General features: G+C 41.0%; 1 protein-coding gene across 1 annotated transcript; it reads left to right on the top strand.

Moving 5' to 3' along the window:
* The first annotated feature begins 15,861 nt into the window (after positions 1 to 15,861).
* LOC128647949 (thioredoxin-like) lies at positions 15,862 to 57,602 on the top strand. Its single transcript, XM_053700629.1, has 5 exons — positions 15,862 to 16,027; positions 23,617 to 23,721; positions 33,654 to 33,713; positions 33,810 to 33,875; positions 57,325 to 57,602. Exons 1-5 carry the CDS (start codon positions 16,007 to 16,009, stop codon positions 57,394 to 57,396), a joined length of 324 nt encoding a protein of 107 aa, XP_053556604.1. The 5' UTR covers positions 15,862 to 16,006; the 3' UTR covers positions 57,397 to 57,602.
* The last annotated feature ends 14,487 nt before the right edge of the window (positions 57,603 to 72,089 follow it).

Below are 72,089 nucleotides of genomic sequence, written 5' to 3'. Positions count from 1 at the left end.
CCTCAACAGGCACAACAGCATGAAAGACCCCATATGCCATCCTTTTGCACAATCAAGTACAGGTATGTCATAGATTATTGGAACCAGGGGATAATTTTTAGGAACCGGGAGATGGAAAAAGATGCTTGGACACCCAGTACAGGTTGTTCTCCTTCAGACTTTTTATACGAGTGTCCAGGACCCTCAACAGGCACAACAGCATGAAACACCACATATGCCATCCTTTTGCACAATAGAGTACAGGTATGGCATCGATTATAGGAACCCGGAGATAATTTTTAGGAACCGGGAGATGGAAAAAGATGCTTTGACATCCAGTACAGGTCGTTCTCCTTCAGCCTTTTTATACAAGGGTCCAGGACCATCAACAGGCACAACAGCATGAAAGACCCCATATGCCATCACTTCGTTTTGCACAATCGAGTACAGGTATGGCATTGTTTTTAGGAACCCGGAGATAATTTTTAGGAACCGGGAGATGGAAAAAGATGCTTTGACATCCAGTACAGGTCGTTCTCCTTCAGCCTTTTTATACGAGTGTCCCCGACCCTCAACAGAAACATCAGAATGAAACACCACATATGCCATCCTTTAGCACAATAGAGTACAGGTATGGCATCGATTATAGGAACCCGGAGATAATTTTTAGGAACCGGGAGATGGAAAAAGATGCTTTGACACCCAGTACAGGTCCTTCTCCTTCAGCCTTTTTATACGAGGGTCCAGGACCCTCAACAGGCACAACAGCATGAAAGACCCCATATGCCATCCTTTTGCACAATCGAGTACAGGTATGGCATCGATTATAGGAACCCGGAGATAATTTTTAGGAACCAGAAGATGGAAAAAGATGCTTGGACACCCAGTACAGGTCGTTCTCCTTCAGCCTTTTTATATGAGGTTCAAGGACCCTCAACAGGCACAATAGCATGAAAGACCTCATATGCCATCACTTCCTTTTGCACAATCGAGTACAGGTATGGCATTGTTTTTAGGAACCCGGAGATAATTTTTAGGAACCGGGAGATGGAAAAAGATGCTTGTTCGGTCCTCCTACTTCAAATTTGGGACACTGCGCGTGCAATCTACTGTGCCACCAGATATGAGTGGTGTGTTAATGAGTACTATTCTTAACAGTTTAATCACTGTTATGTGCCTTTTTTTTTGGTTTTGTTTTTTTAGCCACAGTGCATCACCAAATGCCTGAAAAATAAGGTATTGTTGCAGCCGTAGCCTTTAGCAGCGGCAAGAAAAATTGATGTTTGTAAAACAGTTAGAAAGTGCACTAAAACCTTGAGGCTTGAACACTAGTTGTTGGCGGATAAGTCACGCAAGTCATCCGGCATTCGAAGATAAAATACAGCAGCGTGTGTACCATTTGTAGCCCAAGGCAGCTCATCTCATCAGGCCTTTTTTACTCAAATGTATCGCCCAATGTCAGTCCATTCGGGATCCATCCCTCATTCATTTTAATAAAGGTGAGATAATCAAGACTTTTTTGACCTAGGCGACTTCTCTTCTCAGTGACAAAACCTCCTGCTGCACTGAAGGTCCTTTCTGAAAGGACACTTGAAGCGGGGCAGGCCCGAAGTTCGATTGCAAATTGGGATAGCTCAGGCCACAGGTCAAGCCTGCACACCCAGTAGTCAAGGGGTCCATCGCTCCTAAGAGTGTCGAGATCCGCATTTAATGCTAGGTAGTCTGATACCTGTCGGTTGAGTCTTTCTCTGAGGCTGGATCCCGAAGGGCTGTGGCGATGCATAGGAGTTAAAAAGGTCTGCATGTCCTCCATCAACAACACGTCTGGAAAGCGTGCTGTCCTTGCCGGCGTGGTTGTGGGAGGAGGAGTATTAATTTCATCTCTTCCCCTGTTATATTCCCATTGTGCTGCTGTGACATCACCCTTATATGCTGTGTAAAGCATAGTTTTTAATTTATTTTTGAACTTGCGGGAATTTGGTAACATTTCAGTTACTTTATGCTTATACCGGGGGTCTAGTAGCGTGGACACCCAGTACAGGTCATTCTCCTTAAGCTTTTTTATACGAGGGTCCCTCAACAGGCACGACAGCATGAAAGACCCCATTTGCACAAGGTTGGATGCCGAGCTAATCATGTCCCGTTCCTCGTCCTCACTGATGTCACTGAAGGTATCTTCCCCCCAGCCACGTACAACACCACGGGTAACAGATAGGTGACAACAACGAGCACCCTGGGATGCCTGTTGTGCTTGGTCTTCCTCCTCCTCCTCAAAGCCACATTCCTCCTCTGACTCCTCTTCCTCACAATCCTCTTCCTGCGTTGCCGCTGTTCCAGCAAGCGATGCTGATAAGGCTGTTTCTGGTGGTGATGGAGACCACAACTCTTCCTCTTCCTCTTCACGCTCATCTACGGTCTGATCCAGCACTCTTCGCAGGGCACACTCCAGGAAGAAAACAAATGGTATGATGTCACTGATGGTGCCTTTGGTGTGACTGACAAGGTTTGTCACCTCCTCAAAAGGACGCATGAGCCTACAGGCATTGCGCATGAGCATCCAGTAACGAGGAAAAAAAATCCCCAGCTCCCCAGAGGCTCTTTCTTGTTGGAGCAGACGGTCGAACATTAGGAGTGTTGAATTCCAACATGTCGGGCTGTCGCAAATTAAGCGCCTCACTGGCAGGTTGTTTCGGCGCTGGATATCGGACAAGTGCGCCATGGCCGTGTAGGAACACCTGAAATGGCCACACACCTTCCTGGCCTGCTTCAGGACGTCCTGTAAGCCTGGGTACTTAAGCACAAAGCATTGTACAATCAGATTACACACATGTGCCATGCACGGCACATGTGTCAACTTGCCCAATTTCAATGCTGCCACCAAATTACTTCCATTGTCAGAAACAACCTTGCCAATCTCCAGTTGGTGCGGAGTCAGCCACTGATCCACCTGTGTGTTCAGGGCGGACAGGAGTGCCGGTGCGGTGTGACTCTCTGCTTTGAGGCAAGTCAACCCCAAGATGGCGTGACACTGCCGTATCCGGGATGTTGACTACTACCTGGGGAGCTGGGGGGGGTGCCGTTGATGTGGAGAAAGACGCAGCAGCAGAAGAGCAATCAGCCGAGGAAGAGGTTATGGAAGAGGATGGAGTAGGAGGAGTAGAGGAGGTAGCAGCAGGCCTGCCTGCAAGTCGTGGTGGTGTCACCAACTGTTCTGCAGAGCCACGCATTCCATGCTTGTCAGCCGCCAGCAGGTTTACCCAATGAGCAGTGTAGGTGATATACCTGCCCTGACCATGCTTTGCAGACCAGCTGTCAGTGGTCATATGGAACCTTGCCCCAACGCTGTGTGCCAGACATGACATTACTTCCTTTTGCACAATCGAGTACAGGTTGGGGATTGCCTTTTGAGAAAAAAAAATTCTGCCGGGTACCTTCCACTGCGGTGTCCCAATAGATACAAATTTTTTGAACGCCTCAGACTCCTCCAGCTTGTATGGTAAAAGCTGGCGGGCTAAGAGTTCTGACAAGCCTGCTGTCAGACGCCGGGCAAGGGCGTGGCTTTGGGACATTGGCTTCTTACGCTCAAACATGTCCTTGACAGACACCTGACTGTGGGCAGATAAGCAGGAACTGCTCCGGAAGAGAGACTGAGTGGCGGATGGTTGAGAGGTGGCAAGGAGGACAGCAGTGGTTGACGTGGATGAAGATGCTGGAGCAGGAGGAGGATGGCAGCTTTGAGTTTGGGTGCTGCTTCTACTCATGTGTTCATCCCATCTGCGTTTGTGTTGTGAGACCATGTGCCTTCGCAAAGCAGTTGTACCTAGGTGGGTGTTGGACTTCCCACGACTCAGTTTCTTTTGGCACAGGTTGCAAATGGCATCGCTGTTGTCAGAGGCAGACACAAAAAATGCCACAATGCTGAGCTCTGCGATGACGGCATTCTGGTGGTGGCAACAGCATGAGTTGATTGGCGTGCTGTCTGGCTGACCCTGGGTGCCGATGCATGCTGTCTGACTGTGACACTATCTCCTTGCGACGACCTCCCCCTGCTTCCAACTCGTCTCCTCCTCCTCTCTGTCTCCCCATCTGAACTTTCCCCCTCTTCTTCTTCTCTTCTAGCGGGCACCCACGTGACATCCACGGACACATCATCATCAACCGCTTCACTTGTATCTGACAAATCAACAAAGGAAGCAGCAGCGGTTACAACATCATCATCATCATAACACCGTACGTCCATGTCTGTAATGCTGCCTGACTGAGACATATCACTGTTATCTACATCCTCTGTCAATGATGGTTGCGCATCACTCATTTCTTCCAACTGATGTGTCAATAACTCCTCTGACAGATCAAGTGAAGCGGCTGTGGTGCTAGTGCTGATGGTGGCAGCAGGCGGGCGAGTGGCACTGGTCACTTGAGAGGTGCCCGAAGCTATGCTGGAGGTGGATGGTGCGTCAAGGTTACGAGCGGAAGCTGTAGCAGATTGGGTGTCCTGTGTTATAAAGTCAACTATTTCATCAAAACTTTTTGGGTTCATGGTACGTGCCCTAACACTGGGCATTATTCTATGGCTAAAGGGAATCACAGCACCACGACGGCACCTGCGGGGTGGCCTGCCCCTGCCTGTCATTTTTTTATTTAAATGTAGACTTACACTACTATTAAACAAAATATGAGTGGTGCCACTGGGCAAGTGGGCACATTATACGCTGTGAGCCTGAAACAAAAAAGCAGACTGATGTTTCACAATCCAAAAAGTTTATTTTTTTTAAATGTACACTTACACTACTATTAAACAAGATATGAGTGGTGACACTGGGCAAGTGGGCACAGTATACGCTGTGAGCCTGAAACAAAAAAGCAGACTGATGTTTCACAATCCAAAAAGTTTATTTTTTTTAAATGTACACTTACACTACTATTAAACAAGAAGATATGAGTGGTGGCACTGAGGATGGAAGTAGGCACAGTATATGCTGGAAGCCTGACACACAGGCTGGCACTAGGCTGACCTGGAAACTAAAATTAAATAACACTAGCAGACTGATGTAAAAAAAAAAAAAAAATTACACTAATGTTACAACAGATATGAGTGGTGGCACTAAGGATGGAAGTAGGCACAGTATATGCTGGGAGCCTGACACACAGGCTGGCACTAGTGGCAGGCTGGCCTGGCATCTAAAATTAAATAACAATAGCAGACTGATGTAAAAAAAAAAAAAATTACACTAATGTTACTAAAGATATGAGTGGTGGCACAGAGGATGGAAGTAGGCACAGTATATGCTGGGAGCCTGACACACAGGCTGGCACTAGGCTGGCCTGACAAATAAAATTAAATAACACTAGCAGATTGATGTAAAAAAAAAATGTATAAAAATTTACACTAATGTTACAACAGATATGAGTGGTGGCACTGAGGATGGAAGTAGGCACAGTATATGCTGGAAGCCTGACACACAGGCTGGCACTAGTGGAAGGCTGGCCTGGAAACTAAAATTAAAAAATAACTAGCAGACTGATGTAAAAGTTTTTTTTTAAAAAAAATTTACACTAATCTTACAACAGATATAAGTGGTGGCACTGGAGATGGAAGTAGGCACAGTATATGCTGGGAGCCTGACACACAGGCTGGCACTAGTGGCAGGCTGGCCTGGAAACTAAAATAAAAAAAAAACACTAGCAGACTGATGTAAAAGTTTTTTTTTAAAAAAGTTACACTAATGTTACAACAGATATAAGTGGTGGCACTGGGGATGGAAGTAGGCACAGTATATGCTGGGAGCCTGACACACAGGCTGACACTAGTGGCAGGCTGGCCTGGCAACTAAAATGAAATCACACTAGAACACACACACACTGGACTGATGTAAAAAAAAATTTAAAAAAAAATTACACTAATGTTACAACAGATATGAGTGGTGGCACAGAGCAATTAATCACAGTATATGCTGTGTGCCTGAGAGACCCAGGCCTGATGGAAAATGAAATTAGATTACACTAACAAACTAATGTGAATTTGTTTTTGTTTAAATTTACAATAATGTTACACCACCAGATATGAGTGGTGGCACAGAGGAATTAATCGCAGTATATGCTTGCTGTGGGCCTGGCACACAGGCCTGATGGAAAATGAAATTAGATTAAACTTGCAATTAGCAAACTAATGTAAAAGTTTTTTTTTTTAATTTTAAAATAATGTTACACCAGATATGAGTGGTGGCACAGAGCAATTATTAACAGTATATGTTGTGTGCCTGAGAGACCCAGGCCTGATGGAAAATGAAATTAGATTACACTAACAAACTAATGTAAATTTTTTTTTTTTAAATTTACAATAATGTTACGTTACACCACCAGATATGAGTGGTGGCACAGAGGAATTAATCACAGTATATACATGCTGTGGGCCTGGCACACAGGCCTGGTGGAAAATGAAATTAGATTAAACTTGCAATTAGCAAACTAATCTAAAAGTTTTTTTTTAAAAATTTAAAATAATGTTACACCAGATATGAGTGGTGGAACAGAGCAATTAATAACAGTATATGCTGTGTGCCTGAGAGACCCAGGCCTGATGAAAAATGAAATTAGATTACACTAACAAACTAATGTGAATTTGTTTTTGTTTAAATTTACAATAACGTTTCACCACCAGATATGAGTGGTGGCACAGAGGAATTAATCACAGTATATGCTTGCTGTGGGCCTGGCACACAGGCCTGATGGAAAATGAAATTAGATTAAACTTGCAATTAGCAAACTAATGTAAAAGTTTTTTTTTTTAATTTTAAAATAATGTTACACCAGATATGAGTGGTGGCACAGAGCAATTAGTAACAGTATATGTTGTGTGCCTGAGAGACCCAGGCCTGATGGAAAATGAAATTAGATTACACTAACAAACTAATGTAAATTTGTTTTTTTTTAAATTTACAATAATGTTACGTTACACCACCAGATATGAGTGGTGGCACAGAGGAATTAATCATAGTATATGCTTGCTGTGGGCCTGGCACACAGGCCTGATGGAAAATGAAATTAGATTAAACTTGCAATTAGCAAACTAATGTAAAAGTTTTTTTTTTTTAAATTTAAAATAATGTTACACCAGATATGAGTGGTGGCACAGAGCAATTAATAACAGTATATGATGTGTGCCTGAGAGACCCAGGCCTGATGAAAAATGAAATTAGATTACACTAACAAACTAATGTGAATTTGTTTTTGTTTAAATTAACAATAACGTTTCACCACCAGATATGAGTGGTGGCACAGAGGAATTAATCACAGTATATGCTTGCTGTGGGCCTGGCACACAGGCCTGATGGAAAATGAAATTAGATTAAACTTGCAATTAGCAAACTAATGTAAAAGTTTTTTTAAAAAAAGTTACACTAATGTTACAACAGATATAAGTGGTGGCACTGGGGATGGAAGTAGGCACAGTATATGCTGGGAGCCTGACACACAGGCTGACACTAGTGGCAGGCTGGCCTGGCAACTAAAATTAAATCACACTAGAACACACACACACTGGACTGATGTAAAAAAAAATTTTAAAAAAATTTACACTAATGTTACAACAGATATGAGTGGTGGCACAGAGCAATTAATCACAGTATATGCTGTATGCCTGAGAGACCCAGGCCTGATGGAAAATGAAATTAGATTACACTAACAAACTAATGTGAATTTGTTTTTGTTTAAATTTACAATAATGTTACACCACCAGATATGAGTGGTGGCACAGAGGAATTAATCGCAGTATATGCTTGCTGTGGGCCTGGCACACAGGCCTGATGGAAAATGAAATTAGATTAAACTTGCAATTAGCAAACTAATGTAAAAGTTTTTTTTTTATTTTAAAATAATGTTACACCAGATATGAGTGGTGGCACAGAGCAATTATTAACAGTATATGTTGTGTGCCTGAGAGACCCAGGCCTGATGGAAAATGAAATTAGATTACACTAACAAACTTATGTAAATTTGTTTTTTTTTTAAATTTACAATAATGTTACGTTACACCACCAGATATGAGTGGTGGCACAGAGGAATTAATCACAGTATATACATGCTGTGGGCCTGGCACACAGGCCTGGTGGAAAATGAAATTAGATTAAACTTGCAATTAGCAAACTAATGTAAAAGTTTTTTTTTTTAAATTTAAAATAATGTTACACCAGATATGAGTGGTGGCACAGAGCAATTAATAACAGTATATGCTGTGTGCCTGAGAGACCCAGGCCTGATGAAAAATGAAATTAGATTACACTAACAAACTAATGTGAATTTGTTTTTGTTTAAATTTACAATAACGTTTCACCACCAGATATGAGTGGTGGCACAGAGGAATTAATCACAGTATATGCTTGCTGTGGGCCTGGCACACAGGCCTGATGGAAAATGAAATTAGATTAAACTTGCAATTAGCAAACTAATGTAAAAGTTTTTTTTTTTAAATTTAAAATAATGTTACACCAGATATGAGTGGTAGCACAGAGCAATTAATAACAGTATATGCTGTGTGCCTGAGAGACCCAGGCCTGATGGAAAATGAAATTAGATTACACTAACAAACTAATGTAAATTTGTTTTTGTTTTTTAAATTTACAATAATGTTCCACCACCAGATATGAGTGGTGGCACAGAGGAATTAATCACAGTATATGCTTGCTGTGGGCCTGGCACACAGGCCTGATGGAAAATAAAATTAGATTAAACTTGCAATTAGCAAACTAATGTAAAAGTTTTTTTTTTTTAATTTAAAATAATGATACACCAGATATGAGTGGTGGCACAGAGCAATTAATAACAGTATATGCTGTGTGCCTGAGAGACCCAGGCCTGATGGAAAATGAAATTAGATTACACTAACAAACTAATGTAAATTTGTTTTTTTTTAAATTTACAATAATGTTACCTTACACCACCAGATATGAGTGGTGGCACAGAGCAATTAATCACAGTATATGCTTGCTGTGAGCCTGGTACACAGGCCTGATGGAAAATGAAATTAGATTAAACTTGCAATTAGCAAACTAATGTAAAAGTTTTTTTTTTTTTTAAATTTACACTAATGTTAGACCACCAGATATGAGTGGTGACACAGAGGAATTAATCACAGTATATGCTGTGTACCTGGCACACAGGCCTGATGGAAAATGAAATTAGATTAAACTTGCAATTAGCAAACTAATGTAAAAGTTTTTTTTTTAAATTTAAAATAATGTTACACCACCAGATATGAGTGGTGGCAGTGACCAAGTTGGCACAATATATGCTGTGAGGCTCACACACAGGCTGGTAGCAGGCAGGCAAATGCAAAAAAAAAAAAACGACTGGAGTTCTAGCCCTATGCAAAACAAAAAAAAAAGGACTGGAAAACAACAAAAAAAAAAAACGACTGATGTAGCCCTAAAAAGGGCTTTTTGGGGTGCTGTCCTTACAGCAGAGATCAGATGAGTCCTTCAGGACTGTAGTGGAGACTGAATACACTAGCCTAGCTATCAATTTCCCTATAAAATCAGGAGCTGCAACACTAAACCTCCTCTCTCTTCAAAAGCTGCATCACAATGATTCTAAAATGGCTGCTGCCTGGGACCTGGGAGGGCCTGGAAGGGAGTGTCTGCTGCTGATTGGCTGTAATGTGTCTGCAGACTGTGAGATACAGGGTCAAAGTTTACTCAATGATGACAAATAGGGGGCGGATCGAACATCGCATATGTTCGCCCGCGCCGGCGAACGCGAACAAGCTATGTTCGCCGGGAACTGTTCTCCGGCGAACAGTTCAGGACATCACTAGCTGCCACCTAGTGCTGTTGCAAATGGATAACATTCTTTTAAAACTGCTGCCATATAGTGCTCCAGATATGTGCAGGGTCCTGAGCTTTTTTCAACAAAAAATTCCAAGAGAACAAAGACAATTTGATAATAGAAGCAAATATAAAGTTTAAAACTGAATGCTATATGTGAATCATGAAAGAAAAAACAAAATTTATGTAAGAACTTACCTGATAAATTCATTTCTTTCATATTAGCAAGAGTCCATGAGCTAGTGACGTATGGGATATACATTCCTACCAGGAGGGGCAAAGTTTCCCAAACCTTAAAATGCCTATAAATACACCCCTCACCACACCCACAATTCAGTTTAACGAATAGCCAAGAAGTGGGATTATAAGAAAGTGCGAAAGCATAAAAAATAAGGAATTGGAATAATTGTGCTTTATACAAAAATCATAACCACCACAAAAAAAGGGCGGGCCTCATGGACTCTTGCTAATATGAAAGAAATGAATTTATCAGGTAAGTTCTTACATAAATTATGTTTTCTTTCATGTAATTAGCAAGAGTCCATGAGCTAGTGACGTATGGGATAATGATTACCCAAGATGTGGATCTTTCCACACAAGAGTCACTAGAGAGGGAGGGATTAAATAAAGACAGCCAATTCCTGCTGAAAATAATCCACACCCAAAATAAAGTTTAATGAAAAACATAAGCAGAAGATTCAAACTGAAACCGCTGCCTGAAGTACTTTTCTACCAAAAACTGCTTCAGAAGAAGAAAATACATCAAAATGGTAGAATTTAGTAAAAGTATGCAAAGAGGACCAAGTTGCTGCTTTGCAAATCTGATCAAACGAAGCTTCATTTCTAAATGCCCAGGAAGTAGAAACTGACCTAGTAGAATGAGCAGTAATCCTCTGAGGCGGAGTTTTACCCGACTCAACATAGGCAAGATGAATTAAAGATTTCAACCAAGATGCCAAAGAAATGGCAGAAGCTTTCTGGCCTTTTCTAGAACAGGAAAAGATAACAAATAAACTAGAAGTCTTTCGGAAAGACTTAGTAGCTTCAACATAATATTTCAAAGCTCTAACAACATCCAAAGAATGCAACGATTTCTCCTTAGAAGTCTTAGGATTAGGACATAATGAAGGAACCACAATTTCTCTACTAATGTTGTTGGAATTCACAACTTTAGGTAAAAATTCAAAAGAAGTTCGCAACACCGCCTTATCCTGATGAAAAATCAGAAAAGGAGACTCACAAGAAAGAGCAGATAATTCAGAAACTCTTCTGGCAGAAGAGATTGCCAAAAGGAACAAAACTTTCCAAGAAAGTAATTTAATGTCCAATGAATGCATAGGTTCAAACGGAGGAGCTTGAAGAGCCCCCAGAACCAAATTCAAACTCCAAGGAGGAGAAATTGACTTAATGACAGGTTTAATACGAACCAAAGGTTGTACAAAACAATGAATATCAGGAAGATTAGCAATCCTTCTGTGAAAAAGAACAGAAAGAGCAGAGATTTGTCTTTCAAGGAACTTGCGGACAAACCTTTATCTAAACCATCCTGAAGAAAAATAAGTCTTCCAGACTCTATAATATATCTCTCTAGATACAGATTTACGAACCTGTCACATAGTATCAATCACAGAGTCAGAGAAACCTCTTTGACCAAGAATCAAGCGTTCAAACTCCATACCTTAAAATTAAGGTTTTGAGATTCTGATGGAAAAAAGAACCTTGAGACAGAAAGACTGGTCTTAACGGAAGAGTCCACAGCTGGCAAGAGGCCATCCGGACAAGATCCGCATACCAAAACCTGTGAGGCCATGCTGGAGCTACCAGCAGGACAAATGAGCATTCCTTTAGAATATTGGAGAATACCCTTGGAAGAAGAACTAGAGGCGGAAAGATATAGTCAGGATGACACTTGTAAGGAAGAGATAATGCATCCACTGCCTCCGCCCGAGGACCCCGGGATCCGGACAGATACCAGGTAAGTTTCTTGTTTAGATGAGAAGCCATCAGATCTATTTCTGGGAATTCCCACATTTGAACAATCTGAGGAAATACCTCTGGGTGAAGACCATTCGCCCAGGTGCAACGTTTGGCGACTGAGATAATCCGCTTTCCAATTGTCCATACCTGGGATATAAACCGCAGAGATTTAGACAGGAGCTGGATTCCGCCCAAACCAAAATTCGAGATACTTCTCTCATAGCCAGAGGACTGTGAGTCCCTCCTTGATGATTGATGTATGCCACAGTTGTGACATTGTCTATCTGAAAACAAATGAACAACTCTCTCTTCAGAAAAGGCCAAGACTGAAGAGCTCTGAAAATTGCACGGAGTTCCAAAATATTGATCGGAAATCTCACCTCCTGAGATTCCCAAACCCCTTGTGCCGTCAGATACCCCCACACAGTTCCCCAACCTGTAAGACTTGCATCTGTTGAGATTATAGTCCAGGTCAGAAGAACAAAGAAGCCCCCTGAACTAAACGATGGTGATCTGTCCACCATGTCAGAGAGTGTCGTATAATCGGTTTAAAGATATTAATTGAGATATCTTTGAGTAATCCCTGCACCATTGGTTCAGCATACAGAGCTGAAGAGGTCGCATGTGAAAACGAGCAAAGGAGATCGCATCTGATGCGGCAGTCCTAAGACCTAAAATTTCCATGCATAAGGCTACCAAAGGGAATGATTGTGACTGAAGGTTTGACAAGCTGATATCAATGTTAAACTTCTCTTGTCTGACAAGGACAGAGTCATAGACACTGAATCTATCTAGAAACCTAAAAAGGTTACCCTTGTCTGAGGAATCAATGAACTGATTGGTAAATTGATCCTCCAACCATGAACTTGAAGAAACAACACAAGTCGATTCGTATGAGATTCTTCGAAAATGAGAAGACTGAGCAAGTACCAAGATAACGTCCAAATAAGGAAATACCAAAACCCTGTTCTCTGATTACAGAAAGAAGGGCACCGAGAACCTTTGAAAAAAATTCTTGGAACTGAGGCTAGGCCAAACGGTAGAGCCACAAAACTGGTAATGCTTGTCTAAAAAGAGAATCTCAGACACTAAAAGTGATCTGGATGAATCGGAATATGCAGATACACATCCTGTAAATCTATTGTAGACATATAATGCCCTTGCTAAACAAAAGGCAGAATAGTCCTACAGTAACCATCTTGAATGTTGGTATCCTTACATAACGATTCAATATTGATAGATCCGGAACTGGTCTGAAGGAATTGACCTTCTTTGGTACAATGAAGAGATAAAATAAAACCCCAGCCCCTGTTCCAGAACTGGAACTGGCATAATTACTCCAGCCAACTCTAGATCTGAAACACATTAACTCTGTACCTTTCTGAAACAATTCTGTACCTTTCTGAAACAATTTTCTGAAACCAGAGATTGAGAATGGAATTGATCCAAATTTCTTTGAAGAAAACGTAATCTGCCCCATACCAGCTGAACTGGAATAAGGGCCGTACCTTCATGGGTACTTAGGAGCTGGCTATAGGTTTCTATAAGGCTTGGATATATTCCAAACTGGAAATAGTTTCCAAACTGATACCGCTCCTGAGGATGAAGGATCAGGCTTTTGTTCCTTGTTGTGAGAAAAAGAACAAAAAATGATTATTAAACCTAAATTTACCTTGGATTTTTTATCCTTTGGTAAAAAAGTTCCCTTCCTTCCAGAAACAATTGAGATAATAATTTATTACCCTGGAAAGAAAGGGAAAGCAAAGTTGACTTAGAAGACATATCAGCATTCCAAGTTTAATCCATAGAGCTTTTCTAGCTAAAATAGCTAGAGACATATACCTGACATCAACTCTAATGATATCAAGAGATGGTATCACCAATAAAATTATTAGCATGTTATAGAATAATAATAATGCTATAAAATTATGATCTGTTACTTGTTGCGCTAAAACTTCTAACCAAAAAGTTGAAGCTGCAGCAACATCTGCTAAAAATATAGCAGGTCTAAGAAGATTACCTGAACATAAGTAAGCTTTTCTTAGAAAGGATTCAATTTTCCTATCTAAAGGATCCTTAAATGAAGTACTATCTGCCGTAGGAATAGTAGTACATTTAGCAGGAGTAGAGACAGCCCCAAACCTTAGGGATTTTGTCCCAAAAAACTCTAATCTGTCAGATGGCACAGGATATAATTGCTTAAACGTTTAGAAGGAGTAAAAGAATTACCCAAATTGTTCCATTCCCTGGAAATTACTTCAGAAATAGCATCAGGGAGATTAAACACTTCTGGAATAACTACAGGAGATTTAAAAACCTTATTTAAACGTTTAGATTTAGTATCAAGAGGACCAGAATCCTCTATTTCTAAAGCAATTAATACTTCTTTAAATAAAGAATGAATAAATTCCATCTTGAACAAATACAAAGATTTATCAGCATCAACCTCTGAGACAGAAACCTCTGAACCAGAAGAACCATTATCAGTATCAGAATGATGATGTTCATTTAAAAATTCATCTGAAAAAAGAGAAGTTTTAAAAGACTTTTATGTAAACTAGAAGGAGAAATAACAGACATAGCCTTCTAAATGGATTTAAAAAATAAAATCTCTTATGTTTATCAGGAACACTCTAAAAATTAGATGTTGACGGAACAGCAACAGGTAATGTAACAGTACTAAAGGAAATTTTATCTGCATTAATAAGTTTGTCATGACATGCAATACAAACAACAGCTGGAGAAACAGATACCAAAAATTTATAGCAGATACACTTAGCTTGGTAGCTCCAGCACCGGGCAGTGATTTTCCTGAAGTATCTTCTGACTCAGTTGCAACGTGGAACATCTTGCAATATGTAATAGAAAAAAGAACATATAAAGCAAAATTGATCAAATTCCTTAAATGACAGTTTCAGGAATGGGAAAAAAATGCCAGTGAACAAGCTTCTAGCAACCAGAAGCAATAAATAATGAGACTTAAATAATGTGGAGACAAAAGCGACGCCCATATTTTTTTTTAGCGCCAAACAAGACGCCCACATTATTTGGCGCCTAAATGCTTTTGGCGCCAAAACTGACGCCACATCCGGAACGCCGACATTTTTGGCTCAAAAGGACGTCAAAAATGACGCAACTTCCGGCGACACGTAAGACGCCGGAAACAGAAAAGATTTTTTGCGCCAAAAAAGTCCGCGCCAAGAATGACGCAATAAAATGAAGCATTTTCAGCCCCCGCGAGCCTAACAGCCCACAGGGAAAAAAAAAAGTCAAATTTTTTAAGGTAAGAAAAAAATGATTGATTCAAATGCATTATCCCAAATATGAAACTGACTGTCTGAAAATAAGGAATGTTGAACATTCTGAGTCAAGGCAAATAAATGTTTGAATACATATATTTAGAACTTTATAAACAAAGTGCCCAACCATAGCTTAGAGTGTCACAGAAAATAAGATTTACTTACCCCAGGACACTCATCTACATGTTGTAGAAAGCCAAACCAGTACTGAAACGAGAATCAGTAGAGGTAATGGTATATAAATAAGAGTATATCGTCGATCTGAAAAGGGAGGTAAGAGATGAATCTCTACGACCGATAACAGAGAACCTATGAAATAGACCCCCTAGAAGGAGATCACTGCATTCAAATAGGCAATACTCTCCTCACATCCCTCTGACATTCACTGCACGCTGAGAGGAAAACCGGGCTCCAACTTGCCGCGGAGCGCATATCAACGTAGAATCTAGCACAAACTTACTTCACCACCTCCATAGGAGGCAAAGTTTGTAAAACTGAATTGTGGGTGTGGTGAGGGGTGTATTTATAGGCATTTTAAGGTTTGGGAAACTTTGCCCCTCCTGGTAGGAATGTATATCCCATACGTCACTAGCTCATGGACTCTTGCTAATTACATGAAAGAAATGGGGTTTCATGTCCGTTTAAGCCTAAAATGTAGTTCTCATTTTCTAACCAAGAAAAACAATTCTATGAGCTATTGCAAAATTACTCATGCAACAAAATCAGCTACACACCTACATTATATGTTACCACTCCCTAGATGAGCACAGCCTGATCAGATTTTGTTTAATAACACTGGGTACGTCTGCATGTCCTTAGGCTTCAGGAGTTCCCACAAAAATCCAGGGATAGACAAGAATAAAGCACATTGTGTTACAGCGTCCTGAGAACTGCGGTCTGATCAATACTCAGAGAAACTCAATCTTTACAATGAAAAAGGTTTATGATCAGGTAACTTGTTATATTTCAGATTTGTTTTGTAATATTTTATTAAGTAAATATTGTTTTCTAAATAGCAATAGCAACTTATTGGTAATACATTTTACAGAACCATTGAAATAAAGAAATCCAATTCATAAAATTCTTAGACATCTTATTATACAAACAGCTTTTCTTTTTGGTGGCAATTTTTGTAGCAATAATAACCAAATCATACACCATGATTGTATACAAAGTATTATGCCTGTGCTTCATGTTTTATAAAAGATATTTCAGTAAATGGTAAAACCAAATGATCACTATCATGGTTTTTTTTTTTACAATGTTTCTTAGAAAAACTCTGGAACAAACGTAGATTTACCCTTATCAATAATATAAAACATTTTTAATTATAAAATATATTTATTTTAATTACTAATAGTGGCAACTCTAGGGAGGTACTAGGGGAGTATGGTTTAAAACCAACCCTGGTCACTAATACTCAATATTCTTAATTGATGGGAGCAAGAAATTAAAAATTCCCCAGTTTGATTGGGGATGAGTAAAGCACAGTGTTTCTTTATGATCCTGCAAAAAAATAATAATAATCAGGTAATAATATACAGAAGTGTTGTTGACTCTGATGTGCATATATTGTTATCAAATCCTCCTACGCTCGATGTAATAAAGGTGTTTCTATTGTATTTCAAATTTACAAAGCAAATATGTTAAACTAGAAATTTACTTGATAGTGCATTTGAGTTTACCATGAACTTAAAGGGTAATTATAATTATGAGTTTAAACCCCTTTTAAGAAGTTAACACTTAGGCAAGTTTTAGTTGGGAAACACAAACATTACATATTCTAAGCAGAATGCACCTGATGATTGCTGGCTAAGTGCGTGCAGTTCTCAAGTAGGATGTATCTGTGTTTTTAGCCTATAGTGTCAGAAATGCAAAAATGACATGCCGTAATGAAGAAGATCGTGTCATTTTTTTATTTCAAATTTCCCTTTAAGGACATGATACTCAAAACACTTTTTACCAGACATATGAAAGCACAGCAGTTAAACCTGCCAAAAATATTTGTTTGCATGAAAAAGTTAAGTAAAAGCTATGTATATTTAAAGTTAAACTATAAGTAAGGGCATGAATGTGTAAAACAGTCTTAGGACTCAATAAAGCACTGCAATACATTTGGAACATTGTATTTTTGATGGAACAGAGTAAATATTTGAGTATCATATACCTTTATTGAGATCTAATCCATATGAAATGCACACTGTGGCCTAGATTTGGAGTTTGGCGGTAGCCGTGAAAACCAGCGTTAGAGGCTCCTAACGCTGGTTTTAGGCTACCTCCATACCGCAGATCCCCTTACGTCAATTGCGTATCCTATCTTTTCAATGGGATTTTTCTAACTCCGGTATTTAGAGTCGTGTCTGAAGTGAGCTTTAGAATTCTAACAACAAAACTCCAGCCGCAGAAAAAAGTCAGTAGTTAAGAGCTTTCTGGGCTAACGCCGGTTCATAAAGCTCTTAACTACTGTACTCTAAAGTACACTAACACCCATAAACTACCTATGTACCCCTAAACCGAGGTCCCCCCACATCGCCGCAACTCGATTACATTTTTTTAACCCCTAATCTGCCGACCGCCACCTACGTTATCCTTATGTACCCCTAATCTGCTGCCCCTAACACCGCCGACCCCTATATTATATTTATTAACCCCTAATCTGCCCCCCACAACGTCGCCGCCAGCTACCTACACTTATTAACCCCTAATATGCCGTCCGCACGCCGCCGCCAGCTACATTATAGCTATGTACCCCTAATCTGCTGCCCTAACATCGCCAACCCCTATATTATATTTATTAACCCCTAACCTGCCCCCCACAACGTCGCCTCCACCTGCCTACAATAATTAACCCCTAATCTGCCGACCACAAAGAGCCGCCAGCTACATTATAGCTATGTACCCCTAATCTGCTGCCCCTAACACCGCCGACCCCTATATTATATTTATTAACCCCTAACCTGCCCTCCCTAACATCGCCGACACCTAACTTCAATTATTAACCCCTAATCTGCTGACCGAATCTCGCCGCTATTCTAATAAATGTATTAACCCCTAAAGCTAAGTCTAACCCTAACACTAACACCCCCCTAAATTAAATATAATTTTAATCTAACGAAATTAATTAACTCTTATTAAATAAATTATTCCTATTTAAAGCTAAATACCTGTAAAATAAATCCTAATATAGCTACAACATAAATTATAATTATATTATAGCTATTTTAGGATTAATATTTATTTTACAGGTAACTTTGTATTTATTTTAACCAGGTACAATAGCTATTAAATAGTTAAGAACTATTTAATAGCTAAAATAGTTAAAATAATTACAAATTTACCTGTAAAATAAATCCTAACCTAAGTTACAATTAAACCTAACACTACACTATCAATAAATTAATTAAATAAAATACCTACAATTACCTACAATTAAACCTAACACTACACTATCAATAAATAAATTAAATACAATACCTACAAATAACTACAATGAAATAAACTAACTAAAGTACAAAAAATAAAAAAGAACTAAGTTACAAAAAATTTAAAAATATTTACAAAAATAAGAAAAATATTACAACAATTTTAAACTAATTACACCTACTCTAAGCCCCCTAATAAAATAACAAAGCCCCCCAAAATAAAAAAATGCCCTACCCTATTCTAAATGACTAAAGTTCAAAGCTCTTTTACCTTACCAGCCCTGAACAGAGCCCTTTGCGGGGCATGCCCCAAGAAGTTCAGCTCTTTTGCCTGTAAAAAAAAACATACAATACCCCCCCCACCCCCAACATTACAACCCACCACCCACATACCCCTAATCTAACCCAAACCCCCTTAAATAAACCTAACACTAAGCCCCTGAAGATCATCCTACCTTGTCTTCACCATACCAGGTTCACCGATCCATCCTGGCTCCAAAATCTTCATTCAACCCAAGCGGGGGCTGGCGATCCATCATCCGGCGGCTGAAGAAGTCCAGAAGAGGCTCCAAAGTCTTCATCCTATCCGGGAAGAAGAGTAGATCCGGACCAGCAACCATCATCTTCCAAGCGGCATCTTCTATCTTCATCCGATGAGGACTGGCTCCATCCTGAAGACCTCCACCGCGGACCCATCTTCATCCGGCGACGTCCAACTGAAGAATGACGGTTCCTTTAAGGGACGTCATCCAAGATGGCGTCCCTCGAATTCCGATTGGCTGATAGGATTCTATCAGCCAATCGGAATTAAGGTAGGAATATTCTGATTGGCTGATGGAATCAGCCAATCAGAATCAAGTTCAATCCGATTGGCTGATCCAATCAGCCAATCAGATTGAGCTTGCATTCTATTGGCTGTTCCGATTGGGTTGGATGAAGATTTTGGAGCCAGGACGGATCGGTGAACCTGGTATGGTGAAGACAAGGTAGGATGATCTTCAGGGGCTTAGTGTTAGGTTTATTTAAGGGGGGTTTGGGTTAGATTAGGGGTATGTGGGTGGTGGGTTGTAATGTTGGGAGGGGGGGTATTGCATGTTTTTTTTTACAGGCAAAAGAGCTGAATTCTTTGGGGCATGCCCCGCAAAGGGCCCTGTTCAGGGCTGGTAAGGTAAAAGAGCTTTGAACTTTAGTAATTTAGAATAGGGTAGGGCATTTTTTATTTTGGGGGGCTTTGTTATTTTATTAGGGGGCTTAGAGTAGGTGTAATTAGTTTAAAATTGTTGTAAGATTTTCCTTATGTTTGTAAATATTTTTTTATTTTTTGTAACTTAGTTCTTTTTTATTTGTTGTACTTTAGTTAGTTTATTTCATTGTAGTTATTTGTAGATATTGTATTTAATTAATGTATTGATAGTGTAGTGTTAGGTTTAATTGTAGGTAATTGTAGATATTTTATTTAATTAATTTAATGATAGTGTAGTGTTAGGTTTAATTGTAACTTAGGTTAGGATTTATTTTACAGGTAATTTTGTTATTATTTTAACTAGGTAACTATTAAATAGTTATTAACTATTTAATAGCTATTGTACCTGGTTAAAATAATTACAAAGTTACCTGTAAAATAAATATTAATCCTAAAATAGCTATAATATAATTATAATTTATATTGTAGCTATATTAGGATTTATTTTACAGGTAAGTATTTAGCTTTAAATAGGAATAATTTATTTAATAAGTGATAATTAATTTCGTTAGATGTAAATTATATTTAACTTAGGGGGGTGTTAGTGTTAGGGTTAGACTTAGCTTTAGGGGTTAATACATTTATTAGAATAGCGGTGAGCTCCAGTCGGCAGATTAGGGGTTAATAATTGAAGTTAGGTGTCGGCGATGTTAGGGAGGGCAGATTAGGGGTTAATACTATTTATTATAGGGTTAGTGAGGCGGATTAGGGGTTAATAACTTTATTATAGTAGCGCTCAGGTCCGGTCGGCAGATTAGGGGTTAATAAGTGTAGGCAGGTGGAGGTGACGTTGTGGGGGGCAGATTAGGGGTTAATAAATATAATATAGGTGTCGCGGTGTTGGGGCAGCAGATTAGGGGTACATAGGGATAATGTAAGTAGCGGCGGTTTACGGAGCGGCAGATTAGGGGTTAATAATAATATGCAGGGGTCAGCGATAGCGGGGGCGGCAGAATAGGGGTTAATAAGTGTAAGGTTAGGGGTGTTTAGTCTCGGGGTACATGTTAGAGTGTTAGGTGCAGACGTAGGAAGTGTTTCCCCATAGCAAACAATGGGGCTGCGTTAGGAGCTGAACGCGGCTTTTTTGCAGGTGTTAGGTTTTTTTTCAGCTCAAACAGCCCCATTGTTTCCTATGGGGGAATCGTGCACGAGCACGTTTTTGAGGCTGGCCGCGTCCGTAAGCAACTCTGGTATCGAGAGTTGAAGCTGCGTTAAATATGCTCTACGCTCCTTTTTTGGAGCCTAACGCAGCCTTTATGTGGACTCTCAATACCAGAGTTATTTTTATGGTGCGGCCAGAAAAAAGTCAGCGTTAGCTACGCGGGTCCTTACCGACGAAACTCTAAATCTAGCCGTGTGATAGTTAAACACATGAGTTATCCTAGTTATGCATTCAGATAGTAAAGTATTGGATAGAAGGGCTTCTGTTACCATACATATTTGACAACATAATGTGTTTTCAGAATACAATTGAATGTGCCATTTCATTTTCTCAGAGTCCAGTCATACCCATATTTCTGTTATGTAGTTTGCCACCTCTGTAATGTGAAAACCACTGCATAGTAAAGCACATTTCTAGCTAAATAGGGGATACATGGAAAACAATAAAAAATTGTATCCTAAGTACAAATTTCACAGAATTTAATTGTATTATTAATAAAATAGTTCCTTTTCCTGCATAATTTCAAAACAATTTAAAATATTTTAATAAAATTTAATCTTTGCAGAACAAATTTGTAACAAATTTAAATATGATTTAAAGGGACAGTATAGTAAAAGTTAAATTTTGAACAACTTTTCAATGTACTTTTATCATCAAATTTGTGTGATCTTATCTTGGTATTTTTGGTTGAAAGCTAAACCTAGGTAGGCTCATATGCCTTGAAGGCCACCTCTTATTTCAGTGCATTTTGACTGTTGTTTAAGCTAGACCGCCCTAGCTCATGTGTGCCATATAGATAACATTCTGCTCACTCCCGTGGAATTTCCTAGGAGTCAGTACTAATTGGCAAAAATGCAACTCTGTTGAAATAACTGAAATAAGGGGGCAGTGTGCAGAGGCTTAGATACAAGGTAATCACAGAGGTAAAAATTGTGATACTATAACTGTGTTTATGCAAAACTCAGGAATGGGTAATAAAGGGATTATCTATATTTTTAAACAATAACAATCCTGAAGTAGACTGTCCCTTTAAAAATACAATTTTATACTGCATGCTTCTATTTTAGTATTTAATGTATTAGTTGTGAGCCCTATGGTAAATGTATGCACCTCTACATAATTAAATGCTGGGAACACCACTTTGCTGGACACATTATTCCCAAGGTAAAATCTGCCTTAAAAGAATTCCAACATGGGCTTCATGGTACTGGAGAGATATCTTACAGAATCTATCAAGCACAGATACTTTTAGATAATCAGATCCTAGGTTAGAAAGATTATAATAATTGCTTAAAGGTATTTGATGTTTTAGAAAGCATACAACCAAATCAGCCTACTTTACAGAATATCCATGTGGTCATTTTTGCTAAAACTACAAAAAAGGGAGAGCAAAGTCAAAATTAAACTTTTATGATTTAGAGAGAGCATTTAATGTTAAGCAGCTTTCTGATTTACTTCTATTACCTCATTTGTTTTTTCTTCTTGGTCCTGAGGTAGGCTCAGGAGCAGCAAAGTACTTTTAAGATTGCAGCATGCCCCCAGGTTACAAGCAGAGCATACTTACCCAATACCCACTGCCTGGTGCATATGTCCTTGTGTGTGAACTTGATTTATATTTGTGCTAGTGAATGCTCAATAAACACCGATCTGTTCCTGTCTTGGCTCTGAGATGTACACTTAGCACGTACACAAGGTTTCAGAGATAAAGAGTCCTAAGGAGCGCTTTTTAACAAACTTTATATTGCTAAATTTATTAAAATAGCACAGCCACAAAGCCTATTATAAACTTGTATGACCATCTAATTAAATGCCCAGGGCTAAAATGTATGTAACAATCATTTATTTTACTAATTGTTTGTCCACCTTCCTTTGTGTTCTACATAGGGTCCCAAATTTAAAGGGATATAATTTTTTTTAATTAAAATGTAACAATAATAATAATAATAATAATAAATTAAACGTCATTTATGAATATTTACTGAAAATGTGTATTTTGGTGCCTAATATCATTTAAACAATAATATAGATTAATGCATTTACTAAGGGGCAAATGTAAAATATTTTCAGTTTGCTGCTTGTGGCATTCCTTGTGGCACAAGTAAATGTATCTGCACTTTCAATTCCCAGACAGTGGTCATCAACCAGGGTGCCAGATCAGAGAAGTATAATAAAAATAATAAGTAAGAGCTTTGAGATTTCAGCTTTCCTTACAGAAGTCAGTCATGGATTTTATAATATTCATAAATGAATGTATTCTTGAAATACTGACCCTAAGTAATGGGGTATTAAATAAACAGTAATGTAAAATAGTTCCATGAGTAAGTATTTTATGGAAATAACGGTGACCAGAAAAAAACTGTGATCATATGCAATATAAATTGTGAAAACCAATCACTCTAAAAAAAAAATTCCTGGGCATTAAGGCTCAGAAAAAAAAAATTAAAGATGAAAAAATTCCAAACATTTAAAATTAAAAATAAAGAGTTATTTAGTACTGATTTTAGTTATCTATATGCCAGTGAAATTGTGATATCCCAGTTCGTAACAGAACCTAATTTAGAAAAAGATTTTAGAATCTTCCTCCTCGATTGGAGTCAGAGAGGTAAAATTATTTATGAAAAAACTACCATGACATAGATCACACGCATTGGTGTAAATTTATAAGTTTCTTGGTGTTGGTTTTATAGCATTTTCTCAATCTTTTATTTTACAGACTGAGCTGAAGAATGAATTGTTTGCTGCTAGGAATAAACTTGTTCTTGTATATTTTTCATCTGGAAAATGTGGACGATGTAGACTAACAACACCTTTTCTCAATGTAAGTAGAAATGTATAAAAATGTTTTGCAACATATGATACAAAGGAAACATGATTATCTTATACATGTCATTTATTTAAATAACATGAAATGTAATGCTACAAAATCATATATTTAGTCTGTATTTCCGATATCTCTGGGATCAGGGCTTGTGCTACAATAAAGGCAGATTAGGAGACCGCCTAAGGGCACAAATTTGATGCATGAATATTTTTTTAAATGTGTACATTTGCAATTTTTGCTGCCTAACTTGGGCTTTATAGTTGGGGCCATGTGTGGTGGCATAATGGCTAGGATCGGAGGGGAGTATATATTCACAAAATCCGTTGGTGCTCTACAAATAACTGATAATAATATGTATATATAAATAAATTAAAAAAAATGGATATTTGTGTTTGAAATCCAGTGAGTGCGGTACTCTCTTTATGATTTATGTAACTTTGTACCGGCACCCTGGTAGATGCTATATCAGTAAGTGAGAGTGCAGTCCCTTTTGGATTTTATATATATATATATATATATATATATATACACACACTATATACACTCTGCATGCATACCTATACATTAAAGTGTGTGTATGGATGGCCATAATCTTTATTCACAACAACATTATGGCTAGATTACGAGTGGATCACACATTATTGATCCTGCTCAGTCATAAACTACGCTCGAAGGAGGTTTTTAGTGATTTTACCAACATATCATTAGATATATATAGAAATATTTATTTAAGAATAAATAGAACATATTCTTCTATGTGTAAAACATTGGAATGTGAAATATTTCTATTTCTTGTTGGTTTTAGTGCACTTGAATAAACATAATCGGGTTAGCATGCGAGTATGGGTGTTAGTTTATTTCCAGTTTAATTGCTCCATTGAAGTCTATGGTAGAATACATTAACGTATGTGTGATATTTGAAATTCCACTTTTTGCACACCTCAGGTTTTTACTCACACACTAACTTTTTTCTTTCATCTCATAATATGAGCACAAACTGAAGTGCAAAAAAACACCATCTAGTGAAGTTAATGCGTGAGCGCCAAATTTTGCGCTGCTCGTAATCTAGCCATTTGATTTTTTAATGAAAATGTGTTATTTCTTAAGAGGCACATTTTCAGGACAGAGAAGTTGATCAGAAGCTTAAACTAGTGCTACTGCTACAAGCCAGCAGCAGCACAAACATTTAAAACATATATATTTTATGTGGTTAGGATTGAGAATAAGTGAAAGTGAAGCTTACGTTCTTGTTGGCTGAAGAAGAAATCAATCAACTGTCAAATTGAAGGATATAGTTATTAAACAGCTAAAAACGTTCCCACCTTAATAGTGCAAAAGTGATATGTGCTTCCTACTAATGCTTATTAGTGTATATATACTTCTTGCTAATGCTCATTAGTGTAAATGTGCTTCCTGCTAATGCTCTTTAGTGTATATGGGCTTCCTGCTAATGCTCATTAGTGTAAATGTGCTTCCTGCTAATGCTCATTAGTGTAAATTTGCTTCCTGCTAATGCTCATTAGTGTAAATGTGCTTCCTGCTAATGCTAATTAGTGTATATGTGCTTCCTGCTAATGCTAATTAGTGTATATGTGCTTCCTGATAACTCATTTGTGTATATGTGCTTCCTGATAATACTGATTGGTGTTTATGTGCTTCCTGATAATATTCATTTGTATATATGTGCTTCCTGCTAATGCTCATTGATGTATATGTGCCTCCTACTGATGCTTATTAGTGTATATGTGCTTCCTGCTAATGATCATTAGTGTATATGTGCTTTCTGCTAATGATCATTAGTGTATATGTGCTTCCTGCTAATATTCATTAGTGTATATATGCTTCCTGCTAATGCTCATTGGTGTATATGTGCTTCCTGATACTGATCATTGGTGTATATGTGCTTCCTGCTAATGCTCATTGGTGTATATGTGCCTCCTGCTAATGCTCACTGGTGTATATGTGCTTCCTGCTAATGCTCATTTGTGTATATGTGCTTCCTGCTAATGCTCATTGATGTATATGTGCTTCCTGCTAATGCTCACTGGTGTATATGTGCTTCCTGCTAATGCTCATTGGTGTATATGTGCTTCTTGCTAATGCTCACTGGTGTATATGTGCTTCCTGCTAATGCTCATTGGTGTATATGTGCCTCCTGCTAATGCTCACTGGTGTATATGTGCTTCCTGCTAATGCTCATTTGTGTATATGTGCTTCCTGCTAATGCTCATTGATGTATATGTGCTACCTGCTAATGCTCACTGGTGTATATGTGCTTCCTGCTAATGCTCATTAGTGTATATGTGCTTCCTGCTAATGCTCATTAATGTATATGTGCTTCATGCCAATGCTCATTAGTATATATGTGCTTCATGCTAATGCTCATTAGTGTATATGTGCTTCATGCCAATGCTCATTAGTGTATATGTGCTTCATGCTAATGCTCATTGATGTATATGTGCCTCATCCTGATGCTCATTAGTGTATATGTGTTTCCTGCTAATGCTCATTAGTATATATGTGCTTCCTGCTAATGCTCATTATGGAATATGTGCTTCCTTCTAATGTTCATTAGTGTATATGTGCTTCCTGCTAATGTTCATTGGTGTATATGTGCTTCCTGCTAATGCTCATTAGTGTATATGTGCTTCTTTTTAATGTTCATTGGTGTACTTACACCCCCCAACTGTCCCGATTTTAGGGGTCTGTTCCGCTGTCCCGGGCTGCTTGCCATCTGTCCTGAATTGCCCCAATCAGTTTTTTCAAATTAAATAAATACACACACATATATATATATATATATATATATATATATATATATATATATATATATATATATATATATTCTCTACCAGGGTTAGATACCAGTTAGGTTCCCTGTGGAAAACTAATGGTGTGTGGGTTAAGCAGGAGGAAAAAGCCTGTATACCCTCTGACCTCAGGTAATGGTGACCTCTAACCTCTGGTAGTGATGACATCTAACCCCTGCTGATAATACTAGCATGCCTTCAGTTTTATAGGATGAGCAGTGCTTGCTAATACCAGGGTAACAAACAGGGCAGCCTCATACTGCCAGCTAATGTGCTTTCCAACCCCAGGACCCAATATAATGAATTACAGATACCAATATATGATGTAGTGTGTGTGTGTATATGTATGTATAAGTGTGTGTGTGTGTGTGTGTATCTACATGTAGAAGTGTATGCTATGTAGTGGGTGTATCTGCATGTATAAGTGTATGCTATGTAGTTGTGTGTATCTGCATGTATAAATTTATGCTATGTAGTGTGTGTATCTGCATGTATAACTGTAAGCTATGTATTGTGTGTATCTGTAGGCATAATTGTGTGTGTGTGTGTATCTGCATGTATAAGTGTATGCTATGTAGTGGGTGTATCTGCATGTATAACTAAGCTATGTAGTATGTGTATCTGTAGGAATAAGTGTGTGTGTGTGTGTGTATCTGCATGTATAAGTGTATGCTATGTAGTGGGTGTATCTGCATGTATAAGTGTATGCTATGTAGTGTGTGTATCTGCATGTATAAATGTATGCTATGTAGTGTGTGTATCTGCATGTATAAGTGTTAGCTATGGAGTGTGTGTATCTGTAGGCATAAGTGTGTGTGTGTATCTGCATGTATAAGTGTATGCTATGTAGTGTGTTTGTGTGTGTGTATCTGTATGTATAGTGTGTGTATCTGCATGTATTAGTGTGTGTGTGTATCTGCATGTATAGGTGTAAGCTATGTATTGTGTGTGTATCTGTATGTAGACGTGGGTATCTGCATGTATAAGTGTATGCTATGTAGTGTGTGTATCTGTATGTATAAGTGTGTGTATCTGCATGTATAAGTGTATGCTATGTAGTGTGTGTGTGTCTGCATGTATAAGTGTAAGCTATGTAGTGTGTGTGTATCTGTATGTATAAGAGTATGTGTATCTGCATGTATAATTATGCTATGTAGTGTATGTGTGTGTATCTGTATGTAAAAGTGTTTGTGTGTGTATCTGCATGTATAAGTGTATACTATGTAGTGTGTGTATCTGTATCTATAAGTGTATGTGTATCTGCATGTATAATTATGCTATGTAGTGTATGTGTGTGTATCTGTATGTAAAAGTGTTTGTGTGTGTATCTGCATGTATAAGTGTATACTATGTAGTGTGTGTATCTGTATCTATAAGTGTATGTGTGTATCTGCTTATATAAGTGTATGCTATGTAGTGTGTGTGTGTGTATCTGCATGTGTAAGGTATGCTGTGTAGTGTGTATCTGCATGTATAAGTGTAAGATAAGTTGTGTGTGTGTATCTGCATGTATAAGTGTATGCTGTGTAGTGTATGTGTATCTGCATGTATAAGTGTATGCTGTGTAGTGTGTGTGTATCTGCATGTATAAGTGTAAGCTATGTAGTGTGTGTGTGTGTATGCATGTATAAGTGTAAGCTATGTAGTGTGTGTGTGTATCTGCATGTATAAGTGTAAGCTATGTAGTGTGTGTGTGTGTATCTGCATGTATAAGTGTATGCTGTGTAGTGTGTGTGTATCTGCATGTATAAGTGTATACTATGTAGTGTCTGTGTATCTGCATGTATAAGTGTAAGCTATGTAGTGTGTGTGTGTGTATCTGTATGTATAAGTGTAAGCTATGTAGTGTGTGTGTATCTGCATGTATAAGTGTATACTATGTAGTGTCTGTGTATCTGCATGTATAAGTGTAAGCTATGTAGTGTGTGTGTGTGTATCTGCATGTATAAGTGTAAGCTATGTAGTGTGTGTGTGTGTGTGTATCTGCATGTATAAGTGTAAGCTATGTAGTGTGTGTGTGTATCTGTATGTATAAGTGTAAGCTATGTAGTGTGTGTGTATCTGCATGTATAAGTGTATACTATGTAGTGTCTGTGTATCTGCATGTATAAGTGTAAGCTATGTAGTGTATGTGTGTATCTGCATGTATAAGTGTAAGCTATGTAGTGTGTGTGTGTGTATCTGCATGTATAAGTGTAAGCTATGTAGTGTGTGTGTGTGTGTATCTGCATGTATAAGTGTAAGCTATGTAGTGTGGTGAGGTATATGCATGTGTAAGTGTATGCTGTGTAGTGTGTATGCTATGTAGTGTGTGTTTCTGTGTATTTGAGTGTGTGTACATGTATATGTGCATTTTTGCTAATGGGGAATGCAGAGAAAAGTTTTAAAGAATCTATTAATAAATGTCCAATTAAGCTAAAAATAGTCTCTGCAAAGGCTAATTAAATACAGAGCTCACATAACTACCTATACCAGTGGTATGAGCTTGTGTTTGATTTGCTGCCTAAGAGTATTAAAATATATGAATTATTTAGAATTTTACTTATATTACTTTGGTCTTATGATTTTTTTAAGCCCCATCCCCACTCCTGCCCACCACATATCACACTTCTGCCGCAGGGGGTGTCCCTCTTTTGAATTTTTAAATGTTGGGAGGTCTGTATATGTGCTTCCTGCTAATGCTCATTAGTGTATATGTTCTTCCTGCTAATGCTCATTAGTGTATATGTGCTTCCTGCTAATGCTCATTAGTGTATATGTGCTTCCTGCTAATGCTCATTGGTGTATATGTGCTTCCTGCTAATGCTCATTGGTGTATATGTGCTTCCTGCTAATGCTCATTAGTGTAAATGTGCTTCCTGCTAATGTTCATTGGTGTATATGTGCTTCCTGCTAATGCTCATTGGTGTATATGTGCTTCCTGCTAATGCTCATTAGTGTAAATGTGCTTCCTGCTAATGTTCATTGGTGTATATGTGCTTCCTGCTGATGCTCTTTAGTGTATATGAGCTTCCTGCTAATGCTCATTAGTGTATATGTGTTTCCTGCTAATGCTCATGGGTGTATATGTACTTCCTGCTAATACTCATTACTGTATATGTGCTTCCTGCTAATGCTCATTAGTGTATATTTGCTTCCTGCTATTGCTCATTAGTGCATATGTACTTCCTGCTAATGCTCATTAGTGTATATGTGCTACCTGCTAATGCTCATTAGTGTGTATTTGCTTCCTGCTAATGCTCATTAGTGTATATGTACTTCCTGCTAATGCTCATTAGTGTATATGTACTTCCTGCTAATGCTCATTAGTATATATGTACTTCCTGCTAATGCTCGTTGGTGTATATGTACTTCCTGCTAATGCTCATTAGTGTATATGTGCTACCTGCTAATGCTCATTAGTGTATATGTGCTACCTGCTAATGCTCATTAGTGTGTATTTGCTTCCTGCTAATGCTCATTAGTGTATATGTACTTCCTGCTAATGCTCATTAGTGTATATGTACTTCCTGCTAATGCTCATTAGTATATATGTACTTCCTGCTAATGCTCGTTGGTGTATATGTACTTCCTGCTAATGCTCATTAGTGTATATGTACTTCCTGCTAATGCTCATTAGTGTATATGTGCTACCTGCTAATGCTCATTAGTGTATATGTGCTACCTGCTAATGCTCATTAGTGTATATTTGCTTCCTGCTAATGCTCATTAGTGTATATGTACTTCCTGCTAATGCTCGTTGGTGTATATGTGCTTCCTGCTATAGCTCATTAGTGTATATGTGCCTCCTGCTATTGTCATTGGTGTATATTTGTTTCCTGCTAATGTTCATTACTGTATATGTGCACATATGTGCTTCATGCTAATGCTTATCAGGGTATCTTTGCTTCCTCTAAAGCTCATTGGTGTATATTTGCTTCCTGCTAATGCTCATTGGTATATATGTACTTCATGCTAATGCTCATTGGTGTATATGTGCTTCCTACTAATGCTCAATAGTGTATATGTGCTTCCTTGGTGTATATGTGCTTTTTGCTAATGCTCATTAGTGTATATGTGCTTCCTGCTAATGCTCATTGGTATATATGTACTTCATGCTAATGCTCATTAGTGTATATGTGCTACCTGCTAATGCTCATTAGTGTATATGTGCTACCTGCTAATGCTCATTAGTGTATATTTGCTTCCTGCTAATGCTCATTAGTGTATATGTACTTCCTGCTAATGCTCGTTGGTGTATATGTGCTTCCTGCTATAGCTCATTAGTGTATATGTGCCTCCTGCTATTGTCATTGGTGTATATTTGTTTCCTGCTAATGTTCATTACTGTATATGTGCACATATGTGCTTCATGCTAATGCTTATCAGGGTATCTTTGCTTCCTCTAAAGCTCATTGGTGTATATTTGCTTCCTGCTAATGCTCATTAGTGTATATGTGCTTCCTTGGTGTATATGTGCTTTTTGCTAATGCTCATTAGTGTATATGTGCTTCCTGCTAATGCTCATTGGTATATATGTACTTCATGCTAATGCTCATTGGTATATATGTACTTCATGCTAATGCTCATTGGTGTATATGTGCTTCCTACTAATGCTCATTAGTGTATATGTGCTTCCTTGGTGTATATGTGCTTTTTGCTAATGCTCATTAGTGTATATGTGCTTCCTGCTAATGCTCATTGGTATATATGTACTTCATGCTAATGCTCATTGGTATATATGTACTTCATGCTAATGCTCATTGGTGTATATGTGCTTCCTACTAATGCTCATTAGTGTATATGTGCTTCCTTGGTGTATATGTGCTTTTTGCTAATGCTCATTAGTGTATATGTGCTTCCTGCTAATGCTCATTGGTATATTTGTACTTCATGCTAATGCTCATTGGTATATATGTACTTCATGCTAATGCTCATTGGTATATATGTACTTCATGCTAATGCTCATTGGTGTATATGTGCTTCCTACTAATGCTCAATAGTGTATATGTGCTTCCTTGGTGTATATGTGCTTTTTGCTAATGCTCATTAGTGTATATGTGCTTCCTGCTAATGCTCATTGGTATATATGTACTTCATGCTAATGCTCATTGCTGTATATGTGCTTCCTACTAATGCTCATTAGTGTATATGTACTTCATGCTAATGCTCATTGCTGTATATGTGCTTCCTACTAATGCTCATTAGTGTATATGTGCTTCCTGCTAATGCTCATTAGTGTAAATGTGCTTCCTGCTAATGCTCATTAGTGTATATGTGCTTCCTGCTAATGCTCATTAGTGTAAATGTGCTTCCTGCTAATGCTCTTTAGTGTATATGGGCTTCCTGCTAATGCTCATTAGTGTAAATGTGCTTCCTGCTAATGCTCATTAGTGTAAATTTGCTTCCTGCTAATGCTCATTAGTGTAAATGTGCTTCCTGCTAATGCTCATTAGTGTATATGGGCTTCCTGCTAATGCTCATTAGTGTAAATGTGCTTCCTGCTAATGCTCATTAGTGTATATGGGCTTCCTTCTAATGCTCATTAGTGTAAATGTACTTCCTGCTAATGCTCATTAGTGTAAATGTGCTTCCTGCTAATGCTCATTAGTGTATATGTACTTCCTGCTAATGCTGATTAGTGTATATGGACTTCCTGCTAATTATCATTAGTTTATATGTTCTTGTAATTTTCTATGACAATAATGGCGCTTTAATTTCTTGTCTACAAACTGGGGATACATGTTTTAAGTTATCACAATCTCTGGTTCTTTTATGAATAACTGATTTTTGAATAAAAACAAAAGTAGCTGATGCCCACCTACAAAGATAGGGGACTATTTATTAATGTGTGAGCGGACATGATCCGATCTAGTGGATCATGTCCGCTGCACATCGATAAATGTTGACAGCATATGTGTCGGCATTTATCATTGCACAGGCAGTTCCGGTGAACTGCTTGTGCAATGCGCCCCTTGCAGATTCAAAGCCAATCGGACTCTAGCAGGGGGTGTCAATCAGCCCGATCGTATAGGATCAGGTGGATTGATGATCGCAGCCTCAGAGCAGACGGGCAAGTTATGGAGCAGAGGTCTTAAGACCGCTGCTTCATAACTGCTGTTTCCGGTGAGCCTGAAGGCTTGTGCGGAAACAGTGGCATTAAGCTCCATTCAGAGTTTGATAATTCGGCCCCTAAGTCTTAAATCAATGTATAGAGAACATTTTTTGAGCATTGTTTTTGTTTTACTGCATTAAATAAAATAAACTTTCAGATAAGGGAAGCTCCACAGCTGACTGATGAACCAGTAAAGCTAACATGATGATGTAACACTTTAGTACCCCTCACTCCTTCCCTAATAACTCATACTCCATCATCTCCCATGGGAATGTGCGAGAAAGTCTATCGGAAACTGCTTCATTACTTATTACAAAAGATTACTACATATTATGAAGAAAGACATAAGATTAGATTTGGCAAAATTAGAATTGTTATAATTTTATGTATTGTATGGGCAAGTAAAACATTTCTGTCTGACAGCTTTAATAAACATCACATAATATTATAATTATTATCTATTTCTGATACAGACATTAAAGGGACAGTCTACACCAGAATTGTTATTGTTTTAAAAGTTAGATAATCCCTTTATTACCCATTCCCTAGTTTTGCATAACCAACAAGGTTATATTAATATACTTTTACCTCTGTGATTACCTTGTATCTAAGCTTTGGCAAACTGCCCCCTTATTTCAGTACTTTTGACAGACTTGCATTTTAGCCAATCAGTGCTGGCTCCTAGGTAACTCCACATGCATGAGCACAGTGTTATCTATAGGACATAAAGGTGAAAAACTGTCAAAATGCATTCAGAAAAGAGGCGGCCTTCAAGGTCTAAGAAATTAGCATATGAACCTCCTAGGTTTAGCTTTCAACTAAGAATATCAAGAGAACAAAGCAAAATTGGTGATAAAAGTAAATTGGAAAATTGTTTAAAATCACATGCCCTATCTGAATCATGAAAGTTTATTTTGGACTAGACTGCCCCTTTAATCTATACAAAGCTGTATATACCCATTAGCTATGAAGATACTAAGTAGCATCAAAATAACTAAGAAAATATTTTCCATTTTACTTCAAAGAACCTAGAACCACAGATGCCAGATGTGGTCTTTATTAATGTTGATACCAACGAATCTGAGGTTAGTAAAAAAAACAAAACAAAACAAAAACAAACAAAATAAACAGATTTGGTTAAAAAACTGGATGAATGTAATGTTTTTTTTAAATTATTTTAGGATTTAATTGAGCATTTCGAGATCAAGGGAATACCAGCATTTTTCTTTTTTAGGCAAACTAAATTGGTAAGTATTTAAAAATACTATATTGTTTATGTTTAAAAAAAAAAGAAAAAGAAAAAATCTCTCAAACATTAACCCCTTCACAACGTTAGGACGTTCCATGCCATTTTAACAGCGCTGGGCTTTAACGCCGAAGGACGGCAGGGAACTTCCTACCTTATAAGATGTCCTGCAGCCTCCCCATTTTGATGAACGCAAGATTGGACTGGGGCGTGCCTAGCAACTTGGGCAGTCCCCCATGTTCCGATCCTGGTCTTGAAATAACGTGATCACATTGACGATTGGGTGATTTCATTTTTGCAGCAAGTGTTTACATCATTACTTTGTTCCGATGTTAAACACTTGTGATGGGCATGAACGGGTTAACCCCAGTCCTTTACATACTGTATATGACACTGCTCCTGTTATGTGATAAGCTGCAAAACTATACATTTAAATATGGTTCATAGACAACTGTCCTGAACTGTTGAATTCCTATCAGAGGCATTTTCAATTGGTTGATGAAGAAATAGTGCTACTGTAACACTAATTTACAGAGCCCCAGAGGTGTCACACAAGATTTTTTTTTATAAATCGTGAGCACAATTTAGCAATATCGTGCGCACAATTAACCAATATCGTGTGCACAATTTAGTTAAATCGTGCTCACAATTTAGCTAAATCGTGCGCACAATTTAGTTATATTGTGCTCACAATTTAGCTATATTGTGCGCACGATTTAGTTAAATCGTTCTCACGGTTTAGCTAAATCGTGAGCACAATTTAGCTAAATCGTGCGCAAGATTTAGCTAAATCCTGAGCATGATTTAAAATCATGCTATTCTACCTTAAAGTGAAGGTAAACTAAAAGCAGTATTCGATTATAGATAATGTTAATACTAATAAAAATAATGGTACTTTAATTCATGATTTTTTATAATTTCATATATTAACACAGTTCTCACCTTATTTCTTTCAATATCGTTCCGTTTCCCAAACAACCCGTTTTTTTTTTTTTTTTTTAAACTCTCCGGTCACGTTTGTGCATCATCCAATGGTAACTCTGGCCGTTAGGTGGCCGTCATTTGACGTGACAACAGTTCTTGTCCTTCTGCGCATGCGTTTGTGGTTCTTGTCCTTCTGCGTATGCGTTTGGGTTACTTGCTCTACACTTCAAGCTGGGCTCGCTCCCGTTTCGCGCCTGCGCAGATTAAAGCAAGCATAAGGTCGCAATAGAATGTGACTCACGCAGGCGCAAATAGAATATATGGAGAAGCGTTTGCGCATGCGCAAATTCTCTCGCAAGCGAGAACGCACTTTGGAAGTACGTATAGAGCGGGTGGGACCGCTCTGTACGTAATAGGGTGAAAAACAAGGAAATTCATGGAGGGAGGAGCTAATAATGGAAGCGTGAGTAAATAAGAATAGTTTATATACCATCATATATATTGCAATACTTAAAAAAAAAAAATAGCGATCATACTATATAGCATATGCGTAATGTAATAAAGCTTAAAAAACAGGAAAACTTTACCTTCACTTTAAGTATGAATCCTCCCACTTATAGATCAGCCTGCTCACCAGCTACAATTTCAGTTTCAGAGTTCAGTCAGTGTGTTAATATAGTAAGACAGGCAGACTGGTAAGTAGCTTCAGCCACATGGATTTCTAAAAGTCCAATATTTAGGTGGCCAGCAACAAAGTTGCAGGACAACCTATTGTTATTTTTCGGATTATTATTATTATTATTCCTTTTATTCCGCCAAGCTTTTTATTCAATTGCCCATAACTGCTTAACTGTTTTTGCAAAGCTCTTAAAATCAGGTATGCTGGTACAGCCTATTGCTGTGCTACATCTCATGCAAAATTGAACTCATAGGTCACATGCTCTGGCAGCCATATTGCTTTTTGCGCCAAATTTCTTTCGACAACCGCTTAAAAATCTTTAGCTCTGGAACTGCTTATGTTACAACTTTGAAACTCGCTGTGCTTAGTGCTACTATGACCTAAAATTGTTATTGCTCAAGAGAAGTGCCTTGGTCACATGATGTGGCAGCCATCTTGCATTTTGCGAAAATATTCAAACATCTTCTCTTAAACCGCTTAGTGCAATGACGTGCAATTTTGCACATATGCTTCTTGCAAGGTCCTCAACCAAATTTGTTCAAACTGCGATTTTTCCATAATCAACATGGCTGCTGTGAGACATTAACCTTTTTATCGCCATTTAATTGCGTATTTTTGCACTTTATACATTAGTTTTACAATATTTAACAATATTACAGTGTAATAGACACATGATTACACATGCTTTATTTTTGCCATGTTTATTGACATCTATAGTGAGCACTATTGTGTGTAATATGGAGGCTGTATATCTTACGATCGGGCAGCCATCTTGGTTTACGCGAAAATGTTGAAAGTCTATTTTCTCTTCAACCGCTTATGCAATTATGAATCTACAGTCTTATATTGTGACCTAGATCCATAATTGCTCATTAGGAGAGAATCAGTTACATGATGCGGCAGCAATATCGGTTTTATGTTTATCGTAATTATTTGTAATTCAATACTTCCTCGTTTGAGTCAATTGCTCACGAAACACAAATTACTTATGCTAAACTCTTTAAATCAGGTATGCTGGTACAGCCTATTGCAATGCTACATCTCATGCAATATTGAACTCATAGGTCATAAGGGTACGCAGCCATATTGTTTTTTGTGACAAATTTTGAGAACTGCTTACTAATCTTTAGCTCTGGAACTGCTTATGTTGCAACTTGGAAACTTGCTGTGCTTAGTGATGCTATGACCTAGATTTGCCATTGCTCAACAGAAGTTACTTGGTCACATGATGTAGCAACCATCTTGCATTTTGCAAAAATCTTTAAACATCTTCTTCTCTTAAACCGCTTAGTGCAATAAAGCGCAATTTTGCACGTACGCTCCTTGCAAGGTCCTCTACCAAGATTGTTAAAATTGCGATTTTTCCATAATCAACATGGCTGATGTGAGACATTAACCTTTTTATCGCCATTTAATTGCGTAATTTTGCACTTTATACATTAGTTTTACAATATTTTAAAATATTACAGTATAATAGACACATGATTACACATAGTCATAACCCTTAAAGACAATATTGCAGTTAAAATTCGCATTGCGCAGTCGCCTTCGTGAAATAAAACATTTGCAAATTTTCATGAAACTTCTGCAAATTGTAGAGGTCTATAGTGAGCATTAGTATGTGCAATTTGAAAGCCATACATTGCATAGCTTGGCGGCCATTTTGTTTAGTATGCGTCTTTTTTAAAAAATATTAAAATCTTCTTCTCCGAAACCGCTTATGGGACAGACATGAAATTTTGTTTATAGAGTTATCTTATGACTAACATTCAGATTTGTTCAAGAGAAGTTGATACATCATGTGGTTTGGCAGCCATTTTGAATTGATCAAAATTGCTTAACGATATATTAAATTAATAATAAAACAAAAACCGTTTTACAAAAATGCTTTATTTTTGCCATGTTTATTGACATCTATAGTGAGCACTATTGAGCATAATATAGAGGCTGTATATCTTACGATCGGGCAGCCATCTTGGTTTACGCAAAAATTTCGAAAGTCTATTTTCTCTGCAACCGCTTATGTAAGAACTGTGAAATTTGCTCTTCAGTCTTATATTGTGACCTAGAGTCACAGTTGTTCATGTTGAAGGAATTAGTCACAAGCTGTGGCAGCCATATTGGTTTACGCAAAAATTTTGAAAATGTGTTTTCTTTCCAACCGCTTATGTTAAAGCTGTGAAATTTGCTGTATAACAATATATTGTCACCTAGAGTTACATTTGTTCATGTTGAAAGTATAGGTCATATGGTGTGGCAGCCAATTTAAAAAAACGCAAACATTTTGAAAATGTGTTTTTTTTCCAAATGCTTATGTTAGAACTGTAAACAATTGTTGTATAGCTTTATTTTGTGACATAACTACTTATATGGCATTGCAAAAATAATGCGCTAGCCACCTCTATTGCTGCTTGCAGCTATATTATCATTATGTTATGTGACAAAAAGTACATTTAGCATAAAACATATTATCCTTTCACAATACAATGCAATAATATTCAAATTATTAGAGGTGAAATAAGGGTACATAAATTATATTATATTTTAAGTATATATTGAACAGAAATCGGTTAATTATTCAGGTTAAGAACTGTTTTTTCAAAACAAAATAGTTGTGCTCCCTGTAAAAAATTATGAATTGTACAATTTCAAATACTTATTTTTCTGTCATTTCTCTATAAAATATTGTCACATTCTGATGTCTTTTTTTAAGCAGTCATCTCGTTTTTTATTAATACTATAGAAACATCTAATTTGATTTCACTACCTAAAGTAAAAAATGGCAATGAGAACTGTACACATTTTCATAATGCTCTGTGCACAATAGAATCATGGAAGTACACACAATGCTGTACATTGCAAAGCTTATACAAAATATAGGGATTAGATCCCAAAGCAGTATAGCTGCAAAATGTGTTGTTTACATTGAGATATCTGTCTGAGTGCAATGTAAAGTTTAAAGGGACAGTCTACGTCAAATGTTTTATTGTGTAAAAAGATAGTGACTTTGCTACCCATTCCCCAGCTTTGCACAACTAACATTATTGATCAATATTATTGTTATTGATTAACATTATTAATCAATATTATTTTATAAGTTTTCACAGCAAGACAAAAGCTAGTTAATGTGTACCATATAGATCAAGGTTCTTCAAACCATGGGTCAGGACCCATTACTGAGCCACAACACCATGTGTACTGGGTTGTGACTTGTGTGTGTGTGTGTTGTAGGAGTGTGTGTGGTGTATTGTATGAGATTGTGTGTGTGCTGTACGTGGGTTGTGTATGAGAGTGTGTGGGGTGTGTGTTGTATAAGAGTGTGTGTGTTGTATGAGTGTGTGTTTGTTATATGAGAGTGTGTGTGTGTGGTATGTGTGTTGTATGAGTGTGCTATATGAAAGTGTGTGTGTGTGCTGTATGAGAGAGTGTGTGTTATATGAAAGTATGTGTGTATGTTGTAAGAGAGTGTATGGGGTGAGTGTGTGTTATATGAAAGTGTGTGTATTGTAAGAGAGTGTATAAGGTGAGTGTGTGTTATATGAAAGTGTGTGTGTGTTGTAAGAGAGTGTATGGGGTGAGTGTGTGTTATATGAAAGTGTGTGTGTTGTAAGAGAGTGTATGGGGTGAGTGTGTGTTATATGAAAGTGTGTGTGTGTGTGTGTGTGTGTTGTAAGAGAGTGTATGGGGTGAGTGTGTGTTATATGAAAGTGTGTGTGTTGTATGAGTGTGCTATATGAAAGTGTGTGTGTGTGCTGTATGAGAGAGTGTGTGGTATATGAAAGTATGTGTGTATGTTGTAAGAGAGTGTATGGGGTGAGTGTGTGTTATATAAAAGTGTGTGTGTGTTGTAAGAGAGTGTATGGGGTGAGTGTGTGTAATATGAAAGTGTGTGTGTATGTGTGTGTTGTAAGAGAGTGTACGGGGAGAGTGTGTGTTGTAAGAGAGTGTATGGGGGGAGTGTGTGTTATATGAAAGTGTGTGTGTTGTAAGAGAGTGTATGGGGTGAGTGTGTGTTATATGAAAGTATGTGTGTGTTGTAAGAGAGTGTATGGGGGGAGTGTGTGTTATATGAAAGTGTGTGTGTATGTGTGTGTTGTAAGAGAGTGTATGGGGAGAGTGTGTGTTATATGAAAGTGTGTGTATATGTGTGTGTTGTAAGAGAGTGTACGGGGAGTGTGTGTGTTATATGAGAGTGTGTGTTGTAAGAGAGTGTATGGGGGGAGTGTGTGTTATATGAAAGTGTGTGTGTTGTAAGAGAGTGTATGGGGTGAGTGTGTGTTATATGAAAGTGTGTGTGTGTGTGTGTGTTGTAAGATAGTGTATGGGGGGAGTGTGTGTTATATGAAAGTGTGTGTGTTGTATGAGTGTGCTATATGAAAGTGTGTGTGTGTGCTGTATGAGAGAGTGTGTGGTATATGAAAGTATGTGTGTATGTTGTAAGAGAGTGTATGGGGTGTGTGTGTGTTATATAAAAGTGTGTGTGCGTTGTAAGAGAGTGTATGGGGTGAGTGTGTGTTATATGAAAGTGTGTGTGTGTTGTAAGAGAGTGTATGGGGTGAGTGTGTGTTATATGAAAGTGTGTGTGTTGTAAGAGAGTGTATGGGGAGAGTGTGTGCTATATGAAAGTGTGTGTGTGTTGTAAGAGAGTGTATGGGGGAGTGTGTGTTATATGAAAGTGTGTGTGTTGTAAGAGAGTGTATGGGGGGGAGTGTGTGTTATATGAAAATGTGTGTGTGTTGTAAGAGAGTGTATGGGGGGAGTGTGTGTTATATGAAAGTGTGTGTGTATGTGTGTGTTGTAAGAGAGTGTATGGGGTGAGAAACATGGGCCCTCAAGCTCCATACGGAGCTTGATAAATGGGCCCCCAAGTACAAAAATTGGGTCCCAAAGGTATGTGGTATCATGGTACTGGGTCTTGGGGGAAAAAGTTTGAAGAACCCTGATATAGATAACACTGAGCTGACTCTCGTTGAATCGTGAGTGATCACTGATTGGCTAAATTCAAGTATGCACACACCTCTGAGATAAGGGGGATTGGTGCAAAGCATTAGAATCAAGGTAATCACAGATTATTTAGCATTGTATTGGGAAAGGATAACTATGCTTTAATTGCAATACTAAATGTACTGTTTGTCACATAACATAATGCTAATATTGGGCTTTTAGAAATCCATGTGACTGAAGCTTAGGTGCACAGTTACTTACAAAACAGAAATGATTCACTGGCACTATGTGGGTAATTGGAAGATCACGCTATGGGGACATGACGGCATGATTTGTTTGTATGAGTGGAATCAGTGCTGCGGTTATGGTCTCCATTGATTTGGGAGTCCAACTCCATTGCAGTTTATGTTAATGTGGTGATATAACTAGTATTGACCTATTTTGGATACTAGCTTTTTAGTTAATCACAATAAAGTGTTAGGTTTTATTATTTGATGAAGATAGTGCGCCAAATCTCTCATTCCATATCTCGTTTCTCCTTATCCCTTTTTCTTCTATATTTCCTTTTATCAGTTGAATTTGATAAGTGCACAGTTACTTACCAGTTTTTCCTGATCCTCACTGACACATAGGGCTCAATTTATCACTCAAGAGGCGCTCAGGGGCATACATATTTGCCCCTGTCCGCCCCAGCTCTCCTCTGGTGGGCAGTAATCTGCTGCCAGAATTAAACATTGTACACAAGCGCTGCTTCTTGGGTGGTAACTAGCCATAGAGCAAGTTATTATGCTATTGTTCGTTTCTAGGTTGAGCGCTTTTCTCTTTTAATTTATGCAAATTATGACACTTGGAGAAGTCTCCCTAAGTGTGATGCGGGAATCCAGACGTGGACCCGTTGCTCAGTGTGCCTAGAGGGATATGGCTGCACCTCACTGACGAGGCCCACAATAGGCCGAAACGTACGTCTGGGGTTTTGCTGTTTCTCTCATTCAGAGAAGGATTGCCTGGTATTTCGGGGCTGGACTGTACTGTGAAGTCAGGATCAGACTGATATGCTTCTGGAGAGTTCTTCTCTGTGAAAGGCACATGTTGAGCAAAAAGAGGCTGCTTCTTGGGTGGTAACTAGCCATAGAACAAGCTATTATACTATTGTTCGTTCCCAGGTTGAGCCCTTCTCTCTTTTAATTTATGCTATTTTGTGCTCGCCTGCGATCCCACTACCTACCCACACACAGCAAATCAAGCACAGTCCGGAGCTGTCAATCTCCCTGGTTGGACGAGGAGAAGAGGGTAGGAAAGCAGCGGTCTCATGCCCGCTGCTTGATAAATCGTGACTGTAGGTTCTCTTATGAGAACCTGCAGTCATAGGGAGGAGAAGGGCTTCATAAATCAAGCCCATAGTGATGTCCAGTGCATGAACGATGCAGTAGAATTACATAATTAACAAGTGCATAATAAAAAGACAATGCAAAAACACTCTGAGAAATTAATTTTTTCTCTCATATTCCAAACCCTCTGTATCATGTAACAGACATCAGCCAATCACAGACTAGTATACATATACCATGTGACCTTGTGCACATGCTCAGTAGGATTTTGTTCCCCAGAAAGTGTGAATATAAAAAGATTGTGCACAATTTGATAATGGAAGTGAATTGGAAAGTGTCTTAAAACTGCATGCTCTGTCTGATTTATAAAAGGTTATTTTGACTTGAGTGTCCCATTTAACTAACTCCTTTGCAATGCAACACTCAGTTAACAGTACACTGATTCAAATGTAAGGTCACAGCATTTCTCAATAGACCCCTGCCATTACCCCAACTGCACCTTAAAGTATCCCTTACTGTCCCAACAAGTGAACTAATTAATTGGTTCATGAACTAGTCCAGTTAAACGAACCATCATAAATGAACTGATTCATCAAGTTGAATCAGACTTCCCATCTCTACTGACACACTGAACTGTGAACTGAAAGTACTAGTAGCTGGTGGCCTGGAGCTCCTCCTCCTGTAGATAGGTCATCAAAGCCTGACTAGCTAGGGGAGGAGCAGGCTGATCTGTAAGGGGGAGAATTCATGCTTAAAGGGACAGTATACACCATTTTTCATATAACTGTATGTAATAGACACTACTATAAAGAAGAATATGCACAGATACTGATCTAAAAATCAAGTATAAACCTTTTAAAAACTTAGAAGCTCCAAATTTTGCACTGTTGAGAAAATTAAGTGGAACACTTAGCGAAAGGGGCTGGGTGCAGATACTCTCCCCCCACTTCATATGAAAAGACAGATTAGGCAAACAGGAGCCAGCAGTTGTCTGTAAATGCACATATACATCTGACACTTTGAGGCTTGGGTAGGAGTCTGAAACCAGCACAATGTTAATAAAAAAATAAGCAAAACTAGGGGGGCGAGACCAAGCCGCGGCCATGATAGGATGCATAATTATGTAGCTCTGATCTCTATGTGAAGAATCAGAGGTTTATCTCGTTATATTTTTTGGCTTCCTACATAATAATTTTGCCTTCTTCTCAAGCAGCCAAATCTGATTCTGGAGATACTATTCTTGCTACGATTCATTCAAGCAGACGATCCAATCAGGATAACTGAAAGCGGAACACTGCGGCCCACCTCACAGTACCATCTACCCCCCCTCTCCCGGTTTGAGGGCTTACCAGGTTGAGTGGTGTTTATCTGTTAAATCTAATACAGGGTGAAGCAGACATTAACCGGATAATACCCTATTTATTTATTTATACATGGAGGACTGCTACTCACAGATACATGCGCTCTTGGAAGACTTGGAGTATCGGAGGGGCTGTAACTTTAACAATCTCTCACATATCATAAGAGCCGACAGAGAGAAGGAAAACAATGACAAGATCAAGATAGCAGACAGTGAGAGTGACAACCCACTACATGAAGCCTCAAATGACAGCGAAAACCTTTCTCATCTCGAGACGAACCTCAAACTTGTGATAAGTGAACTACCAACGATGCAGGGAATTGTCTCCCCTTCTGTAAAGCCCACGATCCTCTGGGGTCGACCCAGATCCTAACCCACCGCTTGGTCCTGTGACATGACTGCAGAGTTCATTCCGTCAGAGGCCCGGGTTGGAGTGGCCGGCCACCGGGCACGTGATGACACACAGTGGGAACGAAAATCTACTCAGAATCACACAAGAAGAGCGGAAGCTCTGATACCCATAAAACATGGTTTACATACTGTCCTACAATTCTTGCTGCCTTGTGACCAGTGGACTCTTCCTCACCTACAATCTTACTGCAATTTGTTTGGCTTCTTCTTCTGCCGATTGCCCAGCTCAGCTTTATTATCAAAGAGAGGAGTGGGATTACTATATCACCATTAGTACTTTGGTTGTTGTGAGGTACCTGGTTACCCACTTTTTGAGTTTCTACTATGTTTGCATATATGTTTTACCCTGTTTTATCCTCTTGCTGAAATGAACCCATGGTTTCATTGCCTTTTTGTTCTTTATAATGTGATATTGGTTTTCTGTGTGCCTTCTCTCATGTTTTACCTATCTTATTAAGGGTGATTTGAAGCATTTATGATTATGTAGATGGTTACTTGCAGGCATCTAATAGGGAGTTACCCAGACTTACATATACTAGACAAGCTTAAGTATTTTTACTCATTTGGTTAATAAAATCCCAACTGCTCTTTTTGCTAACTAAACAATAGGGGTTTGTGACATTGAGGAGGAAGCATACAGTTAGCTGGTGTTAGTGGATAGTAGGCTCATATGTGGTATGATAATTTGACTTTACTTAAGAAGGTTTTATTCCATACAAGAATACGATCTTTATGTTGTCTCGTTATCTCTATTCTGTGACAACCCTATACGCTAACATTACCCGCAATCTCATCAGTGCCATGTGTATCTCCCCACTCGATCAAGTCATATTTATATTAACCCTATAACCCCAATCATATGCTACCACACGTCAAACTTTTACTCATAGCTCACTATCAATAATACTGGGTTTTCCTTTTATAATGTTATATATCCCATTACCTCAAATGTCTACCCCTCTACCTGACAGTTAGATTTAGCCAAATGGTGCACACTATTTAGCTAAATCATGCACACAATTTATAAATAATTATAATCATGCTATTCCACCTAAAAGGGACAGTATACACTACATTTTTCTTTGCATAACTGTTTTGCAGATGATCCATTTATACAATCCACCTGGGAGTTTTTTTTGTAACAATGTATAGTTTTGCTTATTTTTTTTTATTAACATTGTGCTGGTTTCAGACTCCTACCCAAGCCTCAAAGTATCAGATGTATATGTGCGTTTACAGACCACTGCTGGCTCCTGTTTGACTAATCTGTCTTTTCATATGCAGAGACGGGGGAGGAAAGTATCTGCACCCAGCCCTTTTCGCTGGGTGTTCCAGCTAATTTTCTCAACAGTGCAAAATTTGGAGCTTCTAAGTTTTTAAAAGGTTTTATACTTAATTTTTAGATCAGTATCTGTGCATATTCTTCTTTATAGTAGTGTCTATTACATGCAGTTATATGAAAATTGGTCTATACTGTCCCTTTAAGCATGAATTTTCCCCCTTGCAGATTAGTCTGCTCCTCCCCTAGCTAGTCATGCTTTGATGACCTATCTACAGGAGGAGGAGCTCCCGGCCACCAGCTACTAGTTTGTTCAGTTCAGTGTGTCAGTAGAGATGGGAAGTCTGATTCATCTTTATGAATAGGTTCATTTCGGATAGTTCATTTAACTGAACTAGTTCATGAACCAATTAATCAATTCACTTGTTGGGCACGTGATGCATGAGGGACGAGCCTCAGATTGTCCTATTACGGATGCTCGAACAATCCGATTCCTGACTCCTGAATTACTGTCCAACTCGTCCTGACACTCAATGCAGCGTTACATCTATTTCTTACTCATATCATATGGATAACCAGTCTTTTGTTGTACATGAAAAACCAGGGCAAATACATAGAACATGGTGCATATATTGTGTGGGTTCCAACACAATGCATAGAACAGAGTATGCTGCAATTTATACTGTTGTATTTGCCTAATAGTTGCATATCTTACAAAAGACTGGTTATCCATGATCATACACAAGGAAGTGATACCCACTTTATTTACCTAAATGGTATTATAATAAATTTACATTAACACAATAACTATTATCCCAGAGCTCCACAGCAATATTAATGGGGTTAATTTAGGAGCAGCTAGGGTTAACAGGGATCCTTAGGGTTACGTTATGGTGAGGAGTATATATAGTAAGGGGCAGTAAGGGATATTTTAAGGTGCAGTTAGAGGGAATGGCAGGGGTCTATTGAGAACTGCTGTGACCTTATATTTGAATCAATGCACTGTTAACTGAGTGTTTCATTGCAAAGGAGTTAGTTAAATGGGGCACTCAAGTCAAAATAACCTTTTATGATTCAGACAGAGCATGCAGTTTTAAGACACTTTCCAAGTTACTTCTATTATCAAATTGTGTACAGTCTTTTTATATTCACACTTTCTGGGGAATAAAAATCCTACTGAGCATGTGCACAAGCTCACATGGTATACGTATACTAGTCTGTGATTGGCTGATGTCTGTTACATGATACAGAGGGTTTGGAATATGAGAGAAAAAAATTATTTGTCAGAAAAAAATCTACTGCTAATTTGAAATTCAGTGTAGATGTTTTTGCATTGTCTTTTTATCATGAACTATGGGCTTGATTTATGAAGCCCTTCTCCTCCCTATGACTGCAGGTTCTCATAAGAGAACCTACAGTCACAATTTATCAAACAGCAGCCATGAGACCGCTGCTTTCCTACCCTCTTCTCCTTGTCTGACCAGGGAGATTGACTTCTTCTGCCTGCGCGTGATTGGCTGTGTGTGGGTAGGTAGCGGGATCGCAGGCAAGTGCACAATAGCGCTCGTGTGCAATGTTTAATTCTGGCAGCATATTGCTGCCCAACAGAGGAGAGCTGGGGCGGACAGGGGCAAATATATACGCCCCTTGAGTAATAAATTGAGCCCTATGTGTCAGTGAGGATCAGAACAAACTGGTAAGTAACTGTGCACTTATCAAATTCAACTGATAAAAGGAAATATAGAAGAAAAAGGGATAAGGAGAAACAATATATGGAATGAGAGATTTGGCGCACTATCTTCATCATATAATAAAACCTAACACTTTATTGTGATTAACTAAAAAGCTAGTATCCAAAATAGGTCAATAATAGTTATATCACTAGTCCACTCTGACAGAAATTAAACTAGGATATAAGAAATGATACATTAACATAAACTGCAATGAAGTTGGACTCCCAAATCGATGGAGACCATAACCGCAGCACTGATTCCACTCATACAAACAAATCATGCCGTCATGTCCCCATAGCGTGATCTTCCAATTACCCACATAGTGCCAGTGAATCATTTCTGTTTTGTAAGTAACTGTGCACCTAAGCTTCAGTCACATGGATTTCTAAAAGCCCAATATTAGCATTATGTTATGTGACAAACAGTACATTTAGTATTGCAATTAAAGCATAGTTATCCTTTCCCAATACAATGCTAAATAATCTGTGATTACCTTGATTCTACTGCTTTGCACCAATCCCCCTTATCTCAGAGGTGTGTGCATACTTTAATTTAGCCAATCAGTGATCACTCACAATTCAACGAGAGTCAGCTCAGTGTTATCTATATCAGGGTTCTTCAAACTTTTTCCCCCAAGACCCAGTGCCATGATACCACATACCTTTGGGACCCAATTTTTGTACTTGGGGGCCCATTTATCAAGCTCCGTATGGAGCTTGAGGGCCCATGTTTCTCACCCCATACACTCTCTTACAATACACACATACACACACACTTTCATATAACACACACTCCCCCCCCATACACTCTCTTACAATACACACACACTTTCATATAACACACACTCCCCCCCATACACTCTCTTACAACACACACACACTTTCATATAACACACACTCACCCCATACACTCTCTTACAACACACACATACATACACACACACACACTTTTATATAACACACACTCACCCCATACACTCTCTTACAACACACACACTTTCATATAACACACACTAACCCCATACACTCTCTTACAACATACACACACACTTTCATATAACACACACTCTCTCATACAGCACACACACACACTTTCATATAGCACACTCATACAACACACATACCACACACACACTCTCATATAACAAACACACACTCATACAACACACACCCCACACACACACTCATACACAACCCACACACAGCACACACACAATCTCATACAATAAACCACACACACACCTACAACACACACACAAGCCACAACCCAGTACACATGGTGTTGTGGCCCAGTAATGGGTCCTGACCCGTGGTTTGAAGAACCCTGATCTATATGGTACACATTAACTAGCTTTTGTCTTGCTGTGAAAAACTTATAAAATGCTATTGATTTTAGTTCTTATAAATTATATTAATATAACAATGTTAGTTGTGCAAAGCTGGGGAATGTGTAGTAAAGGCGCAATCTATCTTTTTACACAATAAAACATTTGACGTAGACTGTCCCTTTAAACTTTACATTGCACTCAGACAGATATCTCAATGTAAACAACACATTTTGCAGCTATACTGCTTTGGGATCTAATCCCTATATTTTGTATAAGCTTTGCAATGTACAGCATTGTGTGTACAATAACATAGGCTTCCATGATTCTATTGTGCACAGTAACAACATTAAGGGATTACCAACTTGAAGTCTGGAGAAATGCTAAGCTATGTTTTGTTACAATGTTGCATTTGGAGAGGCGGTGTCTGTTCTTACCTTTATAGGGTCCTGCAGCAGTGAATTCAGCCTCTTTCGGTTTCCAGACTTCAAGGAGAAGGTTTTGAAGTTTTGCTGCAAAGAGTGGAGCATGGAGAGATCCAGAAGGAAATCTGTGCCTCCCAAGCGTTACATGGAGGTGGTGGAGCTGTCTGCCAGGAAGAAGGGACCTGCAAAGCAAAGACAGGAACCTGAGTCTGATGATTTGGTACCCCCCACACCCCAGAAGTCCCCACCAGCCAGGCGTTTCAATAAGGGGAAGGGGAAGAAAGGGAGTGGGTTGGGGGATGGAGGCCCTAGTTTGCAGGCCCAAGGTGAGGGGGCCCTAGAGGGATCGCCCAATGTGGATGTTCAGGCCCAGAGGTCAGGGGAGGCAGACAGGGAGAATCTAGGTGGGCCCAGTGGGGGCCACGAGGTATCGCAGGGTATGAAGGGCTCACTGGGACCAGGCATCATTGACCAGTTTGCAGCCTTGCCGCCGGAAGCCATGGCGGCGGTCCTGGCCTTAGCACAGTCCTTATCAGGGAGGGCCACGGTGGCCCATGCGCAGGGCTAGGGGGCCGTTGTGGTGGCCGGCGGTGAGGTAGGGGGAGAGCGGCCTATTGCAGAGTGCGCAGCGGTTACGGCTCCCTCTGATGGCGGCTCACGCGAGAACTCCTCCTCCGAGATTTCGTCTGAGGAGGAGGAGGAGAGTAGCGGCCGCCATCTTGGGAGCAGGAAGGAGACACCCTCACGCGACCGGAGCTCCACAGGTAACTTGGGGAGACTACCGGTCGCGGGAGGGGCAGCAGCAGGGCCCGTGGTGTGTGAGAGGGGGCACTTACCTCGCACAGCGGAGGTGGTGGGCCCGAGTGGGGCGTGGCAGTTGTGTGGCGCAGATGAGGGGATGTTGGACAGGCCAAGGGCTGGTGCGCATGTGCAAGCAGGTGTGAATCCCGGTCAGGTGCGAAGGGATCCTGAGGTGATAATGAGATCGGATGTGAGGTCTAGCACTAGCACACAGGCGCAGGCACAATTGAATGTATGTTTTGGGCAGAGGCCTCAGGAGTCTGCGGCGGCAAGTGAGAGGGGCACATATAGAGGACATATGGGGATTTTTGGCAATTGAGGCACAAATGGTGGCACGTATGGATGAAGGTGTGTTGAGGGGCCGAACGGGGCCTATAGAGAGAGATGATAGGCCAATGTATAGGTCAGATCTACCACTCGGTTCTCAAGCCAGGTATGGTCAGCATGGGGGGTGGGCCCATGCGGGGATAACGCATGGTTATCAGCAGTCAAGCCAGGTTGTGACTGGTGAACGTTTGAGACCGGGTAATATGGAGCGTGACAGGCAGTATGATATGGCGCACACGCAAAGAGGAGTGAATGAGGACACAATTAGAAGGGCAGTAGAAGCGGCACTGCGTGAGGTTCAGGAGGCTAGGCCCCTGCCTGGGTTTAGTGCTCACGCCCAGGAGGTGGCACGGCAGGAACAGGCTATTAGGAGTGCTGTGGCTAGAGCTTTGGGCATGCAAGAGAGAGAAGGGGGGGAGAGGATGGGTGCTTCTGTTGATGCACCTCCTGTAGACCGGAGTACTCGCCAAGTTGTTTTGTCCCAGCAGGTGCCGGAACAGTCGACAGCAAGAATGGATTCGGGATCAAATAGCGCCCTGGTGGTGGCAAGGCCCAGCAACAGTCAATTGGGTGCAGCACAGCAGGGGCCAGCAGGAGCAGAGATGACAGGAGATGGTGAGTGCAATGCACCTGACAGTATGCACACTGACACAGGGTCTTCCACGAGTGGGTCTGGTTCTGACAGTGGGGAGGATCTAGGCCTAGTGGGAAAGGGGCAGCGCAGAATGTTCAGATGGATAAAGAAGATGGCGTCTGCGCAGGCTAAGAACAGGACAGGGGTTAAAAGCCAGGCAATGGAGGTTCAAGGGTCACAGGGACCAGGGGGCTCTATGGCTCCGGCGGGCCCGGTGCCCCGTAAGGTAGCGGCGCAGGGGGATACTTACCCCTGTTTAGTACACTCACTTTACGGACATCTAAAGCAGAAGGTCGTAAAGAAGATTCAGGAGGGTAAATACATTAATGTGTTTGACCTCTCCCTTGATGCTTATAGGGGAAAAGAGAGGGCGGCTGATGGGTCGGGCCCTAAGAGGGTGCGTAGGGCGGAGACATACGAGGAATGGCTTAAATGCTTCCGTGTCTTGGCCGCTTGCTACGTAGACAGGTGGCCCTTGCAGGGGCACAACCTGTTTAAGTACCAGGAGACGGTGGAGGATATCCACACGAGGTTTAAGGAAGGCGCATGGCGGGAGTACGACATGGCCTTCAGGAGAAAGATGGTGGGTAACCCCTTGCTGCATTTTGGCACTCAGGACATGCACCTGTGGTCAAAACTGGGGCTGGAGGGAGGTTCACCCTCCCCGGTGGCGGCACGCCAGACGCAGCAACGCCAGGGGGCACGGCTCGGTAGACGGGGTAGGGAATGTTGGAAATTCCAAGATAAGCAGTGTGACAGGGGGAGTAACTGCTCCTTTCGTCACATATGCAAATTTTGCGCGGAACCACACCCAGGAGCTGAGTGTGGAAAAAGGAGAGAGCAGGGTCAGATCAAACCGGCTCCTAAGCCTGGAGTTACGGTCAAGGGCCCCAACCCCGCTTAGGTTGTCGGCCATGCTGATATGGCTGGCTAACTACCCTGACCGGGAGGCGGCAGAATTGCTCAGGTCGGGGTTGGAAGGGGGGTTTCACATTCCAATTACTGGGATGGTCAGGGGTTCGGCGATGCACAGGAACCTCAAAACAGCCTACGAATTCCCGCATGTAGTGAGGGAAAAATTGGCTAAGGAAGTCACATTGGGCAGGGTCTCTGGCCCATTCGCGGATTGCCCATTGGGAGATCTGGTGATCTCGCCATTGGGGGTCGTACCAAAAAAGGAGGAAGGGAAGTTCAGGTTGATACACCACCTGTCCTTTCCGAGGGGGAGTTCGGTCAATGACGCAATCGACCCAGAGTTAAGTTCGGTACATTATCAATCATTTGATAAGGCGCTGGATGTTGTTCGGGCATGCGGTTCAGGTGCGCTCTTAGCGAAACTGGACATCGAGTCAGCATTTCGACTGCTGCCCTTGCATCCCTTGGCCTTCAGACTGATGGGCATGAAGTTTGAGGGTGCATATTATGTAGATCGTTGCTTGCCGATGGGGTGCTCCCTGTCTTGCTCGCTGTTCGAATGCTTCAGCTCTTTCCTCCATTGGGTGGTATACAAGGCTTCAGGGGGGGGAGCATTGGCCCACTACCTTGATGATTTCTTATTGGTAGGGAGAGCAGGTTCGACAGAGTGTGAACAGCTCATGGGCATTATGCAGGATATGATGAAGCGTTTTGGCATCCCGCTTGCGGACGATAAAACACAGGGCCCGTGCACGTGTCTCACTTTCTTGGGAATTGAAATCGACACGGTGCTGGAGATATGCAGGTTACCAATGGAGAAGGTGACGCGTATGCGTATGAGGTGAAGGAAGACCTGGCGGTCTGGGATCATTTCCTTCAGAGTTTTAATGGGGTGTGCTTATGGAGACAGCCGTCGGTGCCGAACCGTTTGCTGAACCTGTTCACGGACGCAGCGGGCGGCTTTGGTTATGGGGCATATTTGGATGGGGAATGGAGCGCAGCTCCGTGGCCTCGGGAGTGGGTGGCGTCAGGTTACATAAAAAACCTGACTTTGTTAGAGCTATTCCCCATCGTTGTGGCTTTTGAAATCTGGGGAGAGAAGTTAGCCAATAGGTCGGTGGTGTTCTGGACAGACAACATGAGTGTGGTGTACGCCATTAACAGGTTGTCCGCGTCATCACCAGCAGTCGTGTGCTATCTGAGGCACTTGGTGTTGCGCTGCTTACAGCGTAACATTCACTTCACCGCCAAACACGTCCCGGGAGTGCATAGCGTTATCGCTGATGCACTCTCTCGATTTAAATGGGGGCAGTTTAGGGAAGCAGCTCCCATGGTGGCGGTTGAGGGTCTAATGTGCCCAATTTTTCTTTGGCAGTTATTGAAGATTGGGCAAGCATCTTACCGTTAGTTAAGGCATCTTTGGCGCCCAGGACGTGGTCGGCATACAGGAGCCACTGGAGCAGCTGGGAAGCTTTCTGTCTACAAAAGGGCGTGCAGGTACAAAGGGCCACTAGGGTGCAGATTTTAGACTGGTTGGCGCAGCTGAGGCGTGACGGGGTCAGTAGGGCCGGTGCGGCAGGGAGACTGTCGGCGGTCGCATTTTTTAACAAAGCTCTGGGTCACGCTGACCACTCTGGAGCCTTTCTGGTTAGGAAGGTGTTGAAAGGGTGGGGAAGGGTGGCTCCCCGGCCGAAGGACCGAAGGGAGCCTATAACACAGGACAGGCTGAGGCTGTTAGCCTTGAGCGTGGCTTTTGTGTGTAAATCTGAATATGAGAGCCTGTTGTTTAGGGCAGCTTTTGCTGTGGCATTTGCGGGAGCGCTCCGAGTGGGGGAGCTCGTGGCTTCTTCTAAGGTGAAAGGCTCAGGGGGTGTACGGTTGGAGCACGTCCGGGTGACGGACGGGGGCCTTCTATTGTTCGTGCCAAGGTCAAAAACTGACCAAGAAGGCAGGGGAGCATGGTTGCCACTTACAAAGCAGGATTGTGTTGACAGTTGTCCGGTCAGTTGCGTTGAACAATACCTGTCGGCGCGACCGGCGGAAGGTGAGCTGTTTTTCTTACATGAGGACGGGTCAGCATTGTCCGCGTTCCAATTCCGTAGGGTGCTCACTAAGGCGACTGAGAAAGCGGGGTTGGACCCCAAAAGGATCGCCCCGCATTCATTCAGAATAGGCGCAGTGACCAGCGCAGAATTGCCTCCCAGCAGCGGAGATTAAACGTCTCGGTAGATGGAAGTCTACACAATATAGGACATACATTAGACCGACAAAGGGGCAAAATTAGTAGCAGTTCTGGGCTGGGAGTCACTGGTGGCTGGGGTTCTTTATTTGGTCAAATTTGGCGGGTTAGTTCATGATGGTGTACTCTGTTTTTAACAGGTGTTGTAAATGAGAAAGCCCCGACAGTTTGCGTGTGGATTGTAGGGCAATCATACGTCCACTGGGCTCACATCAGGGCGCTGCGGTCGCTGGAGGGACAGCAGCTTGGATTCCCAACATCCAAGGCAAGCTTCCGGTGGTTAGGGCGCAGGGGATTGTTGTGGGCTGATTTGCCGGCGCTCTTGCAGGACGCGCACAGAAGGTGGGGGCGGCCTAACATTTTAGTGCTTCACCTCGGGGGGAATGATTTGGGGGCACTGCCCGCATTGGACCTGATTCAAAGAATGTCAGCATATGTGCATTGGGTGCACACTTGGTTGAAGGAGGTGACGGTGGGGTGGTCGAATGTGGTTGCTAGACTGCATTGGAGACACATTGTCACTCAGAAGGCTGCGTATAACGTGCGCAAAAAGGTGAACAGGGAGATGGGAAGGACGGTCACGGGCTTGGGGGGTTTCGTGATCAGGTACAAAACTATAACGGCCGACAAAAAGGACCTATTTAGACCTGATGGTGTCCACCTGACGGACGTTGGGCTGGATATCTTTCTAAAGGACATCAGGGGAGCCCTATTGAGGGTTATTGCATAAAGTTCAGAAATATGGTTATGTGATTGCTGTTATTATTGTTATTATTGTTACTGTTATTGTAGTTGTTTAAGTAATAGGTGCCTGTTGGTTAGCTTGGCGGCAAGAGTTCGCCTGGCTCTTTTGGCGGGTGGTCAATGCCCTGGGGAGCGGGCACAAGGAGAGAAGAGTGACGGTCCAAAAAGAAGGGAGGGGTTATGCCCGCCAGGCGCCTGTCTGGGGGTGCCCTCCCTCGCGAATGTGGGCCGAAGATCTCTCACCATCACAACCCTCTCTGAGTGTCATTGGGCGTGTCAGCCGGGTGTCACGCTGCAGGTATCGGAAGGGGCCTTGACCATCTGCTAGTAGGGGCTAGGATAGGGAGAGATGCCACCAACGTTGATTCATTACGAACTTGTTGCCAAGTTTTGATTAGGTTGATTAAGTGCATAAGCGTAATTAGAGTAACGCTTAGGCACTAGTTAAAGCATTTATTTAATAAACGTGGACCGTGACCGGTTCTTTCTCCCAACAATGGTGTGTGTTGTCTTATTTATTTAGATAAGCATTACAGTTTGGAGGACGGAATAGGGGGTTTAGACCTTATGATAGTGGAAGGCCCTCTAGTGGGCCAGTAACAACATTAAGGGATTACCAACTTGAAGTCTGGAGAAATGCTAAGCTATGTTTTGTTACAATGTTGCATTTGGAGAGGCGGCGTCTGTTCTTACCTTTATAGGGTCCTGCAGCAGTGAATTCAGCCTCTTTCGGTTTCCAGACTTCAAGGAGAAGGTTTTCCCGCCCACCCGTCCCATGGAAGAAGCGAATGGCGGCAAAGAAGCGGCTGAGTAGGGTAAGCCGACTCGGCAGGGGTAGGTTTAATTGAGCTAACCTGCAGTAAGACCGAGTCTTTAATATAGCCATCCACCCCTGGCAGTTGGGTTGTACGATTCTGTTGGCAGGGGTCGCCTTACTGGGTTGGTTGGATATGCCTCAGCAGGCGGGTGGTCAATGCCCTGGGGAGCGGGCACAAGGAGAGAAGAGTGATGGTCCAAAAAGAAGGGAGGGGTTATGCCCGCCAGGCGCCTGTCTGGGGGTCCCCTCCCTCGCGAATGTGGGCCGAAGATCTCTCACCATCACAACTCTCTCTGAGTGCCATTGGGCGTATCAGCCGGGTGTCACGCTGCAGGTATCGGAAGGGGACTTGACCATCTGCTAGTAGGGGCTAGGATAGGGAGAGATGCCGCCAACGTTGATTCATTACGAACTTGTTGCCAAGTTTTGATTAGGTTGATTAAGTGCATAAGCGTAATTAGAGTAACGCTTAGGCACTAGTTAAAGCGTTTATTTAATAAACGTGGACCGTGACCGGTTCTTTCTCCCAACAATGGTGTGTGTTGTATTATTTATTTAGATAAGCATTACAGTTTGGAGGACAGAATAGGGGGTTTAGACCTTAATGAAAATGTGTACAGTTCTCACTGCCATTTTATTCTTTAGGTAGTGGAATCAAATTAGATGTTTCTATAGTATTAATAAAAAACGAAATGACTGCTTAAAAAAAGACATCAGAATGTGACAATATTTTAAAGAGAAATGACAGAAAAATATGTATTTGAAATTGTACAATTCATAATTTTTTACAGGGAGCACAACTATTTTGTCTTGAAAAAACAGTTTTTAACCTGAATAATTAACTGATTTCTGTTCAATATATACTTAAAATATAATATAATTTATGTACCCGTATTTCACCTCTAATAATTTAAATATAATTGCATTGTATTGTGAAAGGATAATATGTTTTATGCTAAATGTACTTTTTGTCACATAACATAATGATAATATTGGACTTTTAGAAATCCATGTGGCTGAAGCTACTTACCAGTCTGCCTGTCTCACTATATTAACACACTGGACGCCATGTACTAAATTGCGGGCGGACAGCTTCTTAACTCGCGAAGCTGTCCGCTCGCCTTCGCTACACACGGGCAGCAGATCTATTGATCCGCTTGCCCGTATGTATCATTACACACTCATTGGAGTGTGTAATGCCCACCCCTTAAATCGCGCGACCAATCACACGACTGAAGGGGCTGTCAATCACCGAGAGCTGATCTTACATTGCGGGAAGCAGGCTCGCATATGCGAACCTGCCCCGCAAAGGCTCCGGAGCAGCTTTCGCTGCTTCGTACATGGAGCCCACTGACTGAACGGAAACTGAAAGTGTAGCTGGTGAGCAGGCTGATCATTAAGTGGGAGGATTCATGCTTAAGGTAGAATAGCATGATTTTAAATTGTGCTCACAATTTAGCTAAATCGTGCGCACGATTTAGCTAAATCGTGCTCATGATTTAGCTAAATCGTGAGCACGATTTAACTAGATCATGCGCACGATATAGCTTACTCGTGCGCATGATATAGCTTAATCGTGCGCACGATTTAGCTAAATTGTGAGCATGATTTAACTAAATTGTGCGCACGATATAGGTTAATTGTGCGCACGATACAATAAATCGTGCGCACGATTTAGCTAAATCGTGAGCACAATTTAGCAAAATGTGCTCACGATTTAGCAAAATGTGCTCACGATTTATAAAAAAAATCTTGTGTTACACCTCTGGGGGTCCGTACTAATTATATAAAACAGTATAAAAACTTAAAACAGCATAAACAACTCTCAAATTGTATCTAAAGAGTTTAAAGAGATATTGTAGTTGAATAATGACATGCTCAAATTAAATTGAGTATGTAGTGCAATAAATACAGGCCCTTATTAGTTAGAGTATTCAGGGGTATAACACACAGTCGTAGATTACAAGTGGAGCACAATCAATATATGTGTATGTGTGAAATGTTTTAAAGTAAAGAACTCCATTACTTGAGAGGCAGTTTAGAGCCCCATCATCTTAGCACTCAAGTAATAGCTGCCATGAGTTTTTAGTGCACCCCATAGAAGTCTGTTAAGTGAGGGATTTAATGCACCTGCAATATCAGACTGAAGTTAGAGAATCCTAGACTATTTCTTGAGTGGTAAAATATTATTTTTGACTTGTAATACGAGTTTAAAAATAAATGTGCTATTGATTTAACTTGAGCAATGTTAACGTACAATAGCACTTATATTTTTGTGCTGCACTTGTAATCTTACCCCTATAGTTGTTCTACTGTGAGGATTTAAAAAAAGACATACTCCTGTGCAATGTTACTTTATAATAGTTACATATAAAATGACATAAGCATTTCCCTTAAAAAAAAATATGTGATCTAAAGATTAGAAAGCTTTGGTTTTATTTTACAGCAATCTCAATGCAAAAATTAATTTTATTATTTTTTTTGCGAAAAGTTCACAACTTTAATAAACATTGTTCTTATAATTTTTATTATGAAATAGTTGTCAATCAACAAGTTTCTTTTGCAGGTATATAACTTCAAAGGAGCAAATACACAATTCCTAGAAGCCCGAATCAATGAACTACGACATATTAGCTAATTTGTCTATTTCATATTTGACATTGTTCAATAATGGTTGGCCTTTTAATAATGACAATGTGCAGAAATAGACCTGTACTATTCACACACGGCATCCCCTTATTTTGGAATGAATTGAAAATAAAGTTTTTATTACTGGTAAAATGTATTATGCTTAAAAAGCTGTATTTTTCATCACAATAAAGGACTCAGCTATCTTGTTTCTGACACTTTGTATTTCATATGCAGCTTGCATTTATGGATGCCTCTTATTTTTATCAATATTGACATGCGTATTGATCTCCCTTTAATTTCCAAATCTCCTTATTTTAGTTTCTATTTCTTTTATTTTTTATTTTTTTCTTTAGTGGATTTTTATGAACTCAGCATCATATTTCAGACTATTTTCCATGATTCTCTTAAGAATACTACCAAGAAGAAACATTAAAATAAGTAAGAAGGAGTCTCAATAAGGGTATGGAGTTATGAAGACATATTATTATTATTATTATTATTATTATTATTATTAATAATAATAATAAAGCTAACATATCTTTGACTGGTAACTTCACAATAAATACCCTTCTTCAAGTTTACACTAACAAAAAAATGCCAGAGTGACTAAATTGTAATTGCATTTATTTATATATTTATTTTATTTATTATTTTAATGCATATTTTTATTACAATTTTTATTTTGTATTTCTAATATACATTACTATATTGTAATGTATTTGTCTTTGATTCAAATACAGAAATGTAGGGAACACCTCCAGAATCCTGTAAAGGATCTCAATGCACAGACAGAACTTTTTAGATAAAATCATATGCGTGGAGAGCTTTAGGCGCTCATGTATTTTGTCATTTCACATTTTCGTTGGTTATTGTACTGAATAAAATACGTAGTGAAAGGAGGCACTAAAGGAACACAAAAGTGAGTATGAAATGCACTATAAGAGTGACTATAAAACGGCAGCCAGAATGAATTAGCTTGTCTGAACAAAACAGTGAACCTCAAGCCTAAATTATATCAGTCATATTGTTTGGTGTGGGGGTATTTAATTCAATAATCATCTAGAATCCTTCTCTGAGGTTTAGTGTGTATACACATTCTTGGGTTACCCATCGTACCACTTTCTCCATAATTCTGACTTCTCTGTTCAATTAGCTTAACCTCTCATCTCATCTAGACAGTGTGTGATCATCATGTATGCAGTGTAGTCTGCTCTCTGTCATGTCACCCATATAGCAGAGATGCCCTTCATATTGTGGGATTGTTAATGTTTGAGTGCTCTGTACCCACTGTCCCTCCAGTAGCTTTGCCAAGACCCAGAACATCTGTTTCAGCACCTACAAGCCTCCCTCACACTGCATAGACCTCCTAGTCCCAGAAGGTGTCCAGGAAATGGCCAAAGGTCAAGTAGAGCGGAAACGCATCAGAACGGAGTGCCTACACTATTTTTGCAGGAGGAACTAAGTTACCTCTGGACAGAGAACAGAAATATTTCAATAAAAGACTGCTGCTGCTGGTGGGTGAGCACAGTCTGATTAGAGGGATAGTGAGATCCTCTAGTAATGCGTAGTAACACTTCCTACAATACACTAAATGTAAGACTGTCATTGGTCCTGCTGTGTTATCAGCCCTGTTATGAATATTATCTTTATTATCTTTTATTACACATGGTTCTTACATTTCTGTGTGGCTTGCTCTTGTGTTATTTAGCTCCCCTCAGCAGAAATATATGTGTGTGTGTGTGTGTGTAAGTATATATATATATATATATATATATATATATATATATATATATATATATATATATTTACAGCAAACTATAAGACAAGAAATAGGACATACAATTCAATGAACTATATAGGAGATAGGGAATCAAGCACTCTTTTATAAATGAATCAAAAGATTTAATACCTTAATAATGGAGTTACATCTCTAATCCATATATCACCAATAGTCAAGGCATAATATATGTATACCAACACATGACATCAAATTATTTAAACCTGAAGGTGTGCACACCTAGTACAAATAGCACAAAATATGCTAATGGTTTATAAATATTCCAAACACACTATACCCTAGCTGCACATGCTATCCTATACAGGGAGTGCAGAATTATTAGGCAAGTTGTATTTTTGAGGATTCATTTTATTATTGAACAACAACCATGTTCTCAATGAACCCAAAAAACTCATTAATATCAAAGCTGAATAGTTTTGGAAGTAGTTTTTAGTTTGTTTTTAGTTATAGCTATTTTAGGGGGATATCTGTGTGTGCAGGTGACTATTACTGTGCATAATTATTAGGCAACTTAACAAAAAACTAATATATACCCATTTCAATTATTTATTTTTACCAGTGAAACCAATATAACATCTCAACATTCACAAATATACATTTCTGACATTCAAAAACAAAACAAAAGGGGGGCGGAGCAAACTTCCAAAGCGGCAGGACGTGTCTACATGAAGCTCCTGATCTCAAATTTGTTTTATTTTGTGCTTTAATACATTTACTCAGCCATTTACACTTATTTGGAGGAACACGTCTATATATTCATTCTAGCAAGATTACAGAGCTGATTTCCGACAGTAATCCTGACCTATGCTCTTTGGAAAGCCACGCGGCCTTGAAATTGTCTACCAGCTAGAGATTTGAGCCATAATTTGCCTACCGCGTGTCTGGGGCTGCCGCATATACCCCCCCCAGACTCTGGGTTACAAAGTAGTTTTTAACTACCACATCTGAGATTCTAATAAAAGGGAACCATTTATTCTAAATTTGAGTGTTAACATTTTCAGCGGCCTAGCAAGTGGTCAAAAGATGGAGGCCCTGGCTAAGTGGGAAGGCGAGGTGAAGCACATCCAGACCATCATATTAGCTCTCTACCAATGGAGACAGCGCATCAAAGAACTGAATTTACATCAATGAGCGCCCAGGCGCTTACACCACAATCTGCTGCTGACCGAGAACTTTTAGCGCATCGCGGCAGCGCCGCATTGCAGCCTGTGGCTAACAACGGAGATATGCTTGCCCTCAAGTGCCACTACAGCCCTATTGTGACTTACGGAGGTCACAGTCCAAGAGTGAGCACAGCACAGAGGTCCGGGTGCACAGGAGACCAGGGGCACTGCCACAGCCCCCCAATAATCTGTCAATGGTATACACAAAGAGGAACTCCAGCACTCCAGTATTAGAAAAAGGCAATTTTATTAAGCAACGTTTCGGGGTCACAGCCCCTTCCTCATGCTATGATAGCATGAGGAAGGGGCTGTGACCCCGAAACGTTGCTTAATAAAATTGCCTTTTTCTAATACTGGAGTGCTGGAGTTCCTCTTTGTGTATACCAGTGACTTACGGAGGTGGGAGGCAGACAGGGGACCTGACTGTGATTCCGGTCTCAGTTTTACCCTATTTACAGATGGTGGCCAGCCCTGCTTGCCGGAATTTCCTTTTTGTGAGCGCCAACAAGGCGGATGCCATGGGGTGCTACTATGTGTCTGGGTCTCAGAGAAATGTGTATGTCCGCAAAGCCCTGGCCGTTCCTGGCAAGCAACGATACCATAAAGAGCTCCAGCATCCAGCTAGTGCACACCTAACCATACGACTGGGAGTGGGATAGGTAACTGCTCTTCTCCAGGAGGTGACGGCTCCCCTCTCTTGCATCTGATGCCGGGGACATAATTGACTGAGAATACTCACAAAACCCACCTCAGAAAATGTTGCTGTTTACTCTCAGAGACTCAAGCCTTGGCGAACGATCTTTCAGATAAGTGGTTTCTTGTTTCTCTTGGATTTGATCTTACAAGGACGTATGCACTGCCATATATATGATGACTCCCAGTTTGAAATTTTGTGGTAGTTATTAAGCGCTTAAAGCTATTCTCCCGGACATTTAGCTCCCATATATTCCATATATGCCTATTTTGTCTTTTGCACTTTTAACTTAAACAGACTTATTTCTCTTTTTTTTTGTCATCCACATGTTTTGTGCTATACTGCTATAACAATTATTAAGATCAGAATGTAATTTGCCATCTATCTGGTTACTCTTTGTGGATAAGTATGTATTTAGATATGCATGATAGTATTAGTCTCTACAAGCAACTGCAAAACCAAACATGAGCCAGTCCATCAATATTTAAACATTACAGTGCTACCATATAACAGGCAGTATGTATAAAGCTTTAACACCACACAACCCCTAACTATGGAGACCTTCACACAATACTTTGTGAGATACACCCTATCACACTAATAAGTTGAATTGCATCATTTTAACCCATATTCCCTAGCTGGACTTGGTATATGTTCCCATTCAGAACCCCATCTGTATTTATCCATATATACCTCACTGCTATGAGAAAGCTTGGGGCAATTTAGACTGATCCCCTAAACAGTCATACCTACTGTATAACACTTGGATATGTATTAGTGATCTGATTATCTTATTCAGTAGACAAGGCCTATTAAAGAGTCACTATAACTCAATTTTTCCTAGCGGTGCGCGGGCTGCGGCCGGGTCAGCGCACCCTCACATTAACCAAGTGACTGCCAATCTTACTATAGATAAGTATTAACCTACTCATGAGAATGACCATTATACCACATTCTGGCACCCCCATGGTTCTCTAAAATGGTGCATTTGTGAGATAAGGGTAGATCTGTATATTAGGGTATCCTCATCAATAACTGTTTATTTGCAGGCCTTGGGTGTATGTCTAACAGTATATATTACTGTGTAACCTCCTTTGTTTTCTTTGCCGTGCCCCCCTAGAGCAATATTAGCTTTTATATTTTAAATCTGTTTATTTAATTAACATTGATGGTTCCCTTATCATTATCACTATCTCTTCTAACTCTAGTTAATGGGTCCGACAGTGGCCCTTTCATTCTTTTCCCCTCCAGCCCCCTTGTTAATCTTTCTTAGTGAACAGCGGTCCAAGAGAGGCCGGAATATTTCAATATGGGGAGCTACGTATTTAGCAGTCCTACTTTATAGAGGGGTATATTACTGATAAAATTTGAGTATTTGCAGGATAAGGCAGATCCTGGGTTCCGTGCCCCACAAGCCACATATCTGTTGGTGCTGTTTTCCACACTTTGCTTTGAAAATTTGAGGTCCCATCCATGAGATCCACAAGTGGTCTCATTTGCACCAGGTAGTCCTATGTAAATGTCATTATCCTATAAGGTATGGGGTCCATGAGAGACCTCTTGAATGGAATAGATGACTTAACTTTTCTTATTGGCATGTCTTTTCTTCTTAAATTGTATTGTTTTTTACAGCTAATATTTAATTTACTAATTCTTACCATGTAGTCAGAAGATATTGCTCGCTGCATATGCATTTCTAATATGCAATTAGGGTTATACATTTTTGTTGTAAAAGTTAGTGTTTCTTACATATGATTTTCTTTCGAATCTGTGATTCCTAACATGTACCCTGTAACTGTATAATGCTGTAATAATTTACTATGTATGCCAAAAACTTTGCCTCAATAAAAAAACAAACAAAAACAAAACAAAACAAAAACAAATCAGTGACCAATATAGCCACCTTTCTTTGCAAGGACACTTAAAAGCCTGCCATCCATGGATTCTGTCAGTGTTTTGATCTGTTCACCATCAACATTGCGTGCAGCAGCAACCACAGCCTCCCAGACACTGTTCAGAGAGGTGTACTGTTTTCCCTCCTTGTAAATCTCACATTCAATGGGGTTCAGATCAGGTGAACAAGGAGGCCATGTCATTGGATTTTCTTCTTTTATACCCTTTCTTGCCAGCCACGCTGTGAAGTACTTGGACGTGTGTGATGGAGCATTGTCCTGCATGAAAATCATGTTTTTCTTGAAGGATGCAGACTTATTCCTGTACCACTGCTTGAAGAAGGTGTCTTCCAGAAACTGGCAGTAGGACTGGGAGTTGAGCTTGACTCCATCCTCAACCTGAAACAGGGAGTGCAGAATTATTAGGCAAATGAGTATTTTGACCACATCATCCTCTTTATGCATGTTGTCTTACTCCAAGCTGTATAGGCTCGAAAGCCTACTACCAATTAAGCATATTAGGTGATGTGCATCTCTGTAATGAGAAGGGGTGTGGTCTAATGACATCAACACCCTATATCAGGTGTGCATAATTATTAGGCAACTTCCTTTCCTTTGACAAAATGGGTCCTGTACCACTGCTTGAAGAAGGTGTCTTCCAGAAACTGGCAGTAGGACTGGGAGTTGAGCTTGACTCCATCCTCAACCTGTACAGGGAGTGCAGAATTATTAGGCAAATGAGTATTTTGACCACATCATCCTCTTTATGCATGTTGTCTTACTCCAAGCTGTATAGGCTCGAAAGCCTACTACCAATTAAGCATATTAGGTGATGTGCATCTCTGTAATGAGAAGGGGTGTGGTCTAATGACATCAACACCCTATATCAGGTGTGCATAATTATTAGGCAACTTCCTTTCCTTTGACAAAATGGGTCAAAAGAAGGACTTGACAGGCTCAGAAAAGTCAAAAATAGTGAGATATCTTGCAGAGGGATGCAGCACTCTTAAAATTGCAAAGCTTCTGAAGCGTGATCATCGAACAATCAAGCGTTTCATTCAAAATAGTCAACAGGGTCGCAAGAAGCGTGTGGAAAAACCAAGGCGCAAAATAACTGCCCATGAACTGAGAAAAGTCAAGCGTGCAGCTGCCAAGATGCCACTTGCCACCAGTTTGGCCATATTTCAGAGCTGCAACATCACTGGAGTGCCCAAAAGCACAAGGTGTGCAATACTCAGAGACATGGCCAAGGTAAGAAAGGCTGAAAGACAACCACCACTGAACAAGACACACAAGCTGAAACGTCAAGACTGGGCCAAGAAATATCTCAAGATTGATTTTTCTAAGGTTTTATGGACTGATGAAATGAGAGTGAGTCTTAATGGGCCAGATGGATGGGCCCGTGGCTGGATTGGTAAAGGGCAGAGAGCTCCAGTCCGACTCAGACGCCAGCAAGGTGGAGGTGGAGTACTGGTTTGGGCTGGTATCATCAAAGATGAGCTTGTGGGGCCTTTTCGGGTTGAGGATGGAGTCAAGCTCAACTCCCAGTCCTACTGCCAGTTTCTGGAAGACACCTTCTTCAAGCAGTGGTACAGGAAGAAGTCTGCATCCTTCAAGAAAAACATGATTTTCATGCAGGACAATGCTCCATCACACGCGTCCAAGTACTCCACAGCGTGGCTGGCAAGAAAGGGTATAAAAGAAGAAAATCTAATGACATGGCCTCCTTGTTCACCTGATTTGAACCCCATTGAGAACCTGTGGTCCATCATCAAATGTGAGATTTACAAGGAGGGAAAACAGTACACCTCTCTGAACAGTGTCTGGGAGGCTGTGGTTGCTGCTGCACGCAATGTTGATGGTGAACAGATCAAAACACTGATATAATCCATGGATGGCAGGCTTTTGAGTGTCCTTGCAAAGAAAGGTGGCTATATTGGTCACGGATTTGTTTTTGTTTTGTTTTTGAATGTCAGAAATGTATATTTGTGAATGTTGAGATGTTATATTGGTTTCACTGGTAAAAATAAATAATTGAAATGGGTATATATTTGTTTTTTGTTAAGTTGCCTAATAATTATGCACAGTAAAAGTGACATGCACACACAGATATCCCCCTAAAATAGCTATAACTAAACAAACTAAAAACTACTTCCAAAACTATTCAGCTTTGATATTAATGAGTTTTTGGGTTCATTGAGAACATGGTTGTTGTTCAATAATAAAATTAATCCTCAAAAATACAACTTGCCTAATAATTCTGCACTCCCTGTATGAGTGAGGGATAGTGTCAGACAGGTAACATATGAGATCTGAATGTGATGGAATATTGATAATGGACAGCTAGCACACAGTGGTCAGCTAGCACACAGTAGCAAATATTATAGGCAGTCCCATGCAATAAGCACAATGTTTAAGCGTTATGACACTGGACAGCTAGCACACAGTGATTAGCTAGCTCACAGTGAAAAAATGTTATTGGCAATCCCATGCAAAGAGAACAAAAATTTCAGCGTTATGCATATGACAATATGAATCATTTAGAGAGACCTCAAAACATACTACACCCTACTGCACTCGGTACCCAATAAATTACAAGGGATAATTACCGGGCAGAAACAATCTTGGGATCTAAGTATGATGAGGTGCCTTATATATGGCATACATATGATCCTATCATAGCAATAGTAAAACAGCAGTTACATGCAGATATTTTCAAACAAATGCATGTCAGCAAGGAAAAAGTTGTAACAGTTCACATGTAGCATATCCAACACAGAGCAATCAAAGTCAGACCAGGCTGACCCTCCACAAATAGCGGTTATTGCAAAGTTAAGTTATTTTCCAGATATTAGCAAATGTAGGTGTTGTTACACTTATCTGACATATAATTGTAATCCACATGAACCAGCAGGTCTCTGCTGTAGTATTCGCTTCCAGTGCTCCTTCAATATACCAGCTGCTACTTAGTGTGCTATACACGCCGAAATCCACATGGCATAAGCAAACAGCATCATCACTTCCGGGTTAGTCATGTGAGTAGTTCATCCAATGCCTACGATAGTTTCACCCTTAGTGTCAATTCAAAAGACAGGGCTTCCTCAGGGCAGATGAACCTATGCCCTGTACATGGAGATTATAAAGGCAAAGAAACTCCTCCTCCTATTAACTTGTTATTTGCCATATAAAACAGAATAGTGAGTTATGTGTATACATATAAAGAACTATTGTCAACATTTGGTTCTATATAAACCCATTCTTATACAAGTAATATCATTAAAAGGGAGTTCACTAATTTGTCAAAACTAAAGAATTTCATGACCCCCCATTTTTGAGTTCGCTTCATCCCACCTCAAATAATGACACAACCACCAGTTATGGGAAAGAAAAGGCTGCAGTTTGTTTATTAACCAATAAACCACAAGTTCAACTTTATAACAACATTATCAACCTTCCTTATCTTAACAGTTTCCCCAATGCTTGCTTCTGCTCTCTATAAGCCCCCACCCCTTTTCAGGGCGGGGCGTCAACCATCACTTTTCCCTTTCTATTACCGACAGAAGTACCGGCCATTATCCATCAGGCGTAATCCTCAATAGACCACTGCAAGCACCCCGCCATAGCTGCGACATACACCATCTTCATTACCCTGTTATAGGGAGGGAGGGCGGGAAACCTTCTTCCTTCCATGCTGCTCCTTAACTCTGCACTAACGTTCAATGCAAGGGAGGGATATTTATCACCTCCCCTCTTCCTCCACCTCTATAGCGGAGCCTACCATTGCTCTCGCAAAGTGGGGGTCAAACTGCCCTCCACTCCAGTTGTCGCCCGGTCTGCCCTGACCCCCCATTTTTGAGTTTGCTCCATCCCACCTCAAATAATGACACAACCACCAGTTATGGGAAAGAAAAGGCCGCAGCTTGTTTATTAACCAATAAACCACAAGTTAAACTTTATAACAACATTATCAACCTTTCATATCTTAACAGTTTCCCCAATGCTTGCTTCTGCTCTCTATAAGCCCCCACCCCTTTTCAGGGCGGGGCGTCAACCATCACTTTTCCCTTTCTATTACCGACAGAAGTACCGGCCATTATCCATCAGGCGTAAGCCTCAATAGACTACAGCAAGCACCCTGCCACCACTCGCCTTCAGCGAGTACCGCCACACATAGCTAAGGCCTTTTCTATCCCCTCTTTAATGGTAAAGTTAAATAGGTGTAACCCTACTTTATTCAAATGGACACCATCCTTCAGGTAGAAACACCTACCTGACTCACCCTCAAACTCCACATGCCTAAGCCCAAAACCACCTAGCCGTCTGACGTACCCACTCATTATCCTATTAACCTTCCTTCTAGATAACTCCAATTTCTTCAAATCCCAAGCGGAACGCCATTCCAACCTGCTCTCTATCTCCGACCACACCAAAATCAACCCCGGGAACATCTCCAGCAATCTGTCAAGCCCATTCTTCATTCCCCATATTAAGTCCTTCTGTGACATGTACCCCAAGTCATTTCCCCCCACATGAATGACCAATACCCGGGGAGGATTAAACATCTTGGCCAACTCCGTCACCTTCCCAACCACCTGGGCCCACTTCATCCCTCTTATACCGAACCACCTTAAGTGCACCTGTTCCTTGGAAAAACCCAACTGCAACCCATTCACTTTGACAGCAGCTGCCTTCCTCACCCAAAAAACATATGAGTGTCCCAAGATCCAGCACTCCGCCGACCCTGTCAAGCAAATAAAAATAGCCACTCATCAACAACTCCCAGGCTGCAGCACCAACCCCTGTCTCACGTACCCCCGAAACCTTTCAGACCTCCATCTACCAATCTTTCTGATCACCCCCACGTCCAGACCCCGATTCGCAGCTTCTGTCGCCGCCCCAATCCGAAACGAATGAGAACCAAACTCCTCCCCTCTCAAACCCATTGCAACCAATGCCTTCTGCAACAATGCCACAAATTTAAATCTGGATAAAGGAGTACCATCCGCATGCACTAACAACGGTCCCGATACATGACCCAACACCTTCAAAAACTCCCTCACCGCTCCCACCGGGCAACAACGGCCCCCGATCCCTTGCAAGACTACGATCGTCCCTTTCCCTTCCTGATCCGTCTTGGACCTCCTCACCCATATCTCCATTGCTTCTTCCTTCAGCACCACATCTTGCCTTCCCAGACCTTGCCCATCCCGCCGGTTCAACCCCATCAACTCCGACACCCTGAACGCTCCAAAAAAGGCCAGCACACATGCCACTCTAAATAACAATTCCTCGTAACGCGAAAAACAGATACCCCCAGCTTCTCAACCACCCCTTCTAGGATAGCAAACGTCAGCGGCCGCCGACCATCAGCCCGCGCTCTTTTCCTACACAAACCCCTGACCGTCATTCGCCTACAAAATTCTTCGTTATATCTACACACCCCAAAATTTGAAACAGAAAGGCCAAAGCCGCCATTCTCTTCCGGATCTCTGAGGGCGACAGCCCCTCTCTCCCCCAGCACCCTATCCATTCCACCAAAATACTCATCCACTCCACACCGCCTTCCTGCCGGTCCTCCAGCTCAACCCTATTCCGCCACATTTTCCACACTCGGACGTAAGCCCTCCATGTGCCAGGGGCTAATGCCCCTTGTACCAGATTTAACGCTCCTGGCAACCAAGCTGCCACAGGTCCTCCGGGCATTCCATGCCCTCCACGTCCGCCCCCGGGGCCGCCTCTCGGAATCGATCCCACTGAAACCGGGATAAAGAGTCAGCAATTACATTAAAGCGCCCTGGAACATGCACCACTCTCCATGAAACATTGCACCGCAAGCATTCCAACACAAATGCCCGAAGTAAACGTATCACCGCGAATTTGCCGTAAGGCGATTAATAGCCCAAACCACACCCAAGTTGTCAGAATGAAAACAGACTCTCTTATTCCTGAGTTCCTCAGGCCAGATTCTTAAGGCCACCACCACCGGGAACAGCTCCAAAAAAGTCAAATTCTTGGTCAGTCCCCATTCCGCCCACGCTTGAGGCCAAGCCCATGCGCACCACTTACTGTTCAGAAATGCCCCAAAACCATGGGCACCCGACGCATCTGTAAATAGACACAATTGGTCGTCCGACCACCCGTGCTCCTCAATCAGCAAGCTCCCATTAAAATCTTCCAAAAAGATTTTCCAGATCCTCAAATCCATCCACCGACAAACGTATATGAAAAGTCGGATTGGTCACACCAACTGTCGCCAAAGACAACCGGCGACAGAAAACTCGTCCAATGGGAATAATACGCCCTGCGAAATTCAACTTCCCCAAGAGCGATTGTACCTCCCTGAGCAAGACTTTTTTGCAGCTCAGAACCCTATCAATTACCTCCCGAAGATCCCGGACTTTGTCTTCCGGGAGCCTGCATTCCATCTTGATCGAATCCACTTCGATTCCCAAAAAACTCAGCACCGAAGTTGGACCCTCCGATTTGTCAGCTGCCACGGGAATACCAAAATCCCGAGCAACCTCCCCGAAGGCTTCCACCAGACGTTCACATGCATCTGAACTCGCCGGGCCCACAAAAAGGAAATCATCCAAATCACAAATCAGGAAATCATCCTGACTTTTTCTTCACCACCCACTCCACGAATGAGCTGAACCTTTCAAAATATGAACAGGAGATAGAACAGCCCATGGGGAGACAGAGGTCCACATAAAATTGGCCCTCGAACTTACATCCCAGAAGGTGATGACAGCTCGGGTGTACCAGCAACAACCGGAAGGCTGATTCAACGTCCGCCTTCGCCATCAAGGCACCACGGCCTGGCGCTCTCACTAACCCAACCACCTTATCAAAGGATGCATATTTTACCGATACCAGTTCGGGATCGATGCCATTATTCACCGATACCCCCCACGGGTGAGATAAATGGTGTATCATCCTAAACTGACCCGGGGTCTTTTTTGGTATTACCCCCAATGGGGATACCCTTAAATTCGGGAACGGCAGCTCCCGAAACGGGCCCGCCATTCGACCAAGTTGGACCTCCTTCACCAACTTCTCCCTCAACACCTCCAGGAAGTCCCTAACCGATTTCAAATTGCCCGCAACAACCGACCCCTTTTGCTCCTTGAACAGAATCACAAACCCCGAACTAAACCCCGTTAAGAGCAACTCCGCATCCCCTGCATGTCCCCGCTCACGGGCGTACGCCTCTAGCCATGGGACCATCTTTCTTACTTTCACCGGCGTCCGTGCCCGATGAACCCATCTCCCCTGGCCGGGTTCCAATTCTGCCCTTCCGGAAGCATTTTGCCCCAGAATGACTCCCTCCACATATCGAGCACTCATGTTTGTACTTGCAGGAGCTACCGAACCTACACTGCCCCTCGTTAAACTGGAAACACAGCCCCTTGCGTATGGCTGTTCAAGCCCCAACCCCAGGTCCCCCACTACCCCCGGCCTGCCCGTAACTCCGAAAGGAATGATTCCCTCACAATGGGGTCATCATCTCCAACCAAATCCCCATGTCCCTATCGTCCCAACACATCTCCGGGCGAACCGCCATCCGCTGATGGAACCCCTCATCATACCTCCACCACGCCATACCACCATAGGTTCTGTAGGCCTCCGCTATCTCATCATAATAGCAAAAAAGAGATGCCCCCTGCTCCGGGAACTTCTCACAGAACACACTGGCTAATATACAAAAAGCCCGGGACCAATTCCCAAAAGTCTTGGGTAACTTTCTCCACCTTTTCTTCCTTTCCTCCTCCTCCTTCTTACCCTTCTCTTTCTCATCCTCCTTCACTTCCAATACATGTTCCAAGGGCAACAGGGAGAATATCTCCACAAATTCCCTCTTCCCTATCTTCGCTCTCAACTCAGTCGTTAGATGTATCCCTAACGGCCCCACCGAACATAAGCACGGCCTCCAAAGCGCCCCTTCTGGCACCCTAACCACTTCCCCCACTGCTACCGTCGCTGCACCCCCTTGGCCCGCGACCCTGCTAGTCTGTTGAACCACACCCGACGCCGCTTGCACCATCCCCGACAACCCCATCCCTGGGGCCACCCATGCCGATGCCACTGGGACCCCCGAGTCACTAGGCTTCTCCAGCTCAGCCAACAGCCCCTTCAAACCTGCTACTAACGTCTCTCTCTCACCATTCCCCACTGCACTCACTCCTGGTGCTCCCCCAGCCATCATCTCACCTGCAGGCTGCTGCACCGTCACCGGCCCCTGCCCGGGACCCGACACTTGTTCTCTCCTCTGCTCTCTCCCTATGCTTTCCCGGCTTCTGCTGACTTCCAACCTCCTTCGCACTCCGTCTCGCCTAGCAGGAGAACGCCCCCTGCCGTACCTGCTCCTGTCCCGATCCCTCTCCGACCGTGCTCGCGACGGCGAATTAGGCCTGCCTGTCCCCTCTAATGGATCCTCCTCATCCAGATTGCCACTAGCGTTCAGCTCCAATGGTGGATCCGTAATCTGCTCCTGTCTATCCCTACTCTCTCCTCTCATGGCATCCGGAGACTCCACACCCCTCCTGTCCACCCCAATGGGTCCTGAAAAAATCACAGCATTAATATCACATTAGCCCCCCCCCCCCCAGTTCCCAAGCACTTCCCCCCCCTCTCCGCCTCACTAACTCTGGGGGACCCCCCCCACAGCTGGGCCCATCCCCTGCATAACGTGCCCCAAAAGACCAGGTCCACTAACGCCCCCCACCTCTTAAACCACCCCTCTTAAATCCTCCTATTGAGCCCACCACCCCGCTTAACCACCCACACTCCACTAACCAAACCTACTCACCCACCCACTCCCTATCCCCTTAGGAAACCCTCCCCTCCCAAACATCCTTCCCCATGCCTAACCATCCCTTTTGTTACGGTTACCCTTAGTCTCGCTGAGAGATGGACCGCTTAATAGCCTGGATCCCTATTGCTGAAGAGGGGAGAAGCTGCTTTCCATAGTATTCTATATGAGTCTCGCAAATGTAGAATAATCCCCCTTAGCTATAGTACAGCTAGGATACCCTTCTGCTCACAAAAACGAGTCAACGCTGCGATTGAGGGTCAACCAAGAACTCAGGACTGGGATGCCCAGCCTGCTTTTTATTGAGGTTACATGCACACAGGGCAATCCCAGGGGGGGGG

Source organism: Bombina bombina, chromosome 2 (assembly GCF_027579735.1).
Source record: "Bombina bombina isolate aBomBom1 chromosome 2, aBomBom1.pri, whole genome shotgun sequence".
Lineage (NCBI taxonomy): Eukaryota > Metazoa > Chordata > Amphibia > Anura > Bombinatoridae > Bombina > Bombina bombina.
This window is presented reverse-complemented; position numbering and strand designations above follow the sequence as displayed.

Coding starts and splice junctions, on each gene's coding strand:
- LOC128647949 (XM_053700629.1), top strand. CDS start 16,007: ATGAAAAAGGTTTATGATCAG. Junction 23,722..33,653: donor TAACAACACCTTTTCTCAAT/GTAAGTAGAAAT, acceptor TTTACTTCAAAG/AACCTAGAACCACAGATGCC. Junction 33,876..57,324: donor TTTTTAGGCAAACTAAATTG/GTAAGTATTTAA, acceptor TTTCTTTTGCAG/GTATATAACTTCAAAGGAGC.